At 40.2% G+C, this 72,089-nt stretch overlaps 1 protein-coding gene across 1 annotated transcript; it reads right to left on the bottom strand.

Annotated features, from left to right (window-relative positions):
- LOC109837927 lies at positions 24,411-40,118 on the bottom strand. Its single transcript, XM_020406309.1, has 4 exons — positions 39,847-40,118; positions 25,342-25,589; positions 24,915-25,122; positions 24,411-24,800 (listed from the first exon to the last, which is right to left on the bottom strand). The coding sequence occupies exons 1-4, from the start codon at positions 40,006-40,008 to the stop codon at positions 24,696-24,698; spliced, it is 723 nt and encodes a 240-aa protein (XP_020261898.1). The 5' UTR covers positions 40,009-40,118; the 3' UTR covers positions 24,411-24,695.

Raw genomic sequence — 72,089 nt, 5'->3', positions numbered from 1 at the left:
TAGCCCTCAAAGGTTACTTGGTGTGGGGGGCTTTGCTCGAGGAGGAGTTGTTAAACCGACTCTTTCACATGCATATGTTCCCCTTGAGTCAAAGATGGCCTTCGTCCAGGAGAAGTCGGCTAGGGAGGAGCCAGAGAGAAAGATAGTGGCTCTGGAGGTCGAGTTAAACAGCAATGAAGCTAGGTGGCACCGGGAGCTGGATGCGAGAGAGAAACTCATCAAAGTGTATTGGTCGCACAACGCCAAATAGATGCCCTCTATCAAAAATCTCCAGGGCAAGGTGGCCAAGCTCAAGAAGGATGTCGATAGTCTCTAGCAAGTGATCACCGAGCACGACGATCATATTTCCTTATTGGAAGGAGAGGTCAAGTCTGAGAGGCATCTTAAGGTGACGGCTTAAGAGAGTGCTCGATCAAATCGTCTCTCGGTCGAGCGCCTGATGCTTGAACTTGAGAAGGAGTGGTCAGCCTACCACACATCCAGCGCAATCATCAAGGACTTGGAGGATTGGCTCGCTCGCTCGGACTTGGAGTAGTACAAGGCGAAGGTAGTCGATGATTGGCGTTAGGGCCCCATAGGGAAAGCTAAAGTGACGTTGGCTTGCAAGGCTAGTGTCAACTACCTAGCCTCATTTCTTCCTCCCGCCTCTTGGCCCACACTAGACCACTTCTGTCCTCCTCAAGTTTCTTGCTACCTCGACCTTTTGAAGGAGATAGAGGCTAGTGGTGGAGGGCTGGAGCTAACCTTGGATGACGTGGGTGATGATGATGAGTTATGAGATGATCCCGAGAAGTCCCTCCTGCTTCCTCTTCTACCGCTCACGCTTCTGCTTTCCCAGTAGATCTTCCAAGCTACACTCCCGACCCTAGCCGAGATACTTGAGAGCTTGTATCTTTTCCTTCTTTTCTTGTTGTAAATATCAGTGCAAACAATATAATAAAATTTGAAGTTGGATTGAAAATTTAGACTTAGCTTTTAGTTTGGACTTTATCATGCCATCTTGCATGCCTTCAATTGTTCCGTATTTTAGTTTTGTTTGCTTGTAGCTTTATTTTGATTGAGAGAACAGTTAGTTGCCGTGAGTCGGTTGTGTCAGGACGACCCGAGTGTTGAGAGGGTGAGTCGACTGGCTTAATGGTTTGTCTTGGTATTTTTGTTGAGGACGACCAAAAGGTTGGAGTGCCTAGGACTTAATGAGGAAGCCTAGGTCTTTTCAGTAAATGACAACTTAGAGGTTGGGTGCTTAGGACTTAATGAGGATGCCTAGGTCTTTTTGGAAAATAACAACCCAGAGGTTGGGTGCCTAGGACTTAATGAGGATGCCTAGGTCTTTTCGGTAAATGACAACCCGAAGGTTGGATGCATAGGACTTAATGAGGATGTGTAGGTCTTTTCAACAAAATGACAACTCAGATGTTAGGTGCCTAGAACTTAATGAGGATGTAAAAAGATAACAAACAAAGGAGGCTAAACGTTGGAGGTTTGAACTAGAGGAAAAGGACAATTAGTTGCCTTAGAAGCATGTCTATGTCTGACATCCGTAGATTGATAACCCTATCGATGGAGTCAACACGACCAGGAATTATGGTGACGCCATCAAAAAAACTCCTTTACTGTAACAAGAGTTGTGATCAAATATATGAATATGAATGATTGCACTGAGGAAATATTATCACAACCAAAAAATGAGCATGATGAGAAATATTATCGCAACCGCAAGCCTTCTAGAAGATACTACATTAGAAGATTGACTAAGAAATATGAATGATTGCACTGAGGAGATTATAGAACAACAACATTAGAAGATTGACTATGAAACGGGTATGAAGTAGAGCAACCAAAAAACGAGCGTGATGAGAAATATTATCGCAACCGCAAGCCTTCTAGAAGATACTAGACATCACAATGCTCACATTGACCTGAGTCTCATGGTTGAGGGAACCCATCTTCTTAGATTACTAGCTTGCTTCAATATCCTTCTTGAGAAGCAACTTGTTCGCCCTATCGATATTAAGATTGTATTTTGATTCATTAAAATCAAAATCTTCAAGTGTTTCCCCCAAAATATCAACACCTTAGTTATGAGCCCTCATAGCTCAACCTATATTCATAATGGAGACATGGATATCCCTTTGAAATACACGAGCCGTGAACCAAGAATCATTTATACTATGGATGTTGCTCACAAATATTTGCATAGCCTCGGGATATATCTGTACTTTCAAGTCCATGAAATCTATCCATCCTTGATGAGCAAACACATCATATAGTTTATGGTATATATTGATGGCTCAAAAGTCTAGACTACGACCTGACAATGGCATTTTGGTCGTCAATCTCTTGTATAGCTTCGAAGCCCTGTCGTCGATGAAGTGATCAATCGCAATAGCAGGAACCCTTATAGTAGAGCACTCATCTAACAAAGAAGAAGGCCTAGGCCTCTTAGGTTCCACCTTCAACCAGGAAGACATTGTGTGTAAAGAAGAAATGATATGGGGAAGTTTGAAATTAGGATTTTAGTTTCAAGGTTTGTTGGATAGAATAGAGGGGTTGGAAACATCTTAAATAGGCTATGAATTGGTGAAATTTGACTTGCGAAAGGATTTGGAAAGTTTGGAACCCTTGGAAAGAAGTTTTGAAGAGGAAGAGATGCTTGATTTGTAATCAAAAGTGTTCTTGTGTTCATTTTAAACTTGACAATCAGATGTTTGATCGTATCAATCAGCGTCTAATCAAGATTTTTGCGAAAACACCTTGTTTTGCTTAATTGAATTGTATTTTGTTTGATAACTATAGGCATCAAAAATTACCTATAAGTTCATACACGTAGTTCAAGATGAAGAGAAGACGATGAACATCATTATCCAAATCAATGAGGGTTATCTGACATCGACAAGCGCATGAAGTAGGTCGGCGAAGTGTTGATGATGTAGCAACAAGCATCGGAATGGAAAATCAAGTGGCCCGCGCACTCACCAGCCACCTCTAAATGGCCCGTCTGCTCATCAGCCATCTCCAAGTAGCCAACACTCTTATCGGCCACCTCTAAGTTAACAAAATATATAAAGCAAATCGGTGAAGTGTACAAGTTAACGGGACACGTGAAATGGCAAAACAACTCAGCTAGGAGTTGTGTTTCACCTAAAAGGGGTGACACACCATGTGTGACTCGCCCACACCATGTGTGGCTCACCTATTGTAAGTTATAGATATTTTCATCAGCTTTCCAATGCATCTTGAATCATCTCATTCCGAGATCGGACGAGAGAGTTAGAGCCAAAATACCTGAGGTGGTACGAACTGTCTCGCAAGGCTGCGACACACCATGTGTGACTCGCCCACACCATGTGTGGCTCACCTATTGTAAGTTATAGATATTTTCATCAGCTTTCCAATGCATCTTGAATCATCTCATTCCGAGATCGGACGAGAGAGTTAGAGCCAAAATACCTGAGGTGGTACGAACTGTCTCGCAAGGCGGCGAGCCACCATTTGGTGGCTCGCACAAAGAACTGATATTTCAGCCATGATTCGATTTGATTCGGGAGAAACTCAAAAGATAAAAGTTGTAGGTCTTTTTGTTAAATTTTCAATTCATCTTGAATTATCTTATTCTGAGATCGGACCAAAGAGTTAGAGTCAAAATACCTGAGGTGATACGAACTGGCTCGCAAGGCTGCGAGCCACCATTTGGTGGCTTACACAAAGAAGTGATATTTCAGCTATGATACGATTTGATTCTAAAAAAGCTCAAAAAGACAAAAGTTATAGGTCTTTTCGTTAACTTTCCAACGTATCTTGAATCACCTCATTCCGAGATCGAACGAGAGAGTTAGATCTAAAATACCCAAGGTGGTACGAACTGGCTCGCAAGGCTACGATCCACTATTTGGTGGCTCACACAAAGTAGTGACATTTTGGCTATAATGCAATTTGATTCTGAAGAAACTCAAAAGACAAAAGTTATAGGTCTTTTCGTTAGCTTTCCAACGCATCTTAAATTAACTCATTCTGAGATCGTACAAGAGAGTTAGAGCTAAAATACTCAAGGTGATACAAACTAGTTCGTAAGGCTGTGAGCCACCATTTGGTGGCTTGCACAGCTCCGAGCCACCATTTGGTGGCTTGCACAGCTCCGAGCCACCAGATGGTGATCTGCTCCCAAAACTTTCCAAAACATGGATTTTGACATTTTTTTTAAGGATTCTTTCATTCCGGGACTTCCCCAACTGTTTTGAAGTTATCCCTAAGTGCGGTTGAGCGGTTATTTACTGCAGATAATGTTAAATCATCTAATCTTATCAGAAAATGTGGCAACAAAAGCCTATAAATATAAGCCTAGGATCTTTATTCAAGAGGATCTGAAAATCAGAGGGTGAGGTGCTATTGAATTGAATAGTGAACCATAGATTTTAGAGGAGAATCAGTGAATGTTGGTGAATTTTTTCATAAAGAAAAACCCTTCGAAAGATTTGAGATTCTCTCCCCCTTCTTCCTAAGAATTAAACATTGTTTTAATCTCGAGAAGAGCCACAACCCCACTTGGTCGTGATTGTTGCTATCGCAATTGTTTTCTTCATGAAACAAGAGCGTAGTTATATTATCAACCGGATTTGATCTGTGGTGGTCCACGAACTAATGGTGTAACAGGTTTAACAGCAATGGAAAAAGTAACTTTTAACAAAAACAAACTAACGACTACAGTGGGAGCCAACAGCTTCTCTGTCGAAGCTGTAGTGTCGCAGCCAAAGATTATCATCCCGGTTGACGAAGAAGTCGAGTACGAGTTTGACCAAGCAAAGTACGAGGAATACTTATCCTCATCTTCCAGATCATCCTCTCCTCATAAGCATAGGAGAGACTCCACAAGGAAGATTCGGGGGTACTCAGACTTGAAGGCCCAAAATCAGGATCCTCACCCGCGGCGGCCTAAGATACACCCCGCAATAGCCTCCCGGCCAAGGCCATGAACTACAGCTCTTCAATCAAAGAGCTCACTTCTGAAAATGTGCTGACTCTCTCAAAAAGAGCACGTCAAAGGCAACGCCAATGCCTCGCACATCAATTCGTAAAGGCCTTAGAATGGATAGATGGATTCCATCATGAAGCAAACCTAGAGCCTAAATGATATCAAACCCTGCTGTAGCGAACAAACGATTCTTCTTTACAGTAACGGCTAACAAGTGGACCCGCATCAAAAGGACTTGTTTAACACTTGAAGAGCGAATCCAGAAACATCGCACACTGCTTGCATGTGCAGAGAGCCTCATACAGGAGGCTAAGGAGTTACAGAGGCACGACACACCGAATAAACAGTCAAAACTATGCCAAATTTGGAGACCAAAATCCAATATGAAGTCTGGAAAAACTGAACCACAAATTCCTGGTTCAACTAGACCTGAACCACAAAAGCCTTGTTCAACTAGACCTGAACCACAAAAGCCTGGTTCAGTCAGACATGAACCACAAAAGCCTAGTTCAGTCTGTAATGACCGTGAAATTTTGATATTAATTAAAATAATTTTCTAGCATTTTAAAATATTTAATTATGATTTTTAAAAAGAGTAATTGTATATTTCTTGATTTTCTATAATTTTCCATTATTTAAAAATCTGATTATATAGTTATTTAAATAATTTTGATATTTATAAATTTATTTTGAGCAGTAAAAATTTTTGGAAATTAATCTATTATGTTATCGGTACTATTATGTATTATTCTATATAATTCGTTGTATTATTGTACCATTACGTATTATTTCGTGTATTATGATTATATTATTTTTTTACGTATTATTTGTGTAATTTATAGTATTATTTCTTCTGTTACGTATTAACTATTGTATTAATACAACTAGCATGTTTTATTGTATAGATAATTATCCCATAATTATTTGAGTTTAAATATTTTTATTAATAATTATTCTTCTTTAATTGTATAGTATACGTATTTTTCGACTATTTCGTATCAACTGTTGTATTATCTCAACGTGTACGTTTTAAATTGTAGATAATTATTATGCAATTAGTTTAATTTTTAGGTACCGTAATTATTTTATTTTAATTATTTAATCATTAAACCCTAACCCTAATTACTATTATACGTATATATATATAAACCACCTCACCCCCTCTACTGTTCATTCCCGACGCCGCCTTCCTCCTTCTCCTCTCTCCTCTCCTATTTCTGTTACGAACCCACCCCGACGAACTCGCCGCCGACGTCTCCGCCTGAGCCGCCTCGCGCCCGCCCCCCTCACCTCCCCCGCTCCGACGAACCACCCGCCGTCACGCCCGCCGTCTGGCCGCCGCGAGCCGCGTCCCACACCAGACCCCAGCCGACGCGCCACCGTCCAGACCCCACCCCTCACGTCCAGCCGCCCAGCCTCGCACCCGCGCCGTTCCCTAATAGCCCTCCCTCCGCGTCGCCTCCCCAGCATCCTCAAGGGCCGCCAGCCAGATTCGGCCCTGCGAGCCCCTCCTCACCCTCCAGCCCTTCCGCACCGCTGTTCGCGCACTGCCCCGACTCTGACCGCCGCCGCCAGAATCCGCGCCGCCCCTCGGTCAAGCCGTCGCAGTAGCCGCCGTTACCGAGTCGGCCGAACCCCGCTTTCTCTCACTCGGATACCGATCTGCATCGAGGCAATCCGCCCTCTGACTCGTTATTCTAAAATTTTATAGTATGTCGTAAAGTTGGCATAGATTAGATTATGAATTGTTATTATCTCGTGGCTTGTGAGAATGGGAATTTATCTGGTTATATTAATATAATTGTTATTATCTGGTTTTGTGAATAATATTGATTAAATCATAGTTATGTGATAAGTATTTTCGGAATAATGAGATAAGTGGAAAGAATTACTTTGATAACAGAATCATTTTGGAGAAATTATAATATTAAGAATTTATTTTGAGCGAAAAAGAATTATATTCAGAAATAGATGAATGAGAAATAATTTAGAAGTAATGTTATCTAGGAAAGTGAATATTTGATATTATGAATGAGTAAATAATGTTTAAAAGAAATATTGTTGGAAAGGATTATTTTCTGTTTTTAAACGTTAAGTTTTTTTGCCGAATTCACGATTACATTCATTTTTGTGATTATATTACTGTAATTGATCATGTCCTGGCGTTTTATTGTTCCTAGATTGTATTGAAACCGTAGTAGTTCATTCCTTAGTTGCCTAGCGTGTCCGTGTACAAGACGTAGATACCTGTGTATTGTGACTTAGAAAAGCAAGATGAGTTGGGGTGGAAAACTTATGTTTTATATAATCGGAAAAGACTGTTATATATCTTAAGGTCGTACCAGGTGGATCGGTGTCGCCACTGGGATTGGTTGGTTTGGTAAGTCACAGTGGATCGGTGTCGCCACTGGGATTTATTGATTTGTTGAGTCACAGTGGATCGGTGTCGCCACTGGGGGCTGATTGGTTGGGTCAAAGTAGATCGGTGTCGCTACTTTGATTCCTGAATTTATTTGATGAGATGCACGTAGGGGATATGTGAACAGTCAGTTATCCGATAATATGAGCGTTGACTCTGTGTGAGATATGAACTCGTGACCTGTTGTAGGATGACTAGTTACATGACTTGTTATCAGTGGATCGGTGTCGCCGCTGTGGTTGATTTGTTGGGTCAAGGTGAATCGGTGTCATCACTTTGGTTAGGATTTATGGATACATGTGAGATGCGGACCAGTGTTGTTCTTTTCATACATAGATCGGGATTAATATTTAATTATCTACAATTCGAGACATATGGTATATACATGAGGGTTTCCTTGTTTGGATTATTTCGCTCGACGTACTACGTCTCGAGTTGTAGATTTTTAAGTATTAATTTCATCTAGTGTATGACTTTGTGACTTGGATGATTAGTCTGATCGCTAGCTGCATGACCATGATCTTGTTACTTGGTTGATTTTTGGATTCGTATGATTATTAGTATTCCAGTTGCACGCCTCTATTGTTATTACTATCATCACATGTTCTATTTTTATTTCTGTTATCGTATCGTTTCCGTTTTGGTTTTCGTTGTTCTATTTTCCTTGTGGGGTCGGGTCTTGCCGTGCGTCATGCACCTGACGTACACCTGTTTTCTCTGGTGTACGTCAGACTTAGGAGAAGAACAGGTTCATCAGGAGCCAGAGGATTCTCAGCAGGAGTGCCTAGCGGATGGAACAGAAGAAGAAGCCAATGTTTAGTTATTGGTCCTCAGTTTTCTTTTGTACTACATTCCATTTCTATTTGATCAGTGTATTTTGTATCTCTTTAGTATTCATTTGTTCAGATTTGTATAAGGGCATGTTTGACCCGTATTTTATGTCTCGGATGTTATCCATTTGTGATATGATATTATTATTCTGAGTTTGTCTATTATATTCTTGCTGATTGTGATCGGGGACCTGTGACTTCGTATTGTTTTTATTTCCAGACGCTTAGCGTATTAGATTGAGAAGACGGGGTCTAGCACTTATCTCTCCTCAGTCTAATACGTCGCGGGCTTGTTCACGTTCCGGTTCCCGTCTATTTTGGGAAGCGGGGCGTGACAGGTTTTAGTGGTGGCCCATGCAGGTTACGGTCCCGAGTCCTCACTAGTAAGAATATAGTAGACAATTTAGATACATATCATATTTCATCCATGAGACTATTCTTGAGCCCTTATCATTTTTCTTGATAGATTTCATTTCGTCCCTATCTTATCATTCTTTGACTACGGATCTTTGCACTATTTCTCATCTCGTAACTTTCCACTGTTTCTTATCTCGCCACTTCCTGACTCCGCTCTCGTTCCTTATCCCTGTCCTTGGATTTAATTCCGAGGACGGAATTTGTTTTAAGGGGGGTAGGATGTAATGACCGTGAAATTTTGATATTAATTAAAATAATTTTCTAGCATTTTAAAATATTTAATTATGATTTTTAAAAAGAGTAATTGTATATTTCTTGATTTTCTATAATTTTCCATTATTTAAAAATTTGATTATATAGTTATTTAAATAATTTTGATATTTATAAATTTATTTTGAGCAGTAAAAATTTTTGGAAATTAATCTATTATATTATCGGTACTATTATGTATTATTCTATATAATTTGTTGTATTATTGTACCATTACGTATTATTTCGTGTATTATGATTATATTATTTATTTACGTATTATTTGTGTACTTTATAGTATTATTTCTTCTGTTACGTATTAACTATTGTATTAATACAACTAGTACGTTTTATTGTATAGATAATTATCCCATAATTATTTGAGTTTAAATATTTTTATTAATAATTATTCTTATTTAATTGTACAATATGCGTATTTTTCGACTATTTCGTATCAACTGTTGTATTATCTCAACGTGTACATTTTTAATTGTAGATAATTATTCTGCAATTAGTTTAATTTTTAGGTACCATAATTATTTTATTTTAATTATTTAATCATTAAACCCTAACCCTAATTACTATTATACGTATATATATATAAACCACCTCACCCCCTCTACTGTTCATCATCACCCCGCCGCCGCCCTCTCTCTCTCGTTCGACGGAACCCACCCCGACGAAACTCGCGCCGCCCGACCCCACTCCGCCTGAGCCTGCTCGCGCCCGGCGTCCCCTCACTCCCTGCATTCTGTACGAACTCGACCCGCCGTCGACCGCTCTCCGCCTCTTGCCCGCCCGGCGAGCTGCTCCCACACCGCCTCCCGAAGGCCTGACGCCGGCCAGCGCGTCCAGACCGACCGCCTCACTGTCAGCGCCCAGCCCTCGACCCGGCTGTTCGCGCTCCATCCTCGCCGCTTCGCGCCTCCTGCCAGCACCTCAAGAGGCCACACCAGCCAGATTCTGGCCGCCTGGCCGAGTCCCTCCTCGCCTCCAGGCCTCCTCCGTGCGCTAGCCGCTGTCGCCGGCTTGTATATCTGCACTCCGGCTCTGACCTTGCGGGACGGGCCAGCTATCCCGCGCCGGCCCCCGTCGCCGTTCAGCCGATCGACGTCGCCGCCTGTTATTCCGAGTCGCCGAACCCGGCTTCTCACGGTGCGGATGCCGATCGATCGCAGGCTAAGATCCCGCCTCCTTCTTGACTCGTTCATTTTAATTTATAGGTATTCGTAAAGCTTGCATAGATTAGATTATGAATTGGTTAATTATCTGCTGTGGGGCTTGTGGAGGTGAATTTTGTGTGTGATGATACTTATCTGGGTTATATTAATTTTTATAATTTGTTATTATCTGTGTGCGGGTTTGAGATGAATAATATTGATTTAACATCATAGTTTAGTGATAAATAGTATTTTCGAAATAATGATGTAAGGGTTGATTAAGAAATTTATTTTGGATAACAGAATCATTTGTGGAGATATATTCAATAGTTTGAAAATGGAATTTATTTCTGAGAAAAGAATTACTTTGTCAGAATGAATAATTAGATGAGAAATTGAAGTTATTTAAAGAATTATATTCTTAGGAAAGTGAATATTTTTGGCATTCGGAATATATAATGAGAAATAATTTTAAAAGAAATTATTTGGGAACCGAATTATTTTCTGTAGTACGTAGTTGCTGATTCACGCATTACACTTGCACTGGTTATGATTAGTATTACTGTATTTGACATGTCTGGCTTGTATTGTTCCTGATTGTATATGAGAACCGTTAGTTAGTTCATGTTCTTAGTGCGCTAGCGTTCCGTGTACAAGCGTAGATACACTGGTGTATTGTGATGGACTTACGAAAGCAAGATGAGTTGGGGGTGGGTAAAGTCGCGACGGAACCCACCCCGACGAAACTCGCGCCGCCCGACCCCACTCCGCCTGAGCCTGCTCGCGCCCGGCGTCCCCTCACTCCCTGCATTCTGTACGAACTCGACCCGCCGTCGACCGCTCTCCGCCTCTTGCCCGCCCGGCGAGCTGCTCCCACACCGCCTCCCGAAGGCCTGACGCCGGCCAGCGCGTCCAGACCGACCGCCTCACTGTCAGCGCCCAGCCCTCGACCCGGCTGTTCGCGCTCCATCCTCGCCGCTTCGCGCCTCCTGCCAGCACCTCAAGAGGCCACACCAGCCAGATTCTGGCCGCCTGGCCGAGTCCCTCCTCGCCTCCAGGCCTCCTCCGTGCGCTAGCCGCTGTCGCCGGCTTGTATATCTGCACTCCGGCTCTGACCTTGCGGGACGGGCCAGCTATCCCGCGCCGGCCCCCGTCGCCGTTCAGCCGATCGACGTCGCCGCCTGTTATTCCGAGTCGCCGAACCCGGCTTCTCACGGTGCGGATGCCGATCGATCGCAGGCTAAGATCCCGCCTCCTTCTTGACTCGTTCATTTTAATTTATAGGTATTCGTAAAGCTTGCATAGATTAGATTATGAATTGGTTAATTATCTGCTGTGGGGCTTGTGGAGGTGAATTTTGTGTGTGATGATACTTATCTGGGTTATATTAATTTTTATAATTTGTTATTATCTGTGTGCGGGTTTGATGATGAATAATATTGATTTAAATCATGAGTTATGTGATAATAGTATTTTCGAAGATAATGATGTAAGAGGTTGATAAGAATTTATTTTGGATATACAGAATCATTTGTGGAGATATTTATCAATATTTAAAAAGGAATTTTTTCGAGAAAAGGAATTATTTTAGAATGTAATAATTAGATGAGAAATAAGTTATTTAAAGAATATATTCTTAGGAAAGTGATATTTTTGCATTTCGGATATATATAATGAGAAATGAATTTTTAAAAGAAATTATTGTTGGGAACGAATTATTTTCTGTAGTACGTAGTTGCTGATTCACGCATGTACACTTCACTGGTTATGATTATATTACTGTATTTTGACATGGTCTGCTTTTATTGTTCCTGATTGTATATGAGAACCGTTAGTTAGTTCATGTCCTTAGTGTCGCTAGCGTTCGTGTACAAGCGTAGATACACTGGTTGTATTGTTGGAGCTTAGAAAGCAAGATGAGTTGGGGTGGGAAAAGTCGTATGTTTATATCATCGGATAAGACTGTGAATATCTTTCGGTTTCTACCAGTGATCGGTAGTTCGCCACTGGGATTTATGATTGTTGAGTCACAGTGGATCGAGTTTGTTCGCCACGTGGGGGCGATGTGGTTGGGTAAAAGGTTAGTATCGGGCTTGTCCGCGTACTTTGATTCCTGAATTTATTTGATGAGATGCACGTAGGGATATGTGAAAGTCAGTATTCGATAATATGAGGCGTTTTGACTCTGTGGTGAGAATATGAACCGTGACCTGTGCTTGTAGGTATGACTAGTTACCATGACTTGGTTATCGTGCGGATCGGATGTCGGCCACTGTTGGGGTTGATTGTTGGGTTCAAGGTGAACGGGTGTCATCACTTTGCGTTAGGATTGATTATGGATACATGTGAGATGCGGACCAGTGTTGTTCTTTTCATACATAGATCGGGATTAATATTTAATTATCTACAATTCGAGACATATGGTATATACATGAGGGTTTCCTTGTTTGGATTATTTCGCTCGACGTACTACGTCTCTTGTTGTAGATTTTTAAGTATTAATTCCATCTATTGTATAACCTTGTTGCTTGGATGATTAGACTGATCGCTAGCTGCATGATCTCGTTACCTGATCGATTTTGGATGCTTTATGATTATCATGTTTAGTAGTGTTTTCATGTTGATTTGTGGATTTCAGTTGTACGTTCTTTCGTTGTTTCTGTTATCGTATCGTTTTTGCATTGGATTTCCGTTCGTTCTATTTTCTTTGTGGGGTCGGGTCTTGCCGTGCACCATGCACCTGACGTACACCTGTTTTCTCTGGTGTACGTCAGACTTAGGAGAATAACAGGTTCATCAGGAGCCAGAGGATTCTCAGTAGGAGTGCCTAGCGGATGGAGCAGAAGAAGAAGCCAAAGTTTAGTTATTGGTCCTCAGTTTTCTTTTGTACTACATTCCATTTCTATTTGATCAGTGTATTTTGTATCTCTTTAGTATTCATTTGTTCAGATTTGTATAAGGGCATGTTTGACCCGTATTTTATGTCTCGGATGTTATCCATTTGTGATATGATATTTTTATTCTGAGTTTGTCTATTATATTCTTGCTGATTGTGATCGGGGACCTGTGACTTCGTATTGTTTTTATTTCCAGACGCTTAGCGTATTAGATTGAGAAGACGGGGTCTAGCACTTAGACTCATGCACCAGTTGGAGTAAAGGAGCAGTTTAGCCTCGTGCACCGGTCGGAGGAAAGGAGCAGTTTATACTCTTGCACCAGTGGGAGTATAAGGGGGCAGTTTAGACTCATGCACCAGTTGGAGTGAAGGGGGCTGTTTAGACTCATGCACCAGTTGGAGTAAAGGAGTAGTTTAGCCTCGTGCACCGGTCGAAGGAAAGGAGCAGTTTATACTCTTGCACCAGTGGGAGTATAAGGGGGCAGTTTAGACTCATGCACCAGTTGGAGTGATGGGGGCAGTTTAGACTCATGCACCAGTTGGAGTAAAGGAGCAGTTTAGCCTCATGCACCGGTCGGAGGAAAGGAGCAGTTTATACTCTTGCACCAGTTGGAGTATAAGGGGGCAGTTTAGACTCATGCACCAGTTAGAGTGAAGGGGACAGTTTAGACTCATGCACCAGTTGGAGTAAAGGAGCAGTTTAGCCTCGTGCACCGGTCGGAGGAAAGGAGCAGTTTATACTCTTGTACCAGTGGAAGTATAAGGGGGCAGTTTAGACTCATGCACCAGTTGGAGTGAAGGGGGCAGTTTAGACTCATGCACCAGTTGGAGTAGAGGGGGGAAGCTTGTCTTCTCTTAGGGCAAAGATAAAGACGAACCCTAATTTGTCTTCTCTTGGGGCAAAGACGAACCCTGAAATAGCAGCACATCGCATAGTAGGCCACTATCAAACAACAACGCCTTTTATGGGAAAGACAGTGCTGGGAGAATCAAATCGTTCAGGGACGTATGAGTATGACGATTGATCGGACAACTTCATTTGCGGGAATGACGGTGTCGGCTATCAGAGGTAATCGTTAACATGATAGGAATTGCCGCGATCGGAGCGACTTTGAGGACCTACCATCCTTTTGAAGAGGATTGGTAAGTTGATTTTGTCAGAGGTGTAGTGTTAACATGACAGTGGGAGTTTATTGTGATTTGAGCAACTCTATGGACCTACCATCCTATTGAAGAGGACTGGTAAGTTGATTCATCAGAGGTGACCGTTAACATGACAGTGGGGGTCCCGCCATCCTATTGAAGAGGATTAGCGGGGGATTGTGGCTTTGGTCCTAACTATCTGAAGGTTTGACCAAGTGGGAGTTTGATGCAGCCCACCTGAACTGCTAGTCTCGCCTGTTTTGAGCGGTTCGCCATAACCGGGAACCTGGCTCAAGAAGTGGGGCTCGACTAACTGTTAGGCTCGCCTGATTTGAGCGGTTCGCCGAAACTGGGAACCTGGCTCAAAGAGATGGGCTCGCCTAAACTGTTAAGCTCGCCTGATTTGAGCGGTTCGCCGAAACTGGGAACCTGGCTCAAAGAGATGGGGCTCGCCTAAGCTGTTAAGCTCGCCTGATTTGAGCGGTTCGCCGAAACTGGGAACCTGGCTCAAAGAGATGGGCTCGCCTAAACTGTTAAGCTCGCCTGATTTGAGCGGTTCGCCGAAACTGGGAACCTGGGGAACCTGGCTCAAGAAGTGGAGCTCGCCTAAACTGTTAGGCTCGCCTGATTTGAGCGGTTCGCCCGTACTGGGAACCTGGCTCAAGAAGTGGAAGTGTAGGGAATAGTTTAACCTCTTATACCAGTTGGAGGATCAGAAGAAGCAGTTTATACTCGTGTACTTGTCGGAGTGTATGAGGGCTATCAGAGGTGATTGTTAACGTGATAGCTTTATGGGCCCGCCATCCTATTGAAGAGGATCGACGGGGGAAATTTGGAGGAGACTATCAGAGGTAATAGTTAACTTGGTAGTTTTAAAAGATCCATCGTCAAGTTAAATGAGACTGATGGAGAAATGACTATCAGAGGTAACAGTTAACTTGATAGTTTTGTGGGCCCGCCGTCCTATTGAAGAGGATCAACGGGGGAAATCATAGGATATGAGGAAATGGTCTCCACTACCAAGGCATATTGGTCATCATCTCCTCGAAACTCATGCGGGTCTTCGTCACCCATATGCTTGAGCATGATCTCGACTTGTTCTCCTTGGCGGAGTAAGTCTTTTCATGAACGAGCTTCAACAGCGCCCATATTGGACAGAACGCTGATGGAGAGATTGTTCCGGCACATCTCAATGAGCATGGCGTCGGAAACTCGATCGCGGGAATGCAGCGATCGGTTTCTGAATCTCTTGACAAAGTTGCTTACAGACTCTGTCTTCCTCTGCTTCACGGTTAGCAGGGTGGCCATAGATACTTTTGTGTCATCGTCGAAGAATCTGGCCACGAATAGCCTTTCCATGTCCTTCCAGCAGGTGATGGACCCAGGCTCCAATCTGCGAAACCATTCAAAAGCGACCCCCTTGAGGGTACTAATGAACAGTTGAGTCATAATGGGATCGTTTCCCACTATGTGTCCAGTTTGCGCCTGGAAGTAGTAGATGTGCTGGGTAGGAGAACCCTTTCCATTGAACTGCAGGAGGTCCAGCGGCTCGAACTTTGCCGGGTAGGAGACCGCATCCCATTCAATTGGATACGGTCTGACAACCCCCAGCTTGTTCGCATGCTTCTGGAGCTTCAAGGCGTCGAGTTGACTTTGGAGATCGTCAAACCTCTTGTCTTTTGGGTTATGACTCGAAGATGACGCTCCTCTAGATGACTCGGATGAGGAGTGAGAAGGAGTAGGCACCCGCTCTTTGTGCTTCAAGGATTTATGCGAAGCCCGTGAAGTCCTCTCTCTCTTCCTCTTCTTCTCGCTCAGGAGTTGCTCCAACATCTCCTTTAGGGAGTCGATGGTTGCTTGTTGCTCGTCGAGTCTCCTGGATATCTCATCAGGGATGTCGGTCATGTGCACACTCACGTGCCTACCTCGAATTGAGCTTGAAGTCTGTGACGTTGCCGTTGCCGAGCAATCGTCGCCGTCGTGGTCAGAGACGGACGTCAGACCTGTGCAGGCAAACAGAGTAGCCACCCCCATTTGGGTGTGAGCGTGTTGGCGAGGTTCAGGCTGGCGAGGTTCGCCTGTCAGGCAAGATTGGTACAGTGTGCCTGCGCCTGTCTGGCGAGCTGTTGCTTCGCCTTTCTGGCGAACTTGGGCCGTCAGACGAGCTTGGTGAATTCCGCTTGTTTGACGAAGCCCTCTTGAACTGCAGAGTTTGCCAGGTGCCCTTGGTTCGCCAAAATTGAGCACCTTGCTCATAGAGTGGGGCTCACCTAAACTGCTAGGCTCGCCTGATTTGAGCGGTTCGCCAAAAATGAAAACCTGGCTCAAGAAGAGGGGCTCGCCTATCGCCAAAACTGGGAACCTGGCTCAAGAGGTTGGGCTTGCCTAAGCCGCTAGGCTCGCCCGATTTGAGCGGTTCGCCAAAAATAGGAACCTGGCTCAAGAGGTTGATTCCTCTCCAGCCTGAATAATAATTCAGGCTGTCGTGGGGGATGAGGGATTGTGCTTCGAGACGAGCGAGAGCTTTTCGTCACCGCTGTTTGGATCTTTTTGAACGAGGAGCGTTCATGTCGATGACGGAGGCGTAGTCTGCGTCGACACGAATGGTTGATTCTTTTTGCACAGGGGTCTGCGAGGATCGTTCATCGACCCACCCAGCAGCTCCTAGACCCGCATTCTCGAATCTCGGCTCGGCCTCAACTGGTTTGGGGGGAAAAGAACCCCCTGCCTCGGCTTGGGTAGATCCCTCAGGCTTGGTTGCCTCGGCCTCTTGGGGTTGGGCCACCCGCACGACTCTGCAGTCATCGCGAGATGTATTGCTGCCAGAAGAGGACGATTGTAAGTACCCCTCGAATTTGATCACAAGGGACTCAACAGCAGTCCCTGCAACAACTTCGTCAAACTGCGCCACCACCAATTCATCTGAATGAACGGATTCTCCCACTGTGGTCGCCATCTTCTGTAGGTGTAAATTTTGATCTCCCGAAAACAGGGAACTTCGTTTGTATTGATAAGAATGCTTATTACAAACTAATAGATCAAATATTTACAATAGAAGCGGAGGGAATGCCCTCCTTATTTAACGTGGGTTCATCGGTGGCGATAGGACGCCTCGCTCGGTGCTCGTGCCGAGTCTGCTTCCCTTGGACGATCCGATCGAAGTTGCTGGAGAGCTTCAGTACGCAGTAGAAGCTCGAATCGATGGAGTTCGGGTCTGCTAGTTCACCGGCGATCGGGGCTCAGAACTAGGAAGTGGTGCTGCAATGCAAAAGTGATGCAGAGAGCTTGTCGTCGACTCCGTTGGGAGTCAAGAGCCAGTGGTTCAGTTAACTGATTGAATTAATCAATCAACTATGTGTGAACCTGTTTCCTGTAGCCGTGCGAGGTTCTTAAATAGAGGAGAGATGGCGTGGCCGCTCCTTGAATCATGGGATGTGACCCGCAGGTTGATCTGGCACCTGTCCGATCACTCGTACCGTGAGCGGTCACTCGACGGGCCTGGAGTACTGTGCCTTCTCCCTTCAGGCCAAGAGAGGTGGGAAAGCGGGTTCCTGGTACTCGAGTGGGCTTGGACAGCTCGCCGGGTGCTAGCGTATCCGGCTCTTGACTCAGACAGCGGAGGTGAGCTGCATTTATGAATGTTCAGGTCGACTCGACACCTGCCCAATCATTCGTACTGTGAGCGGCCGCTTGATGGTCTTGGGGTACTGTGCCCTCTCCCTTAATTTGTGGGATTTGACCACTGATGTAACTATTCCCATACTCCAAGTGGGCAGTTGACAGTGAGCTGGCGAGTATGCAGCTTGGGTCTGCAGGTGAGCTTAGGACTGCAGGCAGACTTGGGTCTGTAGGCGAGCTGAGTCTGCAGGCGAGTTTGGGATTGCAGGCAGACTTAGGTCTGCAGGCGAGCTCAGGTGCGCAGGCAGACTTGGGTCTGCAGGCGAGCTTGCAGGCGAACTGGGTCTGCAGGCGAGCTCAGGTGCGCAGGCAGACTTGGGTCTGCAGGTGAGCTAGCAGGCGAACTGGGTCTGCAGGCGAGCTCAGGTGCGCAGGCAGACTTGGGTCTTGATCGTGCAGGCGAAATTCGAGCTGCAGGCGAGCTCCTGAGCATGGATCGAAGAATAGGCCGTAACTTTCAAACCGTAAGTCGGAATTGGACGAATTATATATGAAAATCGCCTATCTCGACGAGATGGGGCCATCCGAACCTAGCCAAAGGCTTTGGTTCGCTTCCTCCGTTTCGCCAAATTCCTTACGGTTTGGGAGATATCTGCGTTTTCCCCTTTTTTCTACTATTTCGGGCGAGGTTTTAGCAGTTTTGTTATGAACTTCTCTGATAAGGATTAAAAGCAATTTTTATTGCCTACAGAGTGATTGGAAAAGACTTTCATTTATTCAAGAATCCTCAAGCTCAATCCTAAGAAAATTGTTAATATGGTGACTCTTCAATTTGGCTCTATGCCAAAAATTCAGGCTCAAGATGGAGTTGTACACATTCCCACTGTGAGAATGGAAGTGGTCAACCACGGCCAACGATAGCAAGAAAGTCAGGGCTTTGTCTCTCTTACTATAGCAAGAGGAGAAATTATGTGGATGCAACCTGACCTTCTCCAAGATAAACATTAGACTATTTCAAAGTCCAAGTCAAATGGCAAATGCAAGATGAATTTTGCAATGTCATCTCCGCAACAATAAGAGAGGAATCTCTGCAAGTCTCTTCACACACTGATTCAGAGGAAGAAAAAATTATCATGATGGGTCAACGTCCAGCCGAGACTACTTGAAAATCTATGATCAACCATGACCCTCTTGTGATGCCCTTGGTTTCACACGAGGCTGCAGTCCAAGGTAAATCCATAGACGTCAAACCTGCCATGTACCGACACAGTGCAATAACACGCTTCACCATCACAGTAATATCTCTCTAGTGGAATCAATTAAGAACAGTGTAGGTACAAGCAGATACGAGAAAAGTAAAAATACAATGAACATACCAAGAGAAAGAACTATCCAAAAGATATGATCATGTCACAACTGAATAAAAAGAGTACAACTGATGAACTAAAATAAATATAAAATATCTCAATACACAGAGTCAACTAAAATAGTACTAAGGCTCTTAGCCTTCAAAATGAAATACAACTTTATAAATTACTAAACAAATACTAAACTAATGTGGAGCTCAAGCTGTTTATCAAGAAATGATGACGACTATGCAAAAACTCTATCACCCTACGGCTCTCCGAAACTCTGATCCGTTGCTTGAAAAGAAGGGGAAACAATAACATCAAAGTGCTAGCAAGATCATCTTCATCCGCCCCCAAGAGAAGAGCTACTACATATGATGGAGGCTCTATCAATATATGCATAGTCTACCTAAATCATTTACCCTGAACTAGATGGGGTTAATACTTAAAAACCCACAACACGAGACTTGTACGTCGAGCGAAATAATCCAAACAAGGAAGCCCTTATGTATATATCATATGTCTCAAATTGTGAATCGTTAAATATTAACTCTAAAACTAAGAATAAAAGAATAAAGGAATGCAATACTAAAATGTCAACCAAACCAAGTCATATATGTCAACCCAATACCTCATACTACCCTTGGGTAGTTAATACGAATACTAGTACATAATCTTGTGTAATCCACAATACCATATAGCCCGTCACAATATAACTTAACGGTGAACCATTTACATGAACGATCTCCCGCTCAAGACTCAATCGTCATACATTTCACAATGTTATCTCTTACAAAGTTCTATGATATCATCGTCTCACTATGCGGAACAGACTACCTATTCAAGCATCCTAAGTAAATACTGCACACTAGCCTCATTGCATCATCGTGCAGAACGAACTACCTATTAAGGTATCCTATAGAAACAGCTCATTAGCCTCGTCGCATCACCATGTGAAACGGGCTGTCTCCTCATACATCCTCATCGCATCACCATGCGGAATGGACTACCTTCTCAGGCATCCTATAAATACGACTCACTAGCCTCATCACATCATCATGCAGAACGGACTACCTATTCAGGCATCGTGCAATTATGGATCCATGCCCTACTTTAACGATATACCGACGAACTACCTTAATCAGTATTGAGCTATGCCCATCAACGGTATCCATACACACACATATATTGTTCTAACTAATCATCTCCCTATCGTGGTAAAAGAACACGCAACTATCCCCTTCCCGGAAGTCCGTGTGTGCCAACCTCCATAAGTGTATGTCTATGTCGTACATGTAAATCATTGTATGTCTCGAACCACGTGTTCACGAACAACGTGCAAGAAAAATCATCACAAATAAGACATGATGTCGGTTGACTGCCCTAGGGCATTGGTCAACCGATGACCAATTCACATAAACATGCGTAAAAACAAGCTTCGGTTGAATAAAGAACTACACAAACTCAGGGTGGGATCAGTCGACCGATGCATAGGGTTCGGTCGACCGACCAGAGTCCAGGATGCTTGAGTTGTTCATGTTAGAGTTTGATATTTACATTGTATTTCGTGATAGTCGGATGCTTTAGTGGGTTAGTTGGTATGTCGCAATGAGACCGTGACTGACTACACTCAGGGTGGCTAGTTGGTATGTTGCAATGAGACCGCAACAGACTACACTCCATGTGCATCATTATTGAGTGGGTTAGTTGGCACTCCGTAACGAGACCGTGGGGGACTACACTCAGGGTGTGTGTGTTAGTTGGTATACTGCAAATAGACTGCAGTAGACTTCACCCATGTGCATTACTACATTTTTGATAGAGATTTACTCTAATTGCATTCATACTCCCATGTTAGCTACCTGAGAGTAGGGTACAATACTGAGATTGACATACATGGCATGTTATATGCGAGATTGATTTAGTCGGATATTATTTATGTGATTGCACTAACTACCCGAGGATAGTGTGAGGTGTCTGGAATGATATGATTGGTAATGGAGGAGGTTTGGTTATGTATTGTCTTTCCTTTATTTATTGATTTCACTCATAGGATTTGGAGTTAGTATTTAGCAATTCACAATTCAAGATATGAGGTATATAGATGAGGGTTTTTTGTTTGGATTATTTTGCTTGACGTACTCATTCTTGTGTTGTGGATTCTTAAATATCAATTTCCACTTAGTTCAGAATAAATGATTTTATATCTATATGTACTAACTTGTATTTTCTTATATACTCCTAACCCCTCCCCCTAGGGGCGGTGGAGATGATCTCGCTAGCGTTTTGACGCTCGTTGTTTCCCTATTTTTCAGGCAATGAGTCAGGCGCACGGAGAGTCGCAGGTTGATGGAGATGCCGATTAACCTTCATCTTATATTAGTAGTAGTTATTTATGCTCCATAGTAGTTATTGTTTGTTTTTCGGACATTTAGAGTTGAACCTCATTTTGTAAATGCTGGGTGTCTTAGTACTATTTCATTTGACACGATGTATCGAGATACTTCTCAGCTTTATCAGTTGTATTTCATTTTATTCAGTTGTAACATGATATTAATACTATTGGATTCTCTCTTTTTCTTATCATGTTTATTGCATTATTATTCTATCTGCTTTGTACCTACACTTATATATCATTGATTCCACTAGGGAGATATTGTTGTGATGAGCAAACGTTTTATTGCATAGTATGGGGTGCATGACAGGTTTGACATCCTTGGTTTCACATTGGATTGCAGACTTGTGTGAAATCAGGGGCATCACATGTATTATCATAATTACATATCATTTAAATTGGAAGTTGTGACAAGAAAGAGGTGAAGCGAGATGGAGGAGGAAATCTTACAAAAAGTGAAGCAAACGGAGGAAGGAGGCGGCGAAGGGAAAATTAAGAATGCAATGAGTTCATGATTTTCATACGTTCATGAGAGAGAGAAGGATAGAGAAAAAAAAAGATGAAATGGTAGAAGACAAGAGTGTTTTAGGGGTTAAGTTGGGGACTCCATCATCATTGTCTTATATGGAGAAAGCTTTAGAAAGATTGATATTATAGGACAGATTGTCCTATTTAAATTTGAAGAAAGGAAACTGTAAGGTATCTTTTTAATTAAGGGGACTATTTTTTGCTAGAATGCATTCAAAAGTAGAACAAAATTCCTAAAGGATGGTAATTTTCTATTAAAATCATATCACATCACACTCCTTATAAAAGTGTGAGGAGAGAAAAACTTTTCATGGATAAAAATACCATTGATCCATTTGCATATTACGTTGTTATCCTATGCTAATTGATATAAATAATTAATTAATTGAGAAATTATGGTAAACATATTTTTATATATATCATATGTATGTGTTTTATTGCATGTGAAAATATTTAATAGATAAAAGATTAGAAATTCATAATTAAATGTTGTTTTTTATCTTTTAATTTAATTATCTATAGTAATTAGTAAGAGATAAAAAGTTGTTATCCTACCCTAATATTTTTAAATTAAGGGATAAGAAATTAATAATTAGGAATTAGTTTTTATCTTTAAATTTAATTATCTATAGTAATTATTGAAGAGATAAAAAGTTGTTATCTTACCCTAATATTTTCTAAATTACAGCATCATGATAAAAAGATAAGGATTTGATAACTATAAAAATTACCCAAGAAAATTTTAAATTTACAAAAAAAAACATAATAAACAAATCAAAGATACAAAGTATACACTGAAAATCTATAAATTTTAAATTTGTTTAAAGTACCCTATGAACTTAGAAAATGGCAAATAAAAAAACTCCATTAAAATTATAAAATTTTTTAGGCATTTTTTGTAGTTTCTTGATTTTGTAATGTTTGTAAATCTTTAAATATTTAGTGTGTATATGTAAATTTCAAATTTTAAGAAAGTAAATTGGTCCAGCTTAATTTCTTTTGTACCTTGCAACTGAATGGCTTCATACATGCTTGAAATACATAATGTAATACAAATATTGGATGTTAGTGAGAGTTTTGATGATAGTTGGGGTTTAATGTCAAACACCCAAACATATAAGGAATTTAGTGTCTCTTATCCATATAAATCATAACATACTCCTTTTAAAAGTATGAATCTGAGAAGAACTTTCTATGGACAAAAATACCCTTGATCCTTTTACATATTATCTTGTTATTCTATTCCAATTAATGTAAATAATTAATTAAATGGGAAATTATGGTAAACATATTTAACTGTATATCATATGTATGTGTTTCATTGCATGTGAAAATATTTAAGTGGTAAAAGATAAGAAATTCATAATTGAAAGTTGGTTTTTATCTTTAAATTTAATTATTTATGGTAATTAGTAAGAGATAAAAGTTATTATCCTATCATAGTATTTTTAAATTAGGGGACAAGAAATTGATAATTAAGAGTTATTTTTATCTTTAAATTTAATTATCTATAGTAATTAGTAAAATTTAGAAAAATACACAATAAAAAAATCAAAGATACAAAGTATACACTGGAAATGTACAAAATTTAAATTTGTGAAAAGTACCCAACGAACTGAGAAAATAGCAAAAGAACTCCTTGATTTTGTAATTCCTTGATTTTGTGATGTTTATAAATCTTGAAATATTAAGCGCGTATTTGTAAGTTTCAATTTTTAGGAAAGTAAAGTGGTCCAGCTTAATTTCTTTTGTACCTTGAAACTGAATGGCTTCATATATATTCAAAATACATAATGTAATACACATTGGACATTAGTGAGAGTTTTGATGATATTTGGGGTTTAGTGGCGAACACCCAAGCCTATTAGGAGTTTAGTGAAATTTATCCATATAAATTCTAATTTTTATAGAAAGCTATTATAATAAAAAGATATGCTATTACATTAAAAAAAACAAAATATTTGACTATGTGAAATGCACGTGCATCCCAGCTAGTCTCCTATAAACGTCTAAGAACCTTATCTCATTTTTAAAATTCTGTATGCAATTGGTACCTGAAAATAAAGGCTTGCGCTTGGTTATCTTCAAGAGTAAAACTGTGACCGTCGAGAACTAGAAGAAACGGAGTTAGCACGACAACTCCGCTTATGTTGCTTGTTTAATGCTTGCGAAGAACGCGCTGATCATTCTTCTTTAAGTGTTCCTGCCACCAGAAATATTTGAGAGAACTTTTAGAAAGTTTTTTTTTTTTTCAAAATTTTTATTTTTTACTTCTATTCTACTTCTCAGTGCCTTTAATGTACATCTAAAAACAGTGAACATGCTTTCAGTGTGTAACGTGATTGGTTAGTGACTACAATTTCGGAAGTCTGCGAAGAAAGAAATGGTATTCTCCAAGAAAGCCTTCATTGAGAGACAAAAAACAAAAATTCTGCGATGATACCAAAGGACCTCATCTCCATCTAGCTGCAATAAGTCGAAGGAACCATTTATGCACGTTCTCGACGATGTTAAGAGTGTATCGCCTGCATACTCAAAAGAACTACAACAAAGTGATTCAATATTATTATGCGTACAATGATATTTGTAATTTGTGAACTGTTCCAGATGATCATTTAGTTTACTATTCATCTAACACCAAACCCATCAAAGGTTTCTGAATATTCATGGACAAATGTACACTTCATGCCAGAATCTTCAAGAGCCTCAGCAGTAAGTTTACTCAGCACGAAATGAATCCTGATTCCGAAGCAAATACTACATCAGAGCGTAACACATATTTAATGTTCTTGGTAACAGCACGAGCTTCATGCAACATGCACTTGACCTTCGTACAAAATGACCAAATTTTGGTTAAATTTCGTTGGAGGAACAATATTGGGGCTCAATGACAAACAGATGGATATTATTGTAGTTAAGATGATAAGATGAAGATTCATACCTCAGCGACGACCCCCAGTCTTTGATCATAAAAGACGGTCTCTCCTCCACCTAGAGACTGCAAGCTCGAGTCCTGACTGTCCTTCTTTTTCCCTTTGAAGCTTGAAATTCCACTGAGATATATTAATAGAGTATACTGTGTTCTACGCCCTTCACCTAGATCTACACTCTCATCAATATGCCGACCAAACCACTGGCCCACATTATATCTGACGAGAGTACAATAAGTGAATAAGAATAAACAATGTAAATTTAGAATTTCAAACCGACATTATGCCTTGAATGACTATGGGCTTGAGTTCTTACAATTATTCAATATCCTCGACCAAATTAATATTAAATGATTACTAAAGCTGTTAAAGATAATGAATAAAAGGAACAGGAAATTGGTCATATAAAAGTATGTATGAGCATGATAGGTTAATCACCTATAGAATCGTATATTTGGATTCAGACCGACCGGAACTTTATTCGGAAGGTTGATATCTTCGAATATTCTTTTCAGACCCACTTGCCATATTCTTTCAGCAAGAACAGGGTCACTCACAGATATGCGGTCATTGTCCCGATAAGCTTCACCATAAGCTGGTCCACGACTCCCTTGATGGGTGAAGCCTAGTGTCTCCGTAACTTCAACAAAGCTCTTTGCTTCTATGGTAGTGAAGAAATTTGGTATCTGAAATTTTATCATGCAAAGATCAGAATGATACTTTTCACAAAATTAATCTCATAGCGTTGGTGTTTGTTAAGTGGTGTGTGGGTGGGTGGGTGAGGGTGTCTGTTTGAGCATGCGTGTGTGAGCATGTGCTTCTGTGTGCACTTGTGCATGTGTTATGTATGCATTTCTGGTGCTTATGTATAGAGAAATTAGTAGGTATTAGCCGCAGGAGGAAAATTCCTTGTAGCATTGTAAAAGTTCAACCTTGCTTCCTATTTGCATCGTTTGAGTTCCACCTACTGTCTTCATGCATTAAACAAAAAATTATGTGCATATCATGAGGTTAGCCCTGGATCTAGGAGTTAGAAATGTTTCTTTATTAACAAATAATTAATCTGTATCTGTATCTGTTTGAGGCAAGCTAAACCCTCATGATACGTGCATAATGTTTTTGTGCAAGTGTACCATTAGACATGAAAATCAATTTAGTATTTCAGTGGGATCCAATCTAATGGAGACAACTAGAGGAGAAAGGTTGAATTTTGCTAGGATAGGAGGATTTTCTTCTACATTGTTGATGCCATCAACCACTCTCTAAATGTATTCAAAACTTATTGATACTATTTTGGTGTTGTCTTTCAATAATTACACTTTTATATATTATGTTCCTAACAAACATATATAATATTGTTAGAATATAGAAATATAACCCTTAATCCTCACCAAAATTTCGGAGGTTTGCTGTAATGGTTGGGTCATTTAAGATGGAATTTGCTCCAGATGTGCCTAAAAACGTCCAACAACTTTCGGAGATTAATATTATAAAGGGGTTTTTGCCTATTAACATAAAATTTTACCCCCACTTATTTTTAAGGCCACTGAGTTCCCAAAACACCGTTAAAACCCAAAACACGAAGTTCTGCTATTTTTAAACCCAAGTATCTACAACATATATGTATTCATACGGTATGTACACACAAAATATTAAAATACCCAGAATGCACTCTTCTTCATCCTTTATAATTATTTTTTGATGATTTCCTCCGTAATAACCAATACCACTTAATTATGTTAGTCATTGCGGTACTCTGCAAAACCCCCCTTTCAAGGTTATTGTGTGTTAGGGTATTCATACAGTATGTACACACAAAATATTAAAATACCCAGAATGCGCTCTTCTTCGTCCTTTATAATTAGTTTTTGATGATTTCTTCCGTAATAACCAATACCACTTAATTATGTTAGTCGTTGCGGTACTCTGCAAAACCCCCCTTTCAAGATTGTTGTGTGTTAGGGTCAACTTCGAGCAATGCTAATGGAGAGTCCGTAGGGTACAGAGATAGATCATGTGGGGGAGAATATTTGGCGAAGGGTCATGATTTTGTTTTAGCACACATGGTATTTGATTAAATGTATGATGAACATATGGTTTCTTAGACTAGTCTTAATTATGCACATTGGTTTTTGCACAGTGTGTTTGATAGAAATGTGTGCGAGGCATGTTATGTTGAGGATGATCAACTACCGAGAGTCTTTTCATTAGAATCAACTTTGTTGGATGGACTAGTGATTGTCATTGTTTATTCTGAGAGATTTGAAGCTACTGTTGATCGAAAAGAAAAAAATGTCACACCTATTAGAAAAAAGTAAATTGGCGCTAGTGGTGTATGCTCGAATTAGAAAAGTGAATGAAAGATGGTTGTGTATGGACGAGAGATTTAAAGTCCCTGTTCAATTTTCATGTTGTATATGATTCATGTTGCATCAAAAATTCTTGGACGTGATCTAATTGTGTATGGTTGTGCAATAGAGATCGTTGTGTATAATAAATATTTTAGTTACAACTATTAGAAAAGGACAAAACATATAACGTTCTAATTTTGAATGTCAAAGTATAACGTTTTATGGCAAAGTATAGCTCCTTTCTTCAAAGTATAACTCTTAATAGCAGTTTTATAGCTCTTTTTTAACAATGTATAGCTCTTTATGAGTTTTCTCACTTCAAGAAAGAAATCAAATATTTGAATGGTATTTGCAAGGAAATATTTGCAGAAAATAAAAATATATAATATTTGTTCAGATATAATTATAAGAAGAATATAGAAACTTAGAATATCATTATTTTGAATTTTCAAAGTCTACCTCTTTACAACATATTGTCGGTCTTTCCAAACAAAAGATAGCTATTTTATTCATCGTGTACTATATAACAATTTTATAGCTCTGTATGAATAAAGTATAGCTTTTTATATGTTCTGTCATTTCAATAATGAAATTAAACATTTGCACTGTGTTTGAAAAGAAATGTTTGAGGACAATAACTGAAAAGTAGCATGTGTTTAGATCCAAACATAAGAAAAATATAGAAGTTTATAATCTCCTAATTTTGGCTAATCAAAGTATAGCTCTTTACCACATATTATAGCCCTTTATGAACAAAGTATAACTCTTTTATTCAAATTATAGCTCCTTATAGCAGTTCTATATCTATTTCTAAACAAAATATAGCTCTTTATGAGCTCTGTTAATTCAAAAAACAAAGTTCAATATATGGGCTCTATTTGAGAGGAAATATTTGAGGATAAATAAACAAAAACATAATACATGGTTAGAGTAACTATAAAAAAAATAGAAGCTTAAAAGCCCTAATTTTCTCACAAAAATATAGCTTTTTTGTTCAAAGCGTAGCTCCTTGTAGAAAATTTATAGCTATTTCCGAACAAAGTATAATTTTTTATGAGATCTGCTACTTCATAAAAGAAGTCAAATGTTTGGACTATATTTGCACAATAATGTTTGAAGATGGAAGGAACGGTAGAAGGGGTCGATTTTAAGTGGCATGGTACTTAGCTGGAAATGAGTTTTGATGCTTGATTAAAATTGGAAAGGATGTTCTGTTTGTTCAGTCATTTTGTCGAACATATTGTGGATGCTAGCTGAAAAATATCATAGTCTTGGAGGGAGGCAGGGAGGGAGGGAGTGGGTTGAATAGTAGGAAAAACGATGTCTGAGAGTGAGGGGGAGCCCCAATGTGATGATAGGTTGAAGGGGAAATGGAAACATCTAGCAGGTGTTGATTTTGGGTGTTGGGTTTAGAAAGAGAAAGGAGATGAGGGTATATTTGAGATTTTAATCTTTTTTAAAGTATACATCATACAAATACACAAAATACACATATTTGGGTTTAAAAATAAGTCATCAAAGTATTTTAGGTTTAAGGGTGTTTCTTTGGAAGTAGTTGTGTTTAAAAATAAAGAGGTGTAATACTTGGGTTTAAGGACAAAAACCCCTATTATAAAATTAGCACCTGTTAGAAAAGCTAACATGTGTTGAGGACGTCCAATATAATATATGTTCAATAATGACATGATTTCAGTTATAAGTTTCTCTACAACATAGCTGGGAGAGGTAGGGGTGGGTGGTGGTGGCTAGGGTGGGTGGCAGGGGGGCGGAAGTTGACCATCCTGATAAGAGCTTATCATTCTTGAATTTCAATAAATCCGACATCACTCCTTATGGTCATTCAGAAACTTACAGTCCACCTCCATAACTCACAATACTTAATAGTCTTAGTTATAACAAAATGTGTCCAAGTACGCCTAAAGAAAATGTCAATACTTTTAGCCATTTTGAGTACCTTTTATTTTAAGAGTGTAGTTGGTCAATTTTGTTCATGGTAGAATCTTTTTCACACCTCTTCATTTCTTACTGAAAATCTATCCTTACTAAAAATCTAACTTATTTCGGTAGCTCTACTATGCATCTCACCTTAGTGTTTAACTCCCTACTAAAAGTTAGCTCACTTGAGCTTTTGGTTCCTTACTAGAAGTTTAGCTTCACCAGATGTACCTGGGAAATTATTGATCAACCTCAAGACAGGTACTGGGTTTGAAAGCCTCATCAAATTGTGAATTGATGATTTAGCTTCACTAGATCCACCAAGGCTTTTATTTTCATGTACACTTAGGTCATGATTCATAATTGCATCTAGTTAATCAGGAACAGCAGAACCTCTGCAGAATGAGAAGAGTTCCTTGCACAGCCTGTAGTTTACAACTCTTTAATAGAGATCAGCCAAAGGGAATCTATATTTGATGTCATGCTTGATGCCAATACGGCATATGTGAAATTTCCTTGAGCTCTTTATTTGTTCGATTGCAATCTTAACAACTAATGATCATGACCAGGTTTCAGATATCTTTCAGAGAAAAGAAGTCCACGAGAAAAAGAGTCCATGTTATACCTAATAAACCCAATTCAATGTATGAGCTCCTTAGCAAAGCGAACAGAAAGTCAAATTAGAAAATCAAATTGACAAGAAATGGGAAGTCAAATGTACAACAATACATAGGCATTGTAAGATGTAAACTGTAACTTACATAGGATAAAAGCAGGATATTGATCCAATTTGTTATAGAGTATGGTCATTAACTCGGCAAAAAAAACCAAGCTGCAGAATTTTACGATGACTTAGGACACTAATAAGTAAACCACCAAATTGCTAGTGTACACTCATCATGGAAGCAAATAGTATCAATGAATTTAAAAAATTCATAAATACTATCTATTATAAATGTGAATCAGAAGTTTCTCCAAACGAGCCAAGGAGCAGTAGTATGAACATTTCCTTCTGAGATAATTTAATAGCATGATCATATGGCTCACATCCATTTTGAATAATTTAAGAATATATTATGGAGATTTATAATGTTATAGTTATATTAGGAATAACATATTAGGAGTATAAATTAGAGATTTGGTGATTGAGAGATATTAGGAATGTAACTCAGAGTATAATTGTGATTACGTAATAGTGTTTAATCCCACATTGACTACACAATAAATTTCTTGTTATTGTATCCCAATATAAAGGGAGTAGTTATAGATTTTGAAATATGAATGAGATTGTTTAACATGGTATCACAGCCATGCAAATCCTAGCCTTTACAAAACCCAAGATCCTCACAAACCTTAGCCCCCAAATTTCTCACCATCAAACTACTCTATCTGCCTTACCACCTCCTTTCTTTTCTACGATCGGTTACCACGAATAGGGTGCGATGACGGTTTATCATGAACATGGTGCAGTGGTTGTTCCAATGAACAGGACGCAATAACTGTTCACCATCAACAGGGCTCAGATTTTTATCCGTCTTGCTTTCGATGACCTTATTGATGATCAGGATTGTTATTATTAGTAACAACAGTCCTCCTTGATATATATGCTCTTGTCACCGCCTGTGTCGCCTAGATTTCCCTCCTTTCACCGCCTACTTAACTTATGGACACCACTGCCACCACCGATTGTATTCTAGAAACTTTGACCACCGATAAAGAGTTTATTTGGTTGATCCGTGAAAATGATCGTTTGTTTAGTTAATTCGAGAAAAGGATCGTTTGTTTAGTTGATCCATGAAGAGAATTATTTGTTTCGTTTGGTTGGTTGATCCGTGAAGAGAATTGTTTGTTTCGTTTGTTTGGTTGATCCATGAAGAGGATCGTTTGTTTGGTGGATCCCTGGAGAGGATCGTTTGCTTAGTAGGTCCCTGACAAGCATTGTTTGTTTAGTAGTTCTCTCTGGTGAAGAAGATCAATGTATCTCATTTAGTGATTTGGGTTGAGGTTGTTCATGGTGGAAGATATTCAAGTAGAAGACTAGAAGATGAAGACAACTACAATGAGAACGGTTACGCATAATATTTTAGCCTTTTAAGTCATGTCACAAATTGGAGTGAGTACATATTATTTGTAACAAGTCAGACATGTATAATATACATCATAGTTACATAGTTCGCAATACGTAGCGGGTCGTCGTACGAATTCGGGTATGCAACTCAAGACTTAAATTTTGGATTCGACAGGGGGTAGCTTTCTTCGATACGCAAGTTCGATATAGGATATGATATAATTTTTTTGGTACACTTATCATTTTACAATGTGTATAGTAGAAAATTAGAAACTGAAAAACTAATTATGCATTTCAATATTTTTTCATACAAAATACTTCAATACTTCACTTTTATAGTTTCTGAATACATAAAATTTAATATATTAAATATTAGACAACCTCTTAATAATTTTTTTCTATTTTGCAACTTTCTTCCCCTTAACATTAAGTGCATCTTCTGCTAATTTCGAGTCCAAACAATTCCATTTAAGCTCCTCCAACTTACTTGAAGAGTCCTCTGAGTTATCATTATTGGGATCTATATCTCATTCTTTATATGGAACAACTTTGTAATTCTCACAAAATCGTGACAAAAAGCGAATGTTTGAATAGTGAATATCAACTTATCCGCCCTTCCACTGTTCAATCTATTTCTTTCACACTACGTGTGTAGGTATAAATACTCCAATTTCTCTCAGCTGAAAAGCTACTAATAGGTCGAGACAAAATCTTCTTAGCAACATCAGTTAAAGAAATAGTGATCTATCTAGAATTAGTTATTAACTTTTAATAACTTCCACTTACTGAAAGAATACTTTCAATAATATTATCGAAATATATAAAAAATCCAAGCGCAAGTGCATGAAAACAGACTTGTAAATCAACTTTGGTCCCATCATACTTAGTAAGAAGTACGCTAATTTTGGGGAACCAATTCGTGTATCGGAAGTAAATCAGTTCGTAAATGTACCGGAACCGGTTCACATTAACTATTTGACAGTCGAGGGGGGTCCAGGGAATCGCGCAATTATGATATACATGCTCCATCTTAAGGGAGGTGTTAAGGAATATATTATGACAATCTATAATGTTACAGTCATATTAGGAATAATTTGTTAGGAGTATAAATTAGAGATTTTATGATCAAGAGGTATTAGGAATTTAACTAAGAGAATAATTATGAATAGGTAATTGTGTTCAGTCCCACATTGACCATATAATATACTTCTTGTTGTTGTATCCCTATATAAAAGGAGTAGCGGTAGCTTTTAAAATATGAATGAGAATTTATAATATTTTATTGTTTAACAAGGAACATAACATATCAATGGAAAAGGGCAAGATCTTCCATGGTTGTTTATCAAATTCAAAATTGCTTCCCTGATCCATTACCCTATTTCTGCTATTTTCATAATTCAATAAGATAATGGGTTACTGGAAGAAATCGGTATCATCCTTCCAAGGTCCGGATTCAAGAATTCACTCCAGTAACAGTTTGATCTGTTAGATCTAAATAAAAACTTGAGATCTAAAACCATAAAGCCATTGATTAATTCGAAAAGATTAACAATAATCAAAAGAGCGAAAGCTTATACCTGAATCCATAGATGAACCTGAGATGGGTTTTGGATCTTCTAACCTTAGGGTTTCTCTATAGCCGAATTTCTCTCTCTAGGTGGGGGTGAAGAGAATTAGAGAATATAACCCTAGGTTAGGGACCATAACCCCTAATTTATAGATGTTGTACTTTTGTAATTTGGCCCCTCAACAAATCACAATTACAACCTGGTATCTGCACATATAACCCCATGACTTATTTAAATACCCATTAACCCAACTTGATTGATCACTTTAGTGGGTTATCCTGAAAGATAGCAATACACATTGATTAATTATATGTGCCCACAAATAGATTTATTAGATTAAATCCAACAATCTCCCACTTGGGCACCATATAATTCCTTAAATTGTGTATAACCTTATGAGCTCAAAAAATTGCTATCACTGAAAAGGTATTTCCGAACAATCTCGTCCATTGACTATATCAATATAGGATCAAAGCGGCCTTCGTCACATTTATCGTGACTCGACCCATCAATGATCACATATACCAATACAATCAAACGACATAGATCAATCATGGATGTGCAGCATGAAAATTACATGCAATGTGATCAGTACATGTCTATTTTCAACTGGTCCTCCTTAGTGAGGTCAAAACCAAACATAATGTAACAGAGTGTCTTAACTGAATACTTTATTCTGATCAGACAATACAACCAAATATAAAGCACCGTAATTACAAACTCCCACTAAAACATAATATCCTCAAATAATACCACACCCATATGAGCAGTATGCTCATGAAAGACCTTGGGTGGCAATCCCTTAGTAAGAAGATCAACTATCATGGAGTTTGTCCCAATGTGCTCTATGGATATCTGTCTACTCTGTACCTTTTTTTTTACAACCAGGAACTTAATATCAATATGTTTTGACTTAGTTGAGCTCCTGTTGTTATTGGAATACATTACTGCAGATTTATTGTCACAATATAACATTAGTGGTCTTTCAATATTTTCCAAAATGCGCAGTCCCGTGATAAAATTTCGCAGCCATATTCCCTGATTGGATGCCTCATAGCAAGCTACAAATTCTGCTGCCATAGTGGAGGAAGCTACTAGTGTTTGTTTGACACTTTTCCATGATATAGCTCCTCCTGCTAACATATAAATGTAGCCTGATGTAGACTTCCTGCTATCTTGGCATCCAGCAAAATCAGAGTCCGAATACCCAATGACCTCTAATTTCTCTGATTTTCTGTATGTGAGCATGTAATATTTTGTTTTCTGAAGATACCTCATAACCCTTTTGACTGCTATCCAATGATCCATACCAGGGTTGCTTAAGTATCTGCCTAACATCCCGACAATGTACGCAATATCCGGACGCGTACATACCTGAGCATACATTAGACTTCCTACAGCCGAAGCATAAGGAATCTTCTGCATTTCCTGAATTTCAATGTTACCTTTAGGGCACTGATTAAGACTAAACGTGTCTCCTTTAGCAACAGAGGTGTCACCTGGTCTGCAATCTTACATGCCAAACCTTTTAAGTACCTTATCGATATAGCTCTTTTGTGATAATCCAAGAATACCCCGAGAGTGATCTCGATGTATCTGGATCTCTAATATAAAAGAGGCGTCCCCAAGATCTTTCATCTCAAAATTCTTTGATAGAAATCTCTTGGTTTCGTGCAACATGCCTATATCATTAGTGGCAAGCAAGATGTCATCCACATACAGAACCAGAAAAATATACTTACTCCCACTGAACTTGTGATATACACAGTCATCAACAATGTTCATCTCAAAACCGAACGAGATAATTATTTGTTGAAACTTATGATACCATTGACGAGGAGCTTGCTTGAGTCCATAGATAGATTTTCTTAATTTGCAGACCATATTCTTTGGGTCTCCTAACACAAAGTTTTCTGGTTGCACCATATAGATCATCTCATCAATGTCGACCATATTCTTTGGGTCTCCTAACACAAAGTTTTCTGGTTGCACCATATAGATCATCTCATCAATGTCGTCATTGAGAAATGCAGTCTTAACATCCATCTAATGTAACTCAAGATCATAATGAGCAACAAGTGCCATGATTGTTCTGAAAGAGTCTTTTGATGAAACCGGAGAAAAAGTCTCTGTATAATCAATGTCTTCCTTTTGAGTATAGCCTTTAGCCACAAGACGTGCCTTATACCTCTCCACATTACCATTTGCATCCCGCTTGGTTTTAAAAATCCATTTACAACTAATTGGTTTTGCACCTTCTGGTAACGAGACAAGTTTTCAAACCTTATTGTCTTGCATAGACTTGTACTCTTCATGCATGGCATCAATCCACTGTTGAGAGTTAGAACTTTTCATGGCCTGAAGGAAGTTGATTGGATCATCTTCTAACATTCCACTACTTTCCTCATGTTCTTGGAGAAATACAATATAATCATCCGGAATAGCATTTCTCCTTTCTCTCGTGGATCTCCTTAATGGCACTGGTTCTTGAGGTTGTTGAGTTTGTTCTTCTGGAACAGGGAGTTGTTCAACATTATCATCTTGAGGTTCCGGATTTACTTCTTGAGCAACAACAGGTATAGGAACCTGAATATTGTCAAAAGTAACTGTATGGATTGGATCTGAAGCCAATTCCTCCTCAAAACTAATGTCTCTAACCTTATTTCTCCCCCCAAACTCAACATCCTCAAAGAATGTTGATGTTCCCATCTCAAAAATGTTCCTTAGTGTGGGATCATAAAACTTATAGCCCCTAGAACGTTTAGAGTACCCAATAAAGTAGCTGCTAACTGTTTTGGAGTCCAATTTCTTTTCATTTGGCCTATAAGGCCTTGCCTCAGCTGGACATCCCCAAATATGTAAATGCTTTAAACTGGGTTTTCGACCAGTCCAAAGCTCATAAGATGTTTTAGCAACTTCTTTACTTGGTACTCTGTTCAGAATGTAAGCTGCTGTCTTAAGTGCTTCTCCCCAGAGTGACTCTGGTAAAAAAAAATGAGCAATCATACTTCTTACCATATCCTTAAGAGTCCTATTTCGTCTTTCAGCTACACCATTCATGCTAGGTGAACCCGGCATGGTGTACTGTGGGACGATACCGTATTCCTCTAGGTATCTAGCAAATGGTCATGGACGTTGTTCACCTGAACCATCATATCTACCGTAGTACTCACCACCACGATCAGATCTAACGGTTTTAATTATTCTGTTGAGTTGATTCTCAACTTCAGTTTTATAGGCTTTGAACATGTCCAGAGACTCAGATTTTTCATGAATAAGATATAGGTACCCATAACGTGAGTAATCGTCTATGAATGATATAAAATATTATTGACCATTCCAGGATTCCGTAAGGAATGGCCCACAAATATCCGTATGTATCAATTCTAAGACATCCGAAGATCTGTTGGCACCTAATCTCTTCACTTTGGTCTGTTTTTCCTTGATACATTCAACACATACGTCGAAGTCCGAATGCCATCAGACACAAGACGCTCAACTCTACCTTTTGAGATATGACCCAAGCGCTTATGTCATAATATCCCCGAATTTTCCTTATTTAATTTACGTTTAGTACCATGTGATTCCACATGCAAGGATTCATTATAAGAAGCAATTGTATCGAGCAAATATAGGTTGTCATAAGTACTTAAGTAACCGGTTCCCATAACATTTGAATTAAAAGATAAACTGAATTGACTGTTTCCAAATGAACAAGAATAACCTGATTTGTCCAATACAGAAACAGAAATTAAATTCCGTCTAAAAGACGGTACTACAAAAATATCTTTCAAATCCAAATAAGAACCAGTTCCTAACAACAACCTAAAGTGCCCAATTGCTTCCACATCTACCGATTGTCCGTCGCCCACAAAGATGTGTCTTTCAACATCACTTGGCTTTCGGTAGCTCAGGCAACCCTGCATAGAAACACTTATGTGAGTAGTAGCATCAGAGTCTAACCACCAAGTGTTTCTAGGTACTGAAGCTAAATTAACCTCAGAACAGACCAAAGTAAGGAACGTATCCTTATTATCACGCCAGACGTGATATTTTGTACAGTCCTTCTTTACATGTCCAGGCTTCTTACAGAAAAAACAACACTGATTATCCTTATGTTGTTTCTTCTCAAATGGACCCTTAGCAGCTTCCTTATCATTCTTTTTTTTCTTGCCCTTATCCTTAGAGGCATAGGCCAAATGAGCACTTTCTGTCTTATCTTGCTTCAACCTGTCTTCTTTTTGCACACAGTATGAAATAAGCTCATTTAGAGTCCATTTCTCCTTTTGGCAGTTATAACTGACATTAAACTGATTAAATTATGCAGGAATAGACAACAAAACCAGATGCACTAATAACTCATCACAAAGATCGAGTTTTAGTGCCTTAAGCTTTGAAGCAATATGAGACATTTCCATAATGTAATAACTCATCACAAAGATCGAGTTTTAGTGCCTTAAGCTTTGAAGCAATATGAGACATTTCCATAATGTACTCCCTGATATTTCCTTTGCCCTTATACTTCATTGAAATCAAGCGAGCTAAAAGCGTGCTTGTTTCTACCTTACCGTTTTTAGCAAAACGCTTCTCAATTTCGACAAGAAAATCTTTAGCCTAATCCCTTCGGATTCTATGCCCCTGAAGGCTTCCGGAACGCCGCGCTTAATGATCATAAGACTCATGCGATTTGAACGCTCTCACTTCTCATGCTTCTTCTTTGCATCAGGAGTGTTTTCCGCATTGAGAGGTTGGGGTTGTTCAGTTCTTAATGCATAGTCAAGATCCATGCAGCCAAGAACAATTAATATGTTCTCTTTCCAAACCTTGAAGTTTGTCCCATTTAGCATGGGAATTGAGTTGATGTTAGCAGAAATTGTTGCAGCAGATGCATTAGCTGAAATAAAACAAAAGAATGCTCACATCAATAACCATAATCAATAAAATTCAAATAATGACAATCCCCATCCAAGATACCGGCACAACATTAATATCAAGTCTTTGGACAGTAATATTAACTTGTAAGTGATACCTTGTTGCAATGATCAAACATTGACAATAACTCATGTCAAATAATGAAACTATCTTTGGATCGATTCATTATTCACATGTAAACCTTATAATTGTCACACGCTTATCATCGCAGATGTGTATACAGTCTAAATAAATATTAACCTTCCTTTGGGCCGATTAAATATTTACACGAAAGCATACACACAAACATCTCACATTCCTCATGAACAATCTACACAAGAGAGGTTACTTTGGCAACTTCTTGTTTCAATTAATCAATTGGAGTGAGAGACAACCTTAATACCTTAGTGTCATAATATTTGAATTAAATAATTGATTAAAAACCGAATTAGATTTAAATTAAAAAATTTAAATCAACTGAATTTCCAAAAACTTAATTGGGGTCTCACAGCTTAATTAGGGCCCATAACTTAATTGAATAAATTAAGTATACCAAAGTGGACCCATGAAAAGCCGAGCTGAGTTGAGCGCGAGGCTCACATGAGAACGAACGCGAAGTTCGTTTAAATTGAGCTTAACGCTCACCTGAATTGAGCGCGAGACTCACCTTAGAACGAACGCGAAGTTCGTTGAGCGCGAGGCTCACTTGATAACGAACGCGAAGTTCGTTTGAACGCGAAGTTCGGTTAAAATTGAACGAACGCGAGGTTCGTTTGAGGTAACCACCTCCTTAATTTTTGCCACGATTAATCGCACGAACCCTTAGGGTTTCAAACTGAAACCACCGCCATTAAATCAAAAACAGATCCAGAATCGAAAAACTGAGTTTTCTTGATCCAGATCCAAGAAAAAAATCGAAGAAAAATCCAAAAATTATTGTTCACCAGCTACTTTTTAGTCACTGTTCATCCGAAAAAAAAGACTTTACTATTCATCCGAAAAAAAAGACTTCACTGATCATACGAAAAATTTTCAACAGCCGTTACTGTTCATCCGAACATTACTGTTCATCCGAGAACAGATCTTAATCCAAAAACCAGAGATTTAAGATCAAAAAACCCAATTTTAAAACTTAAATCCCTAAGAATTAATCAATGTGGCTCTGATACCACTTGTTAGATCTAAATAAAAACTTGAGATCTAAAACCATAAAGCCATTGATTAATTCGAAAAGATTAACAATAATCAAAAGAGCGGAAGCTTATACCTGAATCCATAGATGAACCTGAGATGGGTATTGGATCTTCTAACCTTAGGGTTTCTCTATAGCCGAATTTCTCTCTCTAGGTGGGGGTGAAGAGAATTAGAGAATGTAACCCTAGGTTAGGAACCATAACCCCTTATTTATAGATGTTGTACTTTTGTAATTTGGTCCCTCAACAAATCACAATTACAACCTGGTATCTGCACATATAACCCCATGACTTATTTAAATACCCATTAACCCAACTTGATTGATCACTTTAGTGGGTTATCCTGAAAGATAGCAATACACATTGATTAATCATATGTGCCCACAAATAGATTTATTAGATTAAATCCAACATGATCAAGTACTAAATCCAAGATCACCGTTAAAGAATTACATGATCTTACGTTTGAAAAGTACAGGACAGCAAAGTATTAAGAGGATATAAGCATCATGGAGCTTAGGATGATAAACCACAACGTTGCTAAACCGGTAGGCTGCCCCAATTAAAACTCAATAATTTTCAAGTTCAAGGAACAGATCGTTCGGTCAAAGAAAAAGCAATGATACATAAGATTTTTTTTTCCAGTAATTAGCATGAGAAGATTAAGAAACGCAAGCATTTCAACAGAAAACATGTTTTTGATTTCTAGTAACCTCTCAGTCTAAAATTAGACTCTTCCCTCTTACCAATCACATCTCAAATTAAACTAAATAAGTCTCTTGAAAATTAAGCTAATGCTTACAATCACGAAAGACCCAGTTAGAAAAACACATGAATCAAGAGAGGGGAGGGTTAATGGAGAACTTGGTAGAAAGAAAAGAAAAGAAAAGAAAAGAACGTAGCAGAACAGAAGGTACCGTGAAGAGATGAGTGCCCTTAAGGCGATTGATCTGAAGATCCTTCTTGGGTTTGATGACAGGCCATTCCAATTTAACCTCTATCGCTTTTCCACTTGCTTTCTTCTTCTTTCTGCTGTTATTTTTTCCCAATTCCTCTTCGTTTCTTTTGGGCGTCGCCATTTCCTACCCCTTTCCCTTGTTCGAGCTTAAAAATAAAAGAGGCGTATTATTAGGACCCCCCTCGCAGCCAGAGCTCTAGCGAGATGCCACCTCGCAGCCAGAGCTCTAGTGCTAAAGGTTTTTTTTTTTTTTTTTTTGAGATTAATTTGTTTAATTNTTAATGTGTATACATGTCATAGGAGGGGATTTTCTCCTTGTCGCCTATGTGGCACAATCCTCATCATCCTTATAAATTAGGCACAAATCTTCACTAACTCACGCTCTCTTTTACTTTATGAGGATGGCGAAGGCTGTGCCACATAGCCGTCAATAAGGAAATCCCCACCTATGACAAGGATACTCATTAATCTCTTTTTTTTTGTCAGATATCGGTCGATTACTTCCGCACTAATTGAATATTAGTCCCTCAAATCTTGGGGATTGCAAATTTTTCCCTCGTATCCTAAACTGTTGATGTAGAGTAGTGATGAGTGATGACAAACTATTTCTTGCACGCATAGTAATTCTGATGTTTGAAGAATATGAAGTGATGAGTTTGGAAAAGGTTACTTTGTTGCTAACATAGTGAAATGCGAATACAATAACAAATAGCAGAAACTTCAAGAATAGAAGAAAGATGATAAAACTAATTTAAGATCGATGAAGAAAAACGGCCTTCGCTTTAAAAAGAATGTAATACTCACACTGATTAAACAACAATAACATTATACAATGGCTTTTAGTTAATTAAGTATTTTCTTTAAATTCCTATCTTCAACTTTTATTAACTCTAGCTTTGAAGTACATAAGGTTGTCTGTCATTCAATTATGAATCTGTAGAATTAAGTATGGATCAAATCGGAGTCGTAGAATTCACGTTATGACCAATTTAGTGAACCATTAGCAAAACTAAAAATCTTACCAAAAACTATGACAGAGAGTAATTACGTAAAAAATCTCAAGGACTAGATGATGAATGTGCTGCTTTGTCTGTCACCTGGTCCGGACGAGACGACGATCATCTTGTGAAAACGGCGAAGGAATTGTGAAAAACGTGAAGAATAACCCAAAACAGACTCCACCACACCCTCTGCCACACCCACGGTGCAGGGTGTGGCAGAATCTGTCCTGCACCACACCCTCTGCCACACCCATGGTGCAGGGTGTGGCAGACTCGTTTTTAGAATCCCAATCAGTTTGGGATTGTGTTTTGCTATAAATAGAGACACGTTTTTTAGGGTTTCCAAGGCTTGGTTTAGGCTTTGATTAAGCATTGATTGGGGGCTATTTGGAGCACAAAAAGAGGTATTTTTGAGCTATTTGTTTAGGGTTTTATTTGGAGAGATTAAGAGTTTTGTTGGTGAGATTAGTTTGTTCCTTCGAGTGATTTGTAATCTCAGTTTGTACTCTTTCTCTATTAGTGAAAACCTCATCCCCCCTTGCCCCGTGGATGTAGGCAACTTGCCGAACCACGTTAAAATTGATGTTTTGTTTGTGCATTGATATTTGGTTCGTTTGGCTCTCTTGGATTGGCGTTTGGTTTGGTTCAAGCTTGAATATCCACTCAATGAAGATTGATGTGGAAAAGTTCAATGGCACAAACAATTTTGGACTTTGGCGATGCGAAGTCATGGATGCGCTCAACGCGCAAAATTTGGAAGATACGTTGGAGTTGGACGGGAAACCGGACAACATTGATGAGAAGGTTTGGAAAAAGATGAATCGAACGGCGTGTGGTGTGATTAGGTCTTGTCTCACTCAAGATCTAAAGTATGATGTGATCAATGAGACTTCTGCAAAGAAGATTTGGGAGATCCTTGAGAGCAAGTATTTGACCAAGAGTGTGGAGAATCGCTTGCATTTGAAGAGGAGGCTTTACCGCTTCCAGTTGAAGAAAGGAACCTCCATTGGTGATCACATGAACCACTACACGAAGCTTCTTGCGGATTTGGCGAATGTGGATGTTAAGATTGAAGATGAGGACAAGGCGTTGTTGCTATTGAGTTCCTTGCCTGACGAGGAATATGAGACCTTCGTTCTTACTCTTATTAATGGGAAGGCATCTCTTTCGTATAGTGAGGTCACCGCTGCACTTGTGAATTATCAGCTTCGAAAGAAGGATAAGGAGACTTCGTTTGAGCCGGTAGCGGGGGCGTTGGTCGCAAGAGCAAAGGGTCCAAACCGTAGTGGGAGGTCGCAGTCTAGAGGGGCACATCTTGGAGTTCGTAAGAATCAATGTGCCTTTTGCAAAGAAGATGGACATTGGAAAGCCGAATGCCCAAAGTTAGTTGATCGAGCCGGGAAGAATAAAGGAAAAGCTATTCAAGCTTCAGAGGCGAATGTTGTCAAGGCTAGTGGCAACGATTCAGATTCGGATTCTTCGGGCTACTCATTATCTGCACTGCCGTCAGCTTGTGTTGTCTACTCTACAGAGTGGATGTTGGATTCGGGGGCTACATACCACATTTGCCCTAGGAGTGATTGGTTCTCCAGCTTTCAGGAGTTGGAAAGAGGGGATTTTATGCTCATGGGGAATGATCACAAATGCTCTATTGCTGGTATCGGTACTGTTCGGATCAGGATGAGTGACGGGATGATTCGGGAGTTGGTTGGAGTGATGTTCGTTCCTCAGTTGAAAAAGAACATCATTTCACTTGGAGCTTTGGAGGCAGCAGGCTATAGGGTGACCTTGGCGGATGCACGCTTGAAGGTTACATTTGGGTCCATGATTGTGATGAAGGGCGTCAGAAGGAGCAATTTGTACTATTTGCTTGGGAGCACGGTAATTGATAGGGAGATGACGACTTTATCAGATTCGGCTAGACTGTGGCATTGTTTGGTGCTGGGGTATATGATTGGTAATGCCGTGCATTGGTTGTTGAGGAGTGCTATAACCTGCAGATTGAAGTCCTGTGAGCATATTGGGATGAGCAAGACCGTGGTGGAGTTTGGCATTCCTATCCATCGAGCGAGGGGTCTTTTAGGAGGTGTTTAGTCAGGCATTTGGGGGCCTTCCAAGGAGGCATCATTGGGAGGTAATCGTATCTTAGTTTCCGCAGTTGATGATTGTTCTAGGCATTATTGGGTCGCGACCAGTTCCCGTTGGTGTAAAGTCCTAGAAGTCAACAACAATTGGAAGAAGTGTATTGGCAGAAAGGTAACTCGTTGTTCTAGATTTGATAAGGGTCCTTTCTTGCGTTTGTGCCGAGCTCACGGCAATAGGAGACACTTCATTGGTGTGGAGACTTTGGGGCGACGAGATGAGATGACAGTTTCGATGGGTCGTTCCTTTCTGGAGGAGGATCGGCGTTGGTTGTCGAGCATTGGTTCTGGAGCTTCGACATATTTGGGTCATCTTAGTCACAGGTCGCCGACTGCTGCATTAGGAGTTATTGGATCTGGTGGAGCTGCTTCAGATTTTAGGTTGCGTCGGATATTTGGATACCCAGCATTTGGTCACATCAAGGATGTGAGATTTGATCCGATTGCGTGTTTGGGGTTCGGAGGCTCAGTTGATTATCGTTTGAGAGCTTCTGATTTTGTTTTGAGCAGGTATGTCACTTTTGACTCTCGGCAGGTGGAGAGTGTTGATCAGGTCGTTTGGATATCGCAGCAGGTGGAGGGTGATGCTACTTCACGTTGGGTGGAACTTATTCCACATACTCCAGATCATACTGCGTCATTTGGGATTCCAGCTGAGGTGACACAGGTTGGGGATCATTTGATTTCGGATGCAGATGATGGATTAGTTTTGGATTCGGTTGCAGCTGGTGGACATGATTTGGATACGGCCATTGGTTCACCTCAGATGGAGGTGTTTGATTTGTATCAGTTTGGGGCCGCTATTAGTTGCAGATCCGTTGGCGATATTGGGGAAGAGTTGCAGACTTTTCTATTTGTTTGAGGGCCTTTGGAGGCCGTTTGGGTGAACTACGTGAAGGCTTGATTCCTTGGGCAAAGGATACGTAGGCAGTCATTTTGATGCAGCCGATTTGGTGAGCGACATCGACATTTGGGGTGAGTGTTCACACTCTCATTTGGGTCTCAATGCAATTTGCCGAACCACGTAAAATTGGTTGTATCGCTTTTGTGTGATTTGTAATAGATTTTTAGGATCCCTCGACAAGTCAGTCCTAGAACTGATGAGAGGAAGAGCCGATTGTGAAAACGGCGAAGGAATTGTGAAAAACGTGAAGAATAACCCAAAACAGACTCCACCACACCCTGGTGTGGTGTCTGCCATGGGTGTGGTAGAATCTGTCCTGCACCACACCCTCTGCCACACCCATGGTGCAGGGTGTGGCAGACTCATTTTTAGAATCCCAATCAGTTTGGGATTGTGTTTTGCTATAAATAGAGACACGTTTTTTAGGGTTTCCAAGGCTTGGTTTAGGCTTTGATTAAGCATTGATTGGGGGCTATTTGGAGCACAAAAAGAGGTATTTTTGAGCTATTTGTTTAGGGTTTTATTTGGAGAGATTAAGAGTTTTGTTGGTGAGATTAGTTTGTTCCTTCGAGTGATTTGTAATCTCAGTTTGTACTCTTTCTCTATTAGTGAAAACCCCATCCCCCCTTGCCCCGTGGATGTAGGCAACTTGCCGAACCACGTTAAAATTGGTGTTTTGTTTGTGCATTGATATTTGGTTCGTTTGGCTCTCTTGGATTGGCGTTTGGTTTGGTTCCTCGACACAGCTTCAGGCACACAACACATCTGTTGTACCATCTATGGCACAATAATTGGCTAAAGTTTGCCCATTACAGCTTTGATTTATTGCCTTTTTCGATAATATATTAATTGGGATTTGTCTATTTTCTATCTTTCTAAGGTAACTTCAATTTTAATTTTAATTTCTAATAGGTTGTATTGGCGGGAATCTATATATATGGTACATAATGCTCTTGTTCCCCACCAGTAGCCTGTAAATAGTCTCATTTTCATTGAGAAAAGAGTAACGAAAAACAGACAAATCAAGGAGCTTATATTCTTTTTTTTTTTTGAGAGATTAATTCATGTGATATTCTTTAGACATCTCTGTCGACATTCAATTCATTTGAGATCTTTTCGGGTGAAAAAGGAGCAAGCTTTCTTCAAAATCTCATCTTTTTCTCAACTCTAGCTAAGTTTTCTTGAACCAATTCTATTATTTATTAATTTACTTATCATTATTAGAATTGTGTCTTGATTAGAGAATTGCTTAAATAAAGCAAGTCATAAGCTTTATTAATCCCTACTTAGAGAGTCGTGCTTCTAGTTGTGATTAACGTTTTTCTACAGGAGTATACTTTATGTTGTTATATCATATGTAACTGATGTGTTGTGAATATGTGTCAAGATTGTAAGTGCACAATCAAGTTATAGTATATTACAATATCAATCAAAACTAGGAAGGTGTGTAAAAAAAATTTAAACATTGATCCTAGAGTTGTGTGTAGACAATTAGAAATGAAAATGTAGAGAGATAAAGAGAGTGGGTGATTATTTATAAATAAAAGAAAGTTAAAAAAATAGGGGAGAAAGANGTGGACAAATAAAAGGAAATAAAGAATAAAAAAGAGGAGAAATAAAGAAAACGAGAAAAGAACAAAATCAAGACTAGAAAAACTAACCACAAAGAGGAAAAATCAAAACAAGTAAAATATGGAGAAAATCAAGAGGGAAAAAATCTAGAATTGAATCCACTAATTGATTTCATTTAGAATTTATCACATTATACTTTAGATTTACTAAGCATAGACTATCAAATCACTTAAGAAAAGCATAATCTATCAAATTATCATCCAAGTAAAATTATCATTTATAAAAAGAATAGCAATTAGATAGTAATTTTATATTTCATAAGCATAAACTATCAAACCACTTGAGATAAGCATAGATTATTGAATTATTCTTCTATTAATTAGTTCTCTAGTAGATTATTCTAAATATGATCATTTTGATCACAAGAGAGAAATCCAAAAAAAATAAAAAAAATAAATCAAACTAGTTTCATACAACTCTAGAATTCCTACAAGATTCAGTTGCACATTTTGAAAAGTAAAAATAAAGAAATAAAATCTAGACTAGAGAGCATAAAAGAAGGATATCTAAAATAAAAACTAACTATAAAAAAACAACAAGAACAAGAAAATAAGGATTGAAACTAAGAGCATAAAGGAAATCTAACTGAAAAAATTAAAAGTACATAAAAGTAAATCTATACTACAAAAGAGAAATACAAAAAAACAAATTTTATAAAGCATAAAAATAAATAACAAAAATAAAAGAGCATGAAAGTAAATCTAAGCTATAAGACATGAAATAAATCTACTCTAAAAAAAATAAAGAGAAAATAAAATCTTAAAACATGAATTTCTAAAGCAAACTAAAATATGAATTTCTAAAGTAATAAAATAAAAGAGAAAATATAACTTACATTACAAGTGGGTGTCTCCTTGAAAACAAATCTTCATCATCATCTCCATCGACAAAGAAGTGTTAGATCTCATGTTTATGAGCCTACTATCTAATCTAATTTTGATGATTAACAAACAATTCCTAACAACGTTTGTCGAGTGTTTATATTTGCTTGTTAGGTATTTTACATAAAGATCCTCCGTCGGAGGTTGGTTGGAATTGCGCATTCACAATCACATTCAAAGAAGGTTGGAAGGAATACCAGAATGAAACCAATACATTCAAGTCAAAGATTCAAGATCAAGCTTCACCCGCAACCAAGGTCAAGCTTCAATGAGAGAACATTATCTTGGGTATGTTTTAGTTTTTAAGAGTTTATACATGTGTGCAAATATTTCAAGCTCAATATTATACATACACACATCTTTTTTGTTTTATTTGCTTTCAAGTTTAGCCACATAAATATGAAACAAATGGATATAGTTATATGCATACATATTTGTTTCATGTTTATACATGCTTGAAATGATTTTATTAAAATCAAGCTTTGACATATTCAAAAATCAATAAAATCATGTTTTTCGTTTTCATTTTTTTGTTAGTTTACAAAATAATATGTTTATGAATTAAAGACTTGATTATACTATTTTACATCCTTTATAAAGTCTATTAGTCAAGTTAAGAGAAGTTTCAAACTTGTTTGAAAATATTTTGTCAAAATCAGGTGTTGTTGAGACTTCATGTTTTTGGACTATTTTATAAAATAATGAAAATGATAAACACAAACACACAATATGATCATGGAGTTTGGTCACCATCGACCTACGTCTCCGCTCCTCACTCACGAGGAGAATCTCTACTATCACAACCGGTTTTAACGTTCACCGAAAACGTTTACACAATCGGATTTCTAGCTCACCGAAAACTTTCACAACTCACACAATTATAATCACACAATACACCCTCCAAGTGTTGGCCTAGCTCGTGTCACATTCCTCAAGTGCTCAGATTTACCACCTCTTCTTAGATTTTACTACCGATGCCACTCCTCTTGGAATTGACCCCATCTCTCACCACGCACTCCTCTCGGTGTACTAGTGTATTACAATGTGTTCTCATAAATTAAACACAAATAAAAGTGTTTATTCTCTAAAAAATATGAGAACTCAATTAAGCTCACTCAATCACACTACCAACCCAAATTATACAATGTATGAAAATACTTAAGCTCAATGGTTGTGTGTGAGACAATAAGTAAATGTGAAATCTAAACTCAAATCGATCTAGCAAATATATATAAGATAAACAAATAATACAATTAATCTAGATGAGGAGTTTAGAAAAACTTCTCTAATAACAAAGAGGATGAATGATTGAGGTTGAGCCCCTCAAAGATGAAATTGAGATCCTTCTATTTGTGAAACTTTCTTCACATAAACAAACTTGAAACAAAACCTTAAACACCCTTAAAAGACTTGTAAAACTTGTTTAAAACTTTCTTCAGTATGCTCAGAAGTTAGAGGGTAAGGGGTATATATAGGAGCCCCAAGGAACTATCAAAAACCACTATAAACATTAAAAACAACAAAATCTGGAAAATAGTCGTTACTGTGCAACGATCATATTATGAGTGACAGGCATGAGTCGACTGATTATGTAATGAGTCGACTCAACAGAAAAAAATCATAACTCTACAACACTTCATGAGTTGACTTATGAGTCGACTCATAACATGCTCACAACCTGATATGAACAATAAAAATTAAATTTAAACCCTCTTTAAAAATATCAAATAAATTCCAAAAAATATAAAACTTTAAAAAATATTTATAAATATGAAAATAAACATGTTACAAAAATAAAATTTCAATTTTCACTTTCCAATTGTTAAAACTTATTATTTTTCAAAATAGTCCAAAATACGAAAACTCAACACACTTGAAATTTTTCAAACAAACTTGTATATTCATTTTGAGATTAATAGACTTAGGAAAATATATAAATAGTGTAAACAAGTTTTTAATCCATAAACACATTATTTTTCAAAAACAAAAGTGATATATATAAAACGTGTATGTATGTATATAAATATAACTAATAGTTTCATATTTATTTAAACTTGAAAGTTATAAAATCAAAATGTGTATGTGTGTGATGAATGAGCTTTAAGTATCAACACACAAAGTATAAACACCTAAACTAATATACCCAAGATGGAAAAATCTTCGTTAGCTCGATCTTGGTTGCGGATGAAGCGATATTGGATATTGACTTGAATTGCAAAGCTTCATTTCGATATTCCGTCAACCTCCATTGAATGTCATCGTTAAGGCGCAATCCATCCAACCTCCAACGTTGATATTTGTCTAGAATACCTAATAAATAAATACAAACACTAGACAAACGATGTTAGAGATTGTTTATAAATTATCAAAATAAGATTAGACCGTAGGCTCATAAACATGAGACCTAACAATCTTCCCCTTTTTGATGATGACAAACAATCCACACAAAAAGATATATAATATGAATGATATCAAATGAATATACAAATTATGATCCTCATGCATAAAACTAATAGGAAGCAATAAAAGAAATACTCACACTTGACTTGTTTCTCCCTCTTTGTTAACATCAAAAGGGGAACGTAATAAAGATAAGAGAGTGTAAGCTCCCCCTACAAATTAGCATAAGTGAGTATAAAAACAAATATTGGGAAAAAGCTCCCCATATCAAAATGCCACATAGAATGTATGAAATGAAATACTAAGGCATTCATATGTGAGTAAAAACATATATATAAAAACACACTAATATCAACTCACATATAAAAGATACCAAGTGAACACTTATATATGTATCATTAGGACAAAATGTTACAAGGATTTTAAACAAAAATAATAAAAGTTCCAAAATGAAAATCAATTATTCAAAAATTAAAAATTTTCAAATGTTTGATCAAATATATCAAAAGTTCACAAATTATTAAACATAAATCATGATTGATTGAGCACACACATAGATATATTAAAATATATCAAAAGTTCACAAATTATTAAACATAAATCATGATTGATTGAGCACACACATAGATATATTATCATGAAAATTGTGTCTCAATACTATTAAACATAAATCATGATTGATTGAGCACACACATAGATATATTATCATGAAAATTGTGTCTCAATACTGTTCGCTTGGAAAACCGTTGCTTTCTTCATTAATGAGATAATTGTCATCTTTAGTTACAACTTTTCGAGTTACAAAAAGGTTTGACCAAGTGGGTGTTTTGAGACAATCCTAACTGTAGGAAGGTTTGATCGCTCAATTTGTGGACCTCTCGTTCATTGGGGGAATCGAGAGGGGATTTTGACTGTGGTCCTAACTGTAAGAAGGTTTGACCAAGTGGGTGTTTTGAGACAATCCTAACTGTAGGAAGGTTTGATCGCTCAATTTGTGGACCTCTCGTTCATTGGGGGAATCGAGAGGGGATTTTGACTGTGGTCCTAACTGTAAGAAGGTTTGACCAAGTGGGTGTTTTGAGACAATCCTAACTGTAGGAAGGTTTGATCGCTCAATTTGTGGACCTCTCGTTCATTGGGGGAATCGAGAGGGGATTTTGACTGTGGTCCTAACTGTAAGAAGGTTTGACCAAGTGGGTGTTTTGAGACAATCCTAACTGTAGGAAGGTTTGATCGCTCAATTTGTGGACCTCTCGTTCATTGGGGGAATCGAGAGGGGATTTTGACTGTGGTCCTAACTGTAAGAAGGTTTGACCAAGTGGGTGTTTTGAGACAATCCTAACTGTAGGAAGGTTTGATCGCTCAATTTGTGGACCTCTCGTTCATTGGGGGAATCGAGAGGGGATTTTGACTGTGGTCCTAACTGTAAGAAGGTTTGACCAAGTGGGTGTTTTGAGACAATCCTAACTGTAGGAAGGTTTGATCGCTCAATTTGTGGACCTCTCGTTCATTGGGGGAATCGAGAGGGGATTTTGACTGTGGTCCTAACTGTAAGAAGGTTTGACCAAGTGGGTGTTTTGAGACAATCCTAACTGTAGGAAGGTTTGATCGCTCAATTTGTGGACCTCTCGTTCATTGGGGGAATCGAGAGGGGATTTTGACTGTGGTCCTAACTGTAAGAAGGTTTGACCAAGTGGGTGTTTTGAGACAATCCTAACTGTAGGAAGGTTTGATCGCTCAATTTGTGGACCTCTCGTTCATTGGGGGAATCGAGAGGGGATTTTGACTGTGGTCCTAACTGTAAGAAGGTTTGACCAAGTGGGTGTTTTGAGACAATCCTAACTGTAGGAAGGTTTGATCGCTCAATTTGTGGACCTCTCGTTCATTGGGGGAATCGAGAGGGGATTTTGACTGTGGTCCTAACTGTAAGAAGGTTTGACCAAGTGGGTGTTTTGAGACAATCCTAACTGTAGGAAGGTTTGATCGCTCAATTTGTGGACCTCTCGTTCATTGGGGGAATCGAGAGGGGATTTTGACTGTGGTCCTAACTGTAAGAAGGTTTGACCAAGTGGGTGTTTTGAGACAATCCTAACTGTAGGAAGGTTTGATCGCTCAATTTGTGGACCTCTCGTTCATTGGGGGAATCGAGAGGGGATTTTGACTGTGGTCCTAACTGTAAGAAGGTTTGACCAAGTGGGTGTTTTGAGACAATCCTAACTGTAGGAAGGTTTGATCGCTCAATTTGTGGACCTCTCGTTCATTGGGGGAATCGAGAGGGGATTTTGACTGTGGTCCTAACTGTAAGAAGGTTTGACCAAGTGGGTGTTTTGAGACAATCCTAACTGTAGGAAGGTTTGATCGCTCAATTTGTGGACCTCTCGTTCATTGGGGGAATCGAGAGGGGATTTTGACTGTGGTCCTAACTGTAAGAAGGTTTGACCAAGTGGGTGTTTTGAGACAATCCTAACTGTAGGAAGGTTTGATCGCTCAATTTGTGGACCTCTCGTTCATTGGGGGAATCGAGAGGGGATTTTGACTGTGGTCCTAACTGTAAGAAGGTTTGACCAAGTGGGTGTTTTGAGACAATCCTAACTGTAGGAAGGTTTGATCGCTCAATTTGTGGACCTCTCGTTCATTGGGGGAATCGAGAGGGGATTTTGACTGTGGTCCTAACTGTAAGAAGGTTTGACCAAGTGGGTGTTTTGAGACAATCCTAACTGTAGGAAGGTTTGATCGCTCAATTTGTGGACCTCTCGTTCATTGGGGGAATCGAGAGGGGATTTTGACTGTGGTCCTAACTGTAAGAAGGTTTGACCAAGTGGGTGTTTTGAGACAATCCTAACTGTAGGAAGGTTTGATCGCTCAATTTGTGGACCTCTCGTTCATTGGGGGAATCGAGAGGGGATTTTGACTGTGGTCCTAACTGTAAGAAGGTTTGACCAAGTGGGTGTTTTGAGACAATCCTAACTGTAGGAAGGTTTGATCGCTCAATTTGTGGACCTCTCGTTCATTGGGGGAATCGAGAGGGGATTTTGACTGTGGTCCTAACTGTAAGAAGGTTTGACCAAGTGGGTGTTTTGAGACAATCCTAACTGTAGGAAGGTTTGATCGCTCAATTTGTGGACCTCTCGTTCATTGGGGGAATCGAGAGGGGATTTTGACTGTGGTCCTAACTGTAAGAAGGTTTGACCAAGTGGGTGTTTTGAGACAATCCTAACTGTAGGAAGGTTTGATCGCTCAATTTGTGGACCTCTCGTTCATTGGGGGAATCGAGAGGGGATTTTGACTGTGGTCCTAACTGTAAGAAGGTTTGACCAAGTGGGTGTTTTGAGACAATCCTAACTGTAGGAAGGTTTGATCGCTCAATTTGTGGACCTCTCGTTCATTGGGGGAATCGAGAGGGGATTTTGACTGTGGTCCTAACTGTAAGAAGGTTTGACCAAGTGGGTGTTTTGAGACAATCCTAACTGTAGGAAGGTTTGATCGCTCAATTTGTGGACCTCTCGTTCATTGGGGGAATCGAGAGGGGATTTTGACTGTGGTCCTAACTGTAAGAAGGTTTGACCAAGTGGGTGTTTTGAGACAATCCTAACTGTAGGAAGGTTTGATCGCTCAATTTGTGGACCTCTCGTTCATTGGGGGAATCGAGAGGGGATTTTGACTGTGGTCCTAACTGTAAGAAGGTTTGACCAAGTGGGTGTTTTGAGACAATCCTAACTGTAGGAAGGTTTGATCGCTCAATTTGTGGACCTCTCGTTCATTGGGGGAATCGAGAGGGGATTTTGACTGTGGTCCTAACTGTAAGAAGGTTTGACCAAGTGGGTGTTTTGAGACAATCCTAACTGTAGGAAGGTTTGATCGCTCAATTTGTGGACCTCTCGTTCATTGGGGGAATCGAGAGGGGATTTTGACTGTGGTCCTAACTGTAAGAAGGTTTGACCAAGTGGGTGTTTTGAGACAATCCTAACTGTAGGAAGGTTTGATCGCTCAATTTGTGGACCTCTCGTTCATTGGGGGAATCGAGAGGGGATTTTGACTGTGGTCCTAACTGTAAGAAGGTTTGACCAAGTGGGTGTTTTGAGACAATCCTAACTGTAGGAAGGTTTGATCGCTCAATTTGTGGACCTCTCGTTCATTGGGGGAATCGAGAGGGGATTTTGACTGTGGTCCTAACTGTAAGAAGGTTTGACCAAGTGGGTACTTTACGTCCAGACTCTAACAGAGAGAGTGTTGAGTGCATAGACATGGTGAGAATGGGAGTTCTTATTCATTACATTGCTGTGGTTTTGGGAACTTCCCGTTACATAAATCGTCCACCCCCAGTTTCCTCTGCGGAACTGGTTCGGACATTATTATCAGTTAACTAACCGGGTTATCCTTAAGAATATTAGCTTAATATTCTCCAGGAACTTCCCGTCAAAAGTGGGGAAACAGTTTAGACTCATATACCTATTGGAGTATCAGGGAGTAGTTTAACCTCTTATACCGGTCGGAGGATTGAGAAACAGTTTATACTCGTATACTCTTTGGAGTTTTGCCGTTCTCAATTGGCTTACCTTAGCGTTATGACGCCGGCTTCAACCAAGGTCTGAATGCTATTCTTGAGAGCAAAGCAATCCTTGGTGGGATGAACGACCCTCCTGTGGTATGCACAGTACTTTGGGTCCGTAGTGTTGTCAGCTTCCTCCTGATTTGTGATAGGTGGTAGCTTGATCTTGTTACCTTCAAGGAGGGATTCGAAGATGGCTGGAACGTCTTCGTCCTTGAAGGAATACTCTCTTTGGAGTCTCGGACCCGAAGTCTTTTGCTGCCTTCGGGATTGCTGTTGTGACGCTTGATTAGCACCACCAGTAGCTGCAGGTGTTTTGCCCTTACCACGAGAGGCGAAATTTGAGTCCAGCGGATTAACCGTCGGTTGGTTCCTCTCGGCCTTCTTCCTTCTAAGGAATCGCTCAGCCTGCTCCCCTCGGGCCTTCAGATCCTTCCAAGTGTCAGACGGTGCTGTTCCCATTGCTTCCAACACGTCCAACGCAAGGTTGTTGTGGCAAGTTTGGAGGATGAATTCCTCTGTGATCGGGTCCCGGCAATTCATCGCCTTGTTCCGGAATCTTTTGACGAAGGTATCGACTAACTCTCCGTCCTTCTGCTTCTCATCGAGCAACGATCCGATAGATATCTCGGTGTCGTCGTCGAAGAAGTTGGCCAGGAACTTGGTCTCCATGTCATCCCAGCTGTTTACGCTGCCTGGCTTGAGGCGGCGATACCAATCGAAGGCGGCTCCGCGAAGAGTGCCGACGAATGACCGCACCATCAGAGGCTCATTACCAGAGATCACCCCCAAATGCGATTTGAAGTAAATCAAATGCTGGGTAGGTGAACCCATCCCATTAAACGGCGTGAAGTTAATTAGATTAAACTTCGCCGGATATGGGATCGATTCCCATTCTCTTGGGTATGGGCAAGGAATGCCTGTTTTCTTCGTCTCTTGAGCGGAAATTAGTGTGTTGATTTTGCTCTCGAGGTTCTTGATCTTCAGGTTTTCGCCGGTTTCTTCGCCAGCATTCTCATTACCACCCCCTGCGTTGACGGGAGGATCATTGGTGTTACGAGCATTTGTATCCTCATCTTCCACATTAATCGGGTTACGATGATTCTGCTCGCCTTGTTGGTTCGCCAATGCTTGGATCTGTTGGTCATGCATTTCTCTCATCTGCTGCATGGCCATCTCCATCTCAAATTTGAAACTTTCTTTCTGCTTAGCCAAAGCGTCTTCAAGCATCTTGGCCATCTGCTCCGCACTTATCATCAGGGCCTCGCGGGGTTGTCCCTCGCTGGATACTGTATTATCTGATGCCACCGCGGAGCCGGCATCAGATTCTTCATCTTCTGAAGGGCGTCTTGTCCGAATCCTACCATAAGTTGCTCGCTCTATGGTTCCGGACTGCAGACGGGTTCTAGGTCGGGAAGCTTTCAGAATCGACTCGAAATCTTCTCGTGCCGATGTCCCTTTGCTCGTCATGTTGGTGGTGACCCTCGGAAATTCTCCGTCTTCAATCACCCTTCTTCTTCGTTGGAAGCGCCTAGGCCTTGGTTTTGGCGTTTCCGCATTGAGTCTTTCAAAAACTGAAACTCTTTCGGGGACCGCCTTAATGCAATTGCATTCCGACAATACCGCCCGAATGAGTTTGGAACAGGGACATTGAATTTCCCGTTCTCGGGGACTCCTCTTCCTGGTTCTATTCGTACCCCCAGCACGATAGTACAACTCGTCATTTTGACAGTCAGAGTAACCTATCGTGTGCGGGCACGCCTTCTCAGGTACAACACAATCATTATCAGATGATAATGTTTCCATCTGAGGTTGACTTGCCTTCTTTGGGCTTTCAAAGGTTACCCGCCTCAAAACCTGCCTTTTTGGGCGTGAATTTTCGGCGTGATCTTGGACTTCAATGCGCAAATTGGTGCGCGCAGCTACCTTGAGGTCTTTGTCATGCTGGAGGTGATGGCGACCCCCAGTATGTTGAGTCGTCCTGGACTTCTTCATCGGGCCCAAACGTTCGTGAATTGGAGCTTTGCCTCTCACGTCGGGAATTGGACCGAGGCGCTCCAAAATTGGTTTCTTCTTGCGGGATGACTCTGCATGATCTCCCGGAGAAGTTATTGGGATTGACGGCGACTTTGGTTGACTCGCCGGAGTTTGACCTTCCTTAGAAGGCTGCACTGGTTGCTTTTTGGCCTGAGTCGCCACTTCAGACTTAGGCTTCCAGACTTGTCGTGTTGGTGGTGGCTTCTTCTCCACCTCCTTTTGCAGCTTTCTACGGGCTTCCTGAGCTTGAGCCCGTGCCTGCGCTGACATCGCGCGGCGCTTGTGAATGCGCTCCTCGAGCGTCGAACGGTTCCGTTTGACGCGGACCCATTCTTTCTTTGGCGGCTTGGAAGAGTCGCCATTCATTGGTGGTTGAGGCTGTTTGCCTCTTCTGTTCTTCAACTCCGCGTGGTAGCGGAATCCGTCCGTAGACTCCATCGCCTTAGCGAATTGCCGCGCAAGGCGTTGACGACGCCTCTGGCGGGCTCTCTTTGAGAGAGTCACAACGCCCTGAACAGTAGAGGCGTTGGCGGGAGTTGGGTTGACCTGATTGGAGGTCGGTGGAACTTCATTTGACGCAACTTCGGCGTCAGTTGGGTTGAGAGCTTCGTGGGCTTCCCGAGCAGCTTCAAACCAACGAGCTTTTCTCCCGGAGGAGAACTTCTTGGACTTGCGGGGGGAGATAGAGCCGGACGAGGACACGTACTCCTCGAACTTGGCTTGGTCGAACTCTAATAGGATGGGTTCACCTACTCAGCATTTGATTTTGTTCGCTGGAAAATTCGTGTCTTTCTTTGTTATTGATTCCATTGTCATCTTGAGTTACAACTTTTTGAGTTACAAAAGATCCGGTCTTTTTATAAGATCCGGTTACAACGAAAATCAAATTGAAAAGAAATGAAAATTACAACTTTGTTTCCTTGTTTGTCGAACGAATCACGAGCTCCTGTTTTGCGGTCGCTCGCTTTGTGGGTTCTTTGCCTGCGCCGGGGTTGTTTGCCGTGGACCACCGCGAGATCTAGATCCGGTCGGATCTACGCAGTACGACGGGTATTATTTCACCAAGGAAATAATAGCCGGGGAGGATTGTTTCACCAAGGAAACAATCGTCCAAGTCTCGGGATCTAAGACCAAGCTTAGATCCGGAGTATGCCTGCGTAGATCTGAGATCTGATCCTCTCGAACACCTGCCTTATTTGACGTTGATGATCGCCGAGCACCAGATCTGAAGGAGTGAGTCCCCGAAGTCCCAAAGTTTCAATCTTTTTTAAGTTCCGAGTCTCCAATCCAGCAGGGCTTCGCCTCTCTCCAAAATTTCCAAACCTTTGAAATGAAGAACCCTTTGGCCTATTTATAGGCTCTCGTTACTGTGCCCGTGCCCGTGTGCACGTGTGGCCAGCTCAAGGTGGCCGGCCACCTCAAGGTGGCTCGGCTCATGCCGAGCCACCAAGAGGTGGCTCGGCCGGCCACCTTGGTGGCTCGGCCACCGAGCCACCTCTTGGTGGCTCGGTGGTGGCCGAGCCACCTTGGTGGCCGCCGAGCCACCAAGGAGGTGGCTCGGCCTCCGAGCCACCATTTGGTGGCTCGGAGGTGGCCGAGCCACCCCAAGGTGGCTCGGCCACCGAGCCACCTAGGTGGCTCGGCCGAGCCACCACTTGGTGGCTCGGCCACCGAGCCACCTTGGTGGCTCGGTGAGCCGCCTCGGTGACTTGGTTTCCGAGCCCCTCCGGGTGTTTGGTTTTCTGCTGTTTTCCACCTTTGGGTTCTGTCCGTGATTCGGTTGATCCAGACTCTGATTTGATTCCTGATTTGGCAGTAAGTCGGATTCCTGATTTGGCAGTAAATCCACTTCTGAGTTCGAGTCCGAAACCGATCTTGATTCGATCGTGGTTCGTCCGAGTATGCTCTTGGTTGGATGACTCGTTGACTCTTCAAACACTTGGCTTGATCCCGCACGCGAATGGACGTATTCCGTTGCTTGCGTGCGATTAGTCAATCTCGTCGCCTCGTTGGTTTGTCGGTTTGTGCCGAGCTGAGCTAAGGGACCTATAAGCAATTTTATATGCCTACAAATACACAAACATGTATAGATTTATAAAATTAAAAGACTGGAGAAACATGAGGCATGCATTAATTTCTCATATCCACGAGCGAGTTCATCAATAGATAATTCATCATTGGTATCGGACTCGCATACCTCACTAGGGCTATCGCCTAGTGGCCATGTACATGATGAAGCTCTAATGTTACTTGAAGTAGAATCTGTTGGAATCCGTTCGATCTCCTTCAAGTTGTCACGATGTTCTTCTCTATGTTTCCATAAAATATAAGCACTATCAAAAGAAGCAAACTTATTAGAAATAGATAAGTCAAAAGCATTTCGTAAAAATTCTAACAATAGCTTGTTCATAATAAACATCCTTTTATCATTTAAACTCCACTTGAATTTTTTCAAAGTGGGCACAATGCAAGCACAATCAATAATTTCTCATAATTTAATATTTTTAGATTTAACGAATAATTTAAATCTAAAACACTATTAAGCATAGGAGAAATCATTGAGTTTAGGAGCAATATCAATTGTATAGTCTAAACTAGGTGCACCGTGTATATCCATGATATAAATGAAAGAAATATGAAAATAATCTCAATACTAGATTAGCAAGATATAATAGCTTGGATCTTTGACTCTAGGTGGTTAAGCCACAAATCAAGAGTACCAAGCTTTGATACCAAATGAAATTACCTTAGGGGGGTAAATAAGGTATATCCTAATCTAATCCAATATTAATGCCAAATTAAAACTTATTAAAAAACTCTAGCAAATATGATATACAACAAGATAGATGAGCAATGATGTGCATTTAAACTAAGGGCGATATAAACATGAGACAATATAAATGAGCATAATAGGCGATATAAGATGACCATAATAATAAGTGCTGACAAACACAAACACACAATATGATCACGGAGTTCGGTCACCCTCGACCTACGTCTCCGCTTCTCACTCACAAGGAGAATCTCTACTATCACAACCGGTTTTTAACGTCCACCGAAAACGTCTACACAATCGGTTTTCTAGCTCACCGAAAACTTTTACAACTCAGACAATTGTAATCATACAATACACCCTCTAAGTGTTGGCCTAGCCCATGTCACATTCCTCAAATGCTCGGATTTATCACCTCTCCCAAGGCTTTACTACCGATACCATTCCTCTTAGAATTGACCTCGTCTCTCACCACGCACTTTTCTCGATGTACTTGTGTATTATAATGTGTTCTCATAAATTAAGCACAAATAAAAAGTGTTTGTTCTCTAAATAAAATGAGAACTCAATTAATCTTACTCAATCACACCACCAACCAAAATTATACAATGTATGAAAATAATACTTGAGCTCAAGGTTGTGTGTGAGACAATAAGTAAATATGAAATCTAAACTCAAATCGATCTAGAAAATATATATAAGATAAACAAATAATACAATCAAGCTAGATGAGGAGTTTAGAAAAACTTCTCTAATAACAAAGAGGATGAAGGATTGCAAATAATACAATCAAGCTAGATGAGGAGTTTAGAAAAACTTCTCTAATAACAAAGAGGATGAAGGATTGAGGTTGAGCTCCTCAAAGATGAAGAGGAGTTTAGAAAAACTTCTCTAATAACAAAGAGGATGAAGGATTGAGGTTGAGCTCCTCAAAGATGAAATTGTGATCCTCTTCTATATGAAACTTTCTTCACGTAAACAAACTTGAAACAAAACCTTAAACACCCTTAAAACACTTGTAAAACTTATTTAAAACTTTCTTCAGTATGCTCAGAAGTTAGAGGGTAAGGGGTATATATAGGAGCCCTAAGGAACCATCAAAAATCACTGAAAACATTAAAAATAACAAAATCTAGAAAATAGCCGTTACCGTGCAACGGTCATATTATGAATCGACTTATGACAGGCATGAGTCAACTTATATTATAATGAGTCAATTGATTATGTAATGAGTTGCTCAGCAGACAAAAATCACTAACTGCATAATACTTCATGAGTCGACTCATAACATGCACACAACTTGATATGAATAGTAAAAATCAACTTTAAACCCTCTTTAAAAATATCAAATAAATTCCAAAAAGTGTAAAAATTTGGAAAATGTTTATAAACATGAAAATGAATATGTTACAAAAAGAATTTTTTAAATTACACTCCCCAATTGTGAAAACTTGTCATTTTTCAAAATAGTCTAAAATACGAAAACTCAACACACATGAAAATTTTCAAACAAACTTGTATATTCATTTTGAATGGATTAATGGACTTAGGAAAAGATATAAAATAGTGTAAATAAGTCTTTAATCCATAAATACACTATTTTCCAAAAATAAAAGTGATAAATATGAAACATGTATGTACGTATATAAATATTACTAATAGTTTCATATTTATTTAAACTTGAAAGTTATAAAACCAAAACGTGTATGTGTGTGATAAATGAGCTTTAAGTATCAACACACAAAGTATAAACACTTAAACTAATATACCCAATATGAAAAATCTTCGTTAGCTCAATCTTGGTTGCGGATGAAGCGATATTGGATCTTGACTTGAATTGTAGAGCTTCATTCTGATATTCCGCCAACCCTATTGAATATCATTGTTAAGGCGCAATCCATCCAACCTCCAACATTGATGTTTGTCTAGAATACCTAATAAACAAATACAAACACTAGAAAAATGATGTTAGGGATTGTTTATAAATCATCAAAACAAGATTAGACCGTAGGCTCATAAACATGAGACCTAACACCTATTTGTTCCTTCAAATGGTAACGGACATCATGATATGGGGAGATGAAACTGGGCATGGTTGTGTAACCAGAATCACACATATAATATTTTCCTACAACTTTCATGATATAAAACTGTTTATTAGTATTTTTTAACATTACATTGAATATCAATCTTATTGTTGAAGTAAATATGTAGGATTTGGAATTTTAATGTAATTACCATCATATACTCTTAGGCCATGAGGATGTGGCCTAGATAATGCATCTTGAAGGGCTCTAAAGTTATTTGCAGAATTTTTCCATCCCGCTAATACATAGGTGAATAGCTTGTTTGGAGTGCACACCACTAGAATTTTTTGTGTGACTCCTTCGCGACCACGGAATCATGGAGCAAGATGGGAGGGTAACATACCATCAGTATGTGTTCCATCTATCATACCGATACAATCCTAGAGTATAAAATATTACTAGTGAATGTTTGTATTAAATTAAATAAGTAATGGAGATATTCACAAGTATAGAGTGTATAACTTAAACTAAGGATAGTATAAAGGATTGTTCATGATCTCTGGTGGAACTTCATTCTGCGCATGTCTCAAGAAGCACGAACGTATGCGGAAAATAGCTTCTAATACCTTATTGAAATATCTACTCATAATCTCACCAGATCTAATAAAATGTGACCTAACAATTCAATTTTTAGTTTTATGCCCCAATATATTCAAAGTCATAGCAAGCTGCTCCTCCACTATAATGTGTCTTGAGTCTCGTAACAAATCACCCCTCCTCATAATTTCGGCAAGCTTCATAAAAGCACCACTACACATTCTAACATAGTTGACACAACTATTACTGAATCCATTATATATTTGGTCCATGTAATTTTTTCTAATTTTATATTATCTTATTTTCTCCTCACTAGGACCCTGGCGAATGGACCTACGTCTACTTTTCAGTCTCCTCATAAATATCATAATCATGGCTATCATAGAGAGTGCGGCACTTGAGCACAAGTTAATTACAGTCTCTTCATCAAGGTTACCATCCATCTATAATACTAGCATCATATTAAAGTAGGTATTAACAGAATTAAAACTAACGAAATCATGCATTTATCAATATACAATATCCATTACATCGTATAAACAACCATACAATTTACCAACCAAGAAATGCACCATATTCAAGTCATTGGAATTAATTGGATATGCAAATTAATTTTAACAAAACTACGTAATTAACCAATACCAAACTCCAATTGGAACTTTCTTAGTAATTCTCATCCAAACTTTCATTAGATTTTTTTCAGCAAAACAAATAGAGTGCAACAACTAAGAAATGCATCATGTTCAAATTACTTTTAAGTGCTTACAAAACATTACTTAAACATTTGAAAATAAATAAAACTATTTCTTAATATTAACAAGTTCAAGGGTAAAATCTAATACCAAGAAATAATAGTATTCCTATATTTATTAGACTCACCAAACAAATGAAAGCTTGGACTTCAATGAGGCGATAATAAATTTAAGTACAATTACCATTATTTATAAAGAATCACAATCTCAATACCATTGTTCATAGCCAATTCTATCAATATACAAAGTGCATTGGCAAGAATGACCATAGAGGCATGAATTTATAATTTACAATGATAACATGAAGCAACAACTCTCTTCCAATATGTAGGTATAATCTTTCTTCATCATCATGAATAAAACCTCCCCTTTCTTAGAATAACTTGTAAAAAAAACTATGTAATATCCTGTGTACCAAACTCTAATAAGAACTTTCATAGTATTTCTCATCTAAACTTTCATCATATATACCACATTAAACTACAAAATTACCTTTAAAATACTAGAAAATTACTTTTTAAAAAGTTTGAGCTATTCTTCGCATTATATACAAGAAAATTACTACTTTTTGTAATTAAAACACACTCCCATAAGCTCATCTAAAATCAACAATAATAATGTAGTATATTAATTGAAATTCATGGGTTATTTAAATTTTTTTAGCAACAATAAAATCCATCAATTGAAATCCCAAGACCAAACCCCTAAAATGCCAATTTATCAAAGATCTATTAACCTAAAAAAATTAAACAAATTACCTCAAATAATAGCCAATCCTTGATTGGAAGATAAGTCCACGTTGTCGCTAGACTTTGCACTGTAGGAGGGAATGGGAGGTCACTACACTGACCTTTGCACGGCGGGAAGAAGATGGAGGAGGAAAATGAGAAGAGGAAGGCGGAGGAGGAACTCGAGAAGGGAGGAAGGTGGAGGAGGTGAGCGGATCTACTTACGGCGGAGAAAAAAAAATTTCAACAGAACCCTAGCGCCTTTGGGAGTACGGAGAGAGAAAACTACGCTTTTCTCTCGTAATTGGCCTCACAACCCAAGAAATTTTTGTGGGAAAAAAATTCTACGTGGCACCTTCACTTTCCCTCACTTTCTTTTTTATTTTTTGAAAACAAAACAACGAATGTGAAGGAAAATATAGAAAATACCCACTTTTAGTTTCCAGAGGCATTTTCTGTGTTTTTTGGACAAACCAAATAGCCCCCTTAGACTCTTTTTTTCCTAATTATAGGGTCAGATTACAAGGTAGTCATGCGACTTATCGCATGTGTAGGCTGTCTAAAAATTACTGCAGATAGCTAATCCCCATCAAACACCAATGATGGAAGTTACAATCTGACGACTTCCACATCAACAACTCGATAACGAAGGTTATAATCGAATGACTTTCACATCAACAAATAAAGGCTACAATTAAAAATTTTTCATGTAGATCGAGAAAGATCACAATTCGACGACCTTCATGACAACTGATGAAAGCTTTGATTCAACAGTCTTCACAATTAATAGCGAGACTCACAATTTGATGACTCTCACATTTTTAGGAGCTAAAGCAAAAATTATAAAATGACAATCTTTGTAACGTTTTGACAAAAAAGATTACAAGTTAACGATTTCTTCAGTCCAAGATGCAGAACTCATTTCTACATCCCAGTAATGCAATGCAAGTGGCCGCATTCCAGAGTAAAAGCAACCAACAACTGCATAACCAGCTGCTAATGCAACTCAAATCTAGTTGCGTTAGGCTAACATAGCTCAAATCCGCTACTAACACAGCTTCCAAACGCTGCTAAATGCAGCTTTCATCCCCTACTAACGCAGCTTCTAAACGTTGTGTTCGAACACATGATTCACACCTTGCAACGTAAAACCTACGTTTGATTCATTCAAACATGATTCAAATGGTTCCAAAAACCGTTTTTCACCAATGATTTGGGGAGCGGTTTAAGGGGGCTGTTATACCTGATTAATGAGGCAATTAAGCCCCTATTAAGGAGTGGATTAAGGGGACAGTTACACACCCTTAATCCCATATAAATAACAAAAACTCAACTGAGTTAGGGATTAGGAATTGATCGGCTTTTCTGGATCTAAAAATTAGGGAGATAAAAAGGCATTCTTGGAGAAGAAGATCGACATTCATCATTCTTCAACCAAGGGTATCTTCAATTTTAGCAACAAGGAGTTTGTTCTGGGCTTGAAACCGATTTTTGGTTAAATCAATTAACTCTTTTACAGAGTTTTAAACTCACTCTAAATTCTTAAACTCGTTAAGAGTTATTTTTCAAACTTGCCACTCAAGTCCTCCTCAACATCAATGAAGAGGAAGAATCGCGTTCCACAAGGTGAAGCATTCAGATCATCAATGAAAAGCAAACTCTACATGAACATCTAGGGAGGCATTCCATCGATACCAAGAAGAACCCAAGTTAAACAAAAGGAAGGATCTCCATCGATCTTTCTCTCTTTTGTAAATCGAGAATTCGATACAAGAAGATTATAATTTCTTTTTCTAAGTCTATTAGAGAGAAATTATATTGAGAGGATTGTAATTAATTCTTTTTTCTAAGTCTGTTAGAGAGAATAATACAAATTAAATTCTTTATTTTCTTCTTTCAATTTTCCCAACTAACAAAATATGGCGACTCCACTTGGGACTAGCTTCACAAATGAAGAAGTGGTGATGCAATTCGATGTCAACCTCATTGGAACAATGGTCGAGACTCTCCTCGTGGAGTTTGATCAAGCTAAGTACGAAGAAGTACTCTCCTCTGGATCCCTTAGCCCTAAGCCTATGCGCAAGGTCCGCGTGGTCTCCAAAGAGACCAAAACTATTACTGAACTACAAAAGGAGCCCCCCCCTTGGATTACATGGCTTGAATAGCCCCTCCTCTGAAGGAGTCAGCTCTGCCTCTGCTGGACTCGTCAAACGAGTTGAAGATCTCACAACTACGTCAAAGTTACGTGTATCGTGTCAGAAGAGGCCCATCGCGATGACAAGCTCTGTCAACACAGATGATATCACTACAAAGGCCTTGAAACAGGACAAGAATAATACCGTTCAACTAAGAAGAAGATCCTTGTGATGAACCTATCTCCGAGAGAGCTAATCTCTCAATCAATGTGAATCCGTGTTTGCGAGCCTCAACTTGAGTGCTGCATTTCTGCATCAGAATGCAAGCCTCATGTTGATGAGACCAAGTATGAGCCTCGCGTGATCAATCTAAAATGTATCCCTTAGGGGCATGTTCCAAAAATAGAACATGGTCCTTAGGAACACATTTCAACCATTGAACGTAGTCCTCAAGGATGCGTTTCCACATCAAAACGCAACCCTCAGGGGAGCATTTCCAAAATAGAACACAACTCTTGGGAGAGTGTTATAGACTCAAAATGTAGATCTCAAGACTGTGTTAATCAGTAGGAACGCTAGCCTTAATGGCGCTTTTCACCAATAAAACACAGACTTTGGTCTAGCGTTAATCAAACAGAATATGACCCTCATGTTTCTTCTTCAGGACACGATGCAATTCGTTATGTTAGAAAAGATCAACATGGATTCAAAATTCATGTTTGCCAAGAACCAGTCCCATCTAATAACGGACATGCGATTCCAAATCCAATCTCATGCCCTGTAAGAGATCCTTCCCAAGTCTCCGACTTATGGGAACTTCTATCGAGAGAAAGACTAGTGGAACAAGCAGTTCATTTATGTCAATGTGAGCGTCTCATTTCTATGGTCCTCTCGGAATGCCAATGTTGTGCATCCACACCCAAAAGATCAGTATTTGACCGATTGATGAACCATGCTAGGCCTGCCAAACAACAACGTCATCACAAGAAGAAGGCTTCAGAAGCTGAATATTCTAAGGTCACTATCAATGTGATTGGTAGAGGGAAAGCATTGGCTCCTATCTCTGATGACTCTAAAACAAGTCATGCGCCAACCGTCAGAGAAATATGTGATGAGTTTGAAGTGATATACCGACACACCCGGACTTGGACGGGATCCATTTCTACTGTCAACTATAAATGACTTACTAGAGGAACAACTTCTGATGATGAACACTCAGCTATCGCGGAGCCTCAGTCCTCAAGTTCTTTTGTAGCATATGAGAATCTTGCTTACATGATAGGGAGCTCAGAAGACCTGGCGATGAGGGTCGATGAACATCACACCATGCTCCAGGCTCAACAGGAGACTCTCAATCAACTGCAAGATCTGATGACTCAGCATATCACAGAAAAGGTTTAAAAAGCTAAATCTTCTCGAAAGACGAAGTCATCAAAAGGGAAAGATAAAGTGAATGAGAATTCGGACCATGAAGCTCATAACATAAAGTCTACCTCTGAAGAAGAGAAAGAGGGCAAGAACGAGCATAATCCTCAGTCAGTCAAGATGGAGGAATTGGAACCCTGCCTCAACGCAATTGTCAATAGGAGTGAGCTCCAAGACGACAGAGTAGTGCGGCCTTATCCCGCAGAATGGGACAACTCCCTATCCATCGAAGTTTAAGGTTCTGACACTACAAGCTTTTGATGGCACGGGATCACCAAATCAGTATATATACTACTTCAAGTCACAGACTGGAGATGTGGTAGCGAACGATGCCATCCTGACTCGTTTGTTCATCGACACCCTCAAGGGAGTTGCCTTTGAGTGGTTCATGAAGCTGCATGCTAGGTTTATTCAGAAATGGGTAGATCTAGAAAGGCTCTTCTTAGCTGTAGGCTGTCTAAAAATAATAATAGATAGCTGATTCCCCTTGAAACATCGATGATGGAAGTTACAATCTGACGACTTCCAGAAGGCTACAATTTGAAGATTTTCACATATCAAAGAGCTAAAGTAAAGATTACAAAACGACGATCTTTAGCAACGCTCTGACAGAAAGAGGTTACAAATCAACGATCTCTTCAAACCAAGACGTGGAAGTCCTCCCCGCGTACCATCGTTAAGATACAATACCAACGCAGCTTCAACCGCTGCAGACACGAATGCATCTTCTTATGTGAGATGATTGATCTTAGTGGCTGCGACAACAACATGACTAATATTATATTAACAACCATTAGAGGTGCTGATGAGCAGTGTAATGATATTCAACACACTGAGGAGCACATGGTTAAACCATGCAAAGAAATCTTAGTGGAGATCGTGACCTGCAGTTGATAGAGCGTTATTGAGATGCCTCAATTGTCACAAATGGCCTGAATAAGACCTTCTTTACTGGTCTTTGGTGTCACCATTGGTGTCATCCATATATAAAGACAGAGAAGCTCAAACGCAGCTCCAATCGCTGCCAAGCACAGCTCAAACACAGCTCCAATCGCTGCCAAACACAGCTCGAACGCAGCTTCATCAACCCAAACGCAGCTCCAATCGCTGCCAAGCACAGTCCGAACGCATCTCAAATCAGCCGCTGAACGCAATTTAAATTGCCATTGGACGTAGCTCTATACCGCTGCCAGACGCAGCTGTAGGCATATAAAATTGCTTATAGGTCCCTTAGCTCAGCTCGGCACAAACCGACGAACCAACGAGCCACCGTCCTTAACCTCATGTCAGTTGTCGACATACTTCAAACACTCATGGAGAGATAGCACCGGAATATTTATCACATTATTTCTTATGATCACAAGGCCGACACAATAGTAATGCTAGTTACGAAGTCTCCGCATCGATCCACATAACACGTGACTATTCTCGTGCTTTCAGATCTCCCACTTGCGCCACTTACGACCGGACTCTTACCCAAGGGTCTGATCCCACTAGTTGTTGAATCCATAAATATACAGTGGCCTAGTCGGATGGGCGGCCAATCTACGAACCATAATGCATCAATCGAAGCGGCATTCTCTATATCCTCCTATTTTTCGGTTGACTTGGCCATGGAGCCAATGGTATCGACGAGAATATACGTGCCGATCTGGGTTCAATCTTCGTCGCATATCTTCTTTGCAGTGAAAGTAATGCAGAGGAAGGTTTTTAGTTGCTATGTTGCACTGTGACTCAGCAGGTTTCTGGCTGTTCAGGCACCGGCTTGACTTGAGTTCATATAAACCTCGTGCATTTGGCAAAGCTTCTGTTATGGGCCTCCCTGGTTTCTTTGGATAATCGCCAGCAACTCATCAAAGCGCTTATCCGGTTGCTGGAATGTGGCTAATTGCGCCATAATGTCGAAGCTTGCGGAGTCTTCGAGCTTTCCGGTTTGTCTCTTCAATTGGACGACTGAAAACGAGACTGCTTCGGATTCTGTACCTCTGGGGATTGTTTTTTCTTTTGGTTTATTCACCCGCTGTCGGTAGAGCCCCTTCTTTACCCGGTGGGGGCTTGTTAATCACTTCCCATCTCCGTGAGAGTTTTGGCGTTGGTCCCCGCTTGCTTCAGCCCCTGTTCATTTAGGTGGCCGGATAATCTGTTAGCTGATATCATTTCCGCTCCGTGTTCGCCCAAAAGCTTCTTGTTCTTCTTCAGAGGCGGAAAGTTGCTAGCATTCTTTCGTCATCTTCCTCTGGGATAGCAGCAGACTCCATAAACAAGACTTCCCTTTTCCTTTAGACTTTCTCCCGGAGTGACGAACCGGCCCATTGTCATCTCCAATCAGATTCTGGATGAACCCAAGGATTCGCCCCATTGGGGTTGTGTGCGGGCCAAGTCCTTTTTGGCGCTGTCGTGCGGGTCGTCATTTCACCCCCCGTCTTCATCCCGAACTTTGCGTGACGCGTTTTGGCTCGAACCCAAAAAAAAAAAAAAAAAAATAAAATGTTGTAGCACCGACCCAAACACTGATTGACACTCGTTGGCCCCCACATTCTTGGCTGGTTTTCGGGTTATGACTCCTACGTCGATAACGCCTGGATTTTTCCTTGAGGGAGCATGATCTCGTTTAGGGGTGGTGGACGCTCTGTGAGTACGCGCAGTACTTGATCCGTCACTTTGCTGGCCCCTCTTGATCCACGATCGCCGGCAACTGGATCTTGTTGTTCATCCAACAGGCTATTTGAGCGAAATACGGGACTTCATATCTTGAAGGAGTACAACTTTAGGCAACCTCGGCTCGCAGACTTTTCTATGCTTCTGAGCGCCTTGTTGCCTTATTGTCCTCGAGAATTGCTGGGGTGCTGTAGTTGTTGTGGCGCTGTTGCGTCTGGTTCAGTGGTTGCCAATTGGAAAGGTCTGCATTAGCATCAACTGCATTAGCTTGTGCCTTTACACTTTTCCCCCGTGGACGAAGTTTGCTTTGGCTAACACGTTCCGTCGCCGGTTGGGCCTCTTTTCCGCCTTCTTCCTCTGAGGAATCGCTTCAGCCTCTGACTCCCGGATTTTCAGATCCTGCCCACGTTTTTGGACGGTGCTAAGAATGTGCCATCCTGCCTCCAACAAGCGTCCAGCGAAAGAGTTGTATGTGGCACTGATCTGGACCGATGAAACATCATTGGTGATCGGGTCCCGGCAGTTCATCGCCTTGTTCCGGGAACCTTTTGACGAAGGTGTTCGATAACTCGCCCGTCTTGTTCAGTTATCACGAGCAGCGATCCGATAGAGATCTCGTGTCGTCGTCGAAGAAATTTGTAAGGAACTCGTCCCATGTCGTCCCAACTGTTATATCTCGTGGCTGAAGGCAACCAACCAATCGAAAGCGGCTTCCGCGAAGAGTGCCAACGAATGACCGCACCATCAGAGGCTCATTACCAGAGCATGGACTCCAGGCGATGAAGTAAATCAAATGCTTTGATGGGTCGAACCCATCCCATATAAACGGCGTAGAAGTAATTAGACTGAACTGTCGCCGGATATGGGATTGATTCCCATTCTCTCGGGTATGGGCGCAAGGAATGCCTGTATTTTCTTCGTCTCATATTGAGCGGAGCATCAAAATTGTGTTGATTTTGCCTCTCGAGGTTCTTCTATCTTAATCAGGTTTTTCGCCGGTGTTTTCTGCCAGCAGTTGCTCATTACCACCCCCTGCGTTGACGGGAGGCGGTCATTGGTATTACGAGCATTTGTGTCCTCCATCTTCCAGCATTAACGCGCGTTACGATGGATTCTGCTCGCCCTTGTTGGTCGCAATGCTTGGATTGTAGGTCCATCATTTCGTTAACAATCTCTGCTGCATGGCCATAATCCATCTCAAATTGAAACTTTCTTTCTGCTTAGCCCAAAGCCGTCTCAAGCATCTTGCCATCTGTTCTGCCACTTATCATCAGGCCCTCGCGGGGTGTCCCTCGCTGGCATACTGTATTATCTGATGCCACCGCGAGCCGGCATCAGATGTAACACCTAGTTTTGAATAAGTTTAAAGTTTCTTTTTCGGCCTTCATCTTTCTGATAGGACGTTCTTGTCCGAATCCTAGGCCATAGATTGCCGCCTCTATGGTTGCCGGACTGCAGACTTTGTCTAGGTAGCGCGAGGCTCTTAGAATGGCGACTCGAAATCTTCTCGTTGCATGTTCCTTTTGTCGTCATTGTTGGTGATGGGAGCCTCGGAAATTCTCCGTCTTCAATCACCCTTCTTCTTCTTGGAAGCGCGCTAGCTTATGGTTTTTTGCGTCTCCGCACTGAGTCTTTCGAAAGAACTAAAACTCTTTCGGGGGACCGCGCTTAATGCAATTGCTACATTTTCAGACAATACCGGCGCGAATGATTTGGAATAGGCGCAATTGGATTATCCCTGATTCTCGGGGACCCTCTTTCCTGGTTCTATGTCGTACCCCCAGCACCGATTACGTACAACTCGTCATTTGACGATCGGAGTAAGCCTATCCGTGTGCTGGGCACGCCTTCTCATTATAACGACTACTCCACATCAGATGATAATGTTTTCGCATCTGGAGGTTGGAACTTGGGGACCTTCTTGGGCTTTTCGATATAGTTACCCGCCTCAAAACATGCCTTGGGCTGTGAATTTTTCGGCGTGTGCCGGACTTCAATTGCGCAAATTGCCCTGCAGGCTGCCTTTGAGCTCTTTGTCATGCTGGAGGTTGATGGCGACCCCCAGCTATGTTCGAAGTCGTTCTGGGCTTCTCATCGCGCCCAAACGCTCATGAATTGGAGCTCTTTGCCTCTCACGTCTATAACGACCGAGCGCCCAAATATCCCTATTGCAACCAAATTAACGGCGACTTTGGACTCGCGGAGTTTGGACCTTCCTGATAAGGCTGCACTCTTCTGGTCTGAGTCGCCACTTTCAGACTTATTCTTCCAGACTTGCGTTGTTGGTGGTGGCTTCTATTCTCCACCTCCTTTGCAGCTTTCTACGGGCTTCCTGAGGCTTGAGCCCTGCCTGCCGCCTGACAATCGCGCTCGGCGCTGGCAGAATACGCTCCTTTTTCGAGCCGTCGAACGGCTTCCGTTTGCACGCGGAACGCCTTCTTTCTTGTCGGCTTGGACGAGTCGCTCATTCATTGGTGGTTGAGGGTGTTGTCTCCGCTGTTCTTCAACTCCTCGTAGCGGATCCGTCCTCAACTCACCTCTAGCGAGTTGCCGCGCAAGGCGTTGACGACGGCCTCTGTTTCGGGCTCTCTTGAGAGAGTCACAACGCCTATTACAGTGGCAGGCGTTTGGCGCGGAGTTGGGTTGACCTGATTGGAGGTCGGTGGAACTTCATTTGACGCAACTTCGCCGTCAGGTTTGCGGTTGAGAAGCTTCTGGGCTTCTTGCAGCTTCAACAACGAGCTTCTCGCGGAGTGAGAACTTCTTGGACTTGCGGGGGCGAGAATTAGAGTCCGTACGAGGACACGCTACTCTGACTTGGCTTCGAACTCTATCCTCCTCCTCACACCGGCATTGCAATCCGCGGCTGCGACGCATCTACTCCTATATAGATCGTTCCATGGCTCCCCACTCGTGGTCGCCAGATTGTTTCGCGGGGAAAACTGTTGTTTATAGGAGAAGAGCTGTTCCTTGATTCTTGGGTCGATTAAGAGGATAATTGTCATCTTGAATTACAAAGATCCGGTTTCTATAGATCCGGTTACAACTAAATCAAAGAAAGATAGAAAAAAACAGTAAAAATTACAACTTTCCTCTTGTGAACAATCGCGGAGTCCTGTTTGCGGCCGCTCGCTTGTGTGGCGTTTCTGTTGCCTGTGCGCTTTGGACCACCGCGTGATCTAGATCCGGCTCGGATGCTACACGATTATGCCGCGGTATTATTCCACGAGGAATAATAAGCCGGGAGGGATTAATCCACCAAGCGAATAATCGCTCGGATCCGAATATTTGAGTGTGGTTCTCGCTGTAGATCTCAGGATCTGTTCTTGTCTTCCTCTCGAAATTCCTGCCTTTTCTGACGTGGGAACGAAACGGTCGACCGAGGATCAGATACCGAATGTGCAAAGCTTTCTGAGTCATTCACAAGCTCCGAGTTTTGCTCTTCAATCCGGTCAGAGTTTCGGCTCTTTGAAAGTTCACCCGCAAAATGAACATCTCTAGGGCTAATTTATAGGCCTCTCAGAGACGCAGTGGCCGCAAACAGAGAAGTGTCGGCCACATC

This window comes from Asparagus officinalis, chromosome 4, assembly GCF_001876935.1.
Source record: "Asparagus officinalis chromosome 4, Aspof.V1, whole genome shotgun sequence".
Taxonomy (NCBI): Eukaryota; Viridiplantae; Streptophyta; class Magnoliopsida; order Asparagales; family Asparagaceae; genus Asparagus; species Asparagus officinalis.
Note: the sequence above shows the minus strand (reverse complement) of the source record. Positions and strands in the feature narration are given on the sequence as shown.

Bases quoted from the DNA above. Each gene is read 5' to 3' on its own strand.
- LOC109837927 (XM_020406309.1), bottom strand. From the start codon at position 40,008: ATGGCGACGCCCAAAAGAAACGAAGAGGAATTGGGAAAAAATAACAGC. The intron at 25,590-39,846 runs GTACCTTCTGTT...ATAAAATTTCAG, and splicing joins AGGGCACTCATCTCTTCACG to ATACCAAATTTCTTCACTAC. The intron at 24,801-24,914 runs GTATGAATCTTC...TTTTGTACGAAG, and splicing joins GACTGGGGGTCGTCGCTGAG to GTCAAGTGCATGTTGCATGA.